At 41.9% G+C, this 72,089-nt stretch overlaps 2 protein-coding genes, 1 long non-coding RNA gene and 1 pseudogene across 3 annotated transcripts; 3 read left to right on the forward strand and 1 right to left on the reverse strand.

Moving 5' to 3' along the window:
- The first annotated feature begins 216 nt into the window (after positions 1 to 216).
- On the forward strand, positions 217 to 5,951 carry LOC120045703. Its single transcript, XR_005476745.1, has 6 exons — positions 217 to 329; positions 441 to 487; positions 876 to 978; positions 4,247 to 4,355; positions 5,424 to 5,519; positions 5,649 to 5,951. It is a non-coding gene; the product is annotated as an uncharacterized LOC120045703 (long non-coding RNA).
- A 4,466-nt stretch (positions 5,952 to 10,417) lies between these two features.
- Positions 10,418 to 30,122, forward strand: LOC120046759 (aquaporin-8-like). The gene is made up of 5 exons (XM_038992246.1): positions 10,418 to 10,801; positions 11,385 to 11,511; positions 28,903 to 29,117; positions 29,380 to 29,514; positions 29,737 to 30,122. The coding sequence occupies exons 1-5, from the start codon at positions 10,524 to 10,526 to the stop codon at positions 29,777 to 29,779; spliced, it is 798 nt and encodes a 265-aa protein (XP_038848174.1). The 5' UTR covers positions 10,418 to 10,523; the 3' UTR covers positions 29,780 to 30,122.
- Positions 30,123 to 32,186: 2,064 nt separating this feature from the next.
- Positions 32,187 to 51,118, forward strand: LOC120045981 (annotated as a pseudogene).
- On the reverse strand, positions 51,067 to 51,841 carry LOC120045704 (hemoglobin subunit beta-2-like). The gene is made up of 3 exons (XM_038990645.1): positions 51,730 to 51,841; positions 51,391 to 51,613; positions 51,067 to 51,249 (listed from the first exon to the last, which is right to left on the reverse strand). Exons 1-3 carry the CDS (start codon positions 51,819 to 51,821, stop codon positions 51,121 to 51,123), a joined length of 444 nt encoding a protein of 147 aa, XP_038846573.1. The 5' UTR covers positions 51,822 to 51,841; the 3' UTR covers positions 51,067 to 51,120.
- Between the last annotated feature and the right edge of the window lie 20,248 nt (positions 51,842 to 72,089).

Consider the following 72,089-nt stretch of genomic DNA (forward strand, 5'->3'; position numbering starts at 1 on the left):
ACAACCACTAAAGGCTACTGGACAGACCCCTATGTCCAGTATTTTGTGAGGCCGGTATGAGAACGAAAGGCTCCAGAAATCAACAGAGGCAAGTCAATGTATATATCTGCCAGACCCAAAAACACATTTGTTAAAAAAAATTAAAAAAAACCTAGCTTTAAGAAGGTCTGCTTCATACTATGTTACTAAATCTCTGTTGTCTTCTGTTAGGTTACTATGCCTGTTTGTGGGGAATGAACCACCTGGATGCCTTCCTCAGGAAGACAGTGTGTAACTGTCAGATAGTGAACCTGGGGGCAGGGCTGGACACCACTTTCTGGAGGTTAAAGGTACTGGTCTAATAATCCCATTAAACAAATGCATTTATTTTACTGTACAATCCATGCTTGTCCTTGGTTTGTACTTTCATTGTCTTTCGTTTGTCATATTTGTGTTTTTAGGATGAAAACCTCAACCAAATTGCTGGCAGGACAATACACAACAAAAAGTAAGCCGTTTTATTTTTCCTCTTTGGAAAACTTCATATACATCACAGTTTTAGGTTTTATTTGTATTGACATAATTGTGGTCTCAGTAATGTCAGAAATTGACCTGTAGAGGGAGGCAGAGCCTGTCCAGCTAAACTTGTAGAGAGATCATCTCTTAATAAGAAACACACCTTATTGTGTAGTTATAATGTTGTGCACCTCTTCAGGACAAAACCACTGCTGTCAATACCTCTTATTGAGACCTATTCCACAGATTCATTATTACTAAGTATTGACATTAAAGACATTGACTGATACAAATCAACATGATAACTGAATGGGATTGTCTCTTATGGTGACAATTGATTTTCACTTAGTCTTCATTTGTATTGTCTGTGTGTGTTTCAGATGGCCACAGCCTAGACTCAGACATGCACTGCATCATCGGTGCTGACCTCAGGGACATCCCAGGCCTAGATGACAAACTGAAGAAGTTCCACCTCAACCCAGAGTCAGTGAAAATAACATATTGAATATGTTTTGTTAGACTGCTTTGCAAGAGTCTAGCCAATTGAAGTAGCAGTATACGGCTGTATCAGTGGATCAGCAGTTGTGCTGTAGCAGTACAGTAGTAGGTTTGGTATGGGATTGATGTCTTGGGCTGGCAGTGTTCTTTCACTGTACCTAACTCGTATTTATGGTTTTGGCCAACGCGGCCGAGTGTTCCGCAGTCAGTTCCTGATCACGACAATCATATACAGTTCAGTCAGAAGTAGAGGTTGACCGATTATGATTTTTCAACGCCAATACCGATTATTGGAGGACCAAAAAAAAGACGATACCGATTAATCGGCCAATTTATTTATTTGTAATAATGATAATTACAACAATACTGAATGAACACTTTTATTTTAACTTAATATATTACATTAATAAAATCAATTTAGCCTCAAATAAATAATGAAACATGTTCAATTTGTTTTAAATAATGCAAAAACAAAGTGTAGGAGAAAAAAGTAAAAGTGCAATATGTGCCATGTAAAAAAGCTAACGTTTAAGTTCCTTGCTCAGAACATGAGAACATATGAAAGCTGGTGGTTACTTTTAACATGAGTCTTCAATATTCCCAGGTAAGAAGTTTCAGGTTGTAGTTATTTTAGGAATATTTCTCTCTATACCATTTGTATTTCAAATACCTTTGAATATTGGATGTTCTTATAGGCACTATAGTATTGTCAGTGTAACAGTATAGCTTCCGTCCCTCTCCTCGCCCCTACCTGGGCTCGAACTAGGGACACATCGACAACAGCCACCCTCGAAGCATCGTTACCCATCGCTCCACAAAAGCCTGCTTGCTGAGCAAGGGGAACAACTACTTCAAGGTCTCAGAGCGAGTGACGCCACCGATTTGAAATGCTATTAGCGCGCACCCCGCTAACTAGCTAGCCATTTCACATCGGTTACACCAGCCTAATCTCGGGATTTGATAGGCTTGAAGTCATAAACAGCTCAATGCTTGAAGCACAGCGAAGAGCTGCTGGCAAATGCAAAAAAGTGCTGTTTGAATGAATGCTTACGAGCCTGCTGCTGCCTACCACCGCTCAGTCAGACTGCTCTATCAAATATCAAATCATAGACTTAATTATAACATAACACACAGAAATACGAGCCTTAGGTCATTAATATGGTCAAATCTGGAAACTATCATTTCAAAAACAAAACGTTTATTCTTTCAGTGAAATACGGAACTGTTCCGTATTTTATCTAACGGGTGGCATCCCTAAGTCTAAATATTGCTGTGACATTGCACAACCTTCAATGTTATGTCAAAATTATGTTAAATTCTGGCAAATTAATTACGGTCTTTGTTAGGAAGAAATGGTCTTCACACAGTTCGCAACGAGCCAGGCGGCCCAAACTGCTGCATATACCCTGACTCTGCTTGCACGGAACGCAAGAGAAGTGACACAATTTCCCTAGTTAAAATAAATTCATTTTAGCAGGCAATGTTAACTAAATATGCAGGTTTAAAAAATATATACTTGTGTATTGATTTTTAACAAAAGCATTGATGTTTATGGTTAGGTACACATTGGTGCAACGACAGTGCTTTTTTTGCGAATGTGCTTGTTAAATCATCATCCATTTGGCAAAGTAGGCTGTGATTCGATGAGAAATTAACAGGCACCGCATCGATTATATGCAACACAGGACAAGCTAGATAAACTAGTAATATCATCAACCATGTGTAGCTAACTAGTGATTATGTTAAGGTTGATTGTTTTTTATAAGATAAGTTTAATGCTAGCTAGCAACTTACCTTGGCTTCTTGCTGCACTCGCGTAACAGGTAGTCAGCCTGCCACGCAGTCTCCTCGTGGAGTGCAATGTAATCGGCCACAATCGGTGTCCAAAAATGCCGATTACCGATTGTTATGAAAACTTGAAATCGGCCCTAATTAATCGGCCATTCCGATTAATCGGTCGACCTCTAGTCAGAAGTTTACATACACCTTAGCCAAATACATTTAAACTCAGTTTTTCACAATTCCTGACATTTAATCCAAGTAAAAATTCCCTGTTTTAGGTCAGTTAGGATCACCACTTTATGTTAAGAATGTGAAATGTCAGAATAATAGTAGAGAGAATTATTTCTTTCAGCTTTTATTTCTTTCAGTACATTTCCAGTGGGTCAGAATTTGACATACACTCAATTAGTATTTGGTAGCATTGCCTTTAAATTGTTCAACTTGGGTCAAACGTTTTGGGTAGCCTTCCACAAGCTTCCCACAATTAGTTGGGTGAATTTTGGCCCATTCATCCTGACAGTGCTGGTGTAACTGAGTCAGGTTTGTAGGCCTCCTTGCTCGCACACACTTTTTAAGTTCTGCCCACAGATTTTCTATAGGATTGAGGTCAGGGTTTGTGATGGCCACTCCAATACCTTGACTTTGTTGTCCTTAAGCCATTTTGCCACAACTTTGGAAGTATGCTTTGGGTCATTGTCCATTTGGAAGACCCATTTGCGACCAAGCTTAAACTTCCTGACTGATGTCTTGAGGTGTTGCTTCAATATGTCCACATAATTTTCCTACCTCATGATGTCATCTGTTTTGTGAAGTGCACCAGTCCCTCCTGCAGCAAAGCACCCCCTTAACATGATGCTGCCACCCCCGTGCTTCACGGTTGGGATGGTGTTCTTTGGCTTGCAAGAATCCCCCTTTTTCCTCCAAACGTAACAATGGTCATTATGGCCAAACAGTTCTATTTTTGTTTCATCAGACCAGAGGACATTTCTCCAAAGTCCCCATGTGCAGTTGGAAACCGTAGTCTGGCTTTTTTATGGCGGTTTTGCAGCAGTGGCTTCTTCCTTGCTGAGCGGCCGTTCAGGTTATGTTGATATAGGACTTGTTTTACTGTGGATATAGATACTTTTGTACCTGTTTACTCCAGCATCTTCACAAGGTCCTTTGCTGTTGTTCTGGGATTGATTTGCACTTTTCGCACCAAAGTGCGTTTATCTCTAGGAGACAGAATGCGCCTCCTTCCTGAGCGGTATGACGGCTGCGTGGTCCCATGGTGTTTATACTTGCGTACTATTGTTTGTACAGATGAGCGTGGTACCTTCAGGCGTTTAGAAATTGCTCCCAAGGACGAACCAGACTTGTGGAAGTCGACAATTTTTTTTTTCTGAGGTCTTGGCTGATTTATTTTGATTTTCCCATGATGTCAAGCAAAGAGGCACTGAGTTTGAAGGTAGGCCTTGAAATACATCCACAGGTACACCTCCAACATGATGGATCGTTTTGGCCAGGTGATGATTGAGAATCTGCAGCGTTGTCAGTGTAACCTGGCAGGAGTGGGGGTGTGTCAGTCACTGGAATCCCAGGTACAGTACCCTCAATCCTCTAGCAACTATACAACAACCTTACAACAACATATCAAAACACCTTTTTGTTAGATCTGAAGGGACGTTACAGATAAATATAAAGGAAGCGCTGATAATGGGGCATGGTTAGATAAGGTACAAATTGTGACGCAAATGCTGTCTATACGTTGCTGAGTGGGTGCCTTCCAGGCCTGTATAGAGGAACACTTTTGTGATTAGGAGATCCCAAATCTGTGTTTACAACAGCTGCGTCAGTCTCCAGATTTCTCACAGTCTGAAACCAAACCACGGTCTCAGGGCCGAAGACTTATGAAGTCACTTAGTCAAGAGTTTTGCTTGCTTTAGAAAGTTTACATTTTAGTCATTTAGCAGACGCTCTTATCCAGAACAACTTACAGGAGCATTTCGGGTTAAGTGCCTTGCTCAAGGGCACATCGACAGATTTTTCACCTAGTCGGCTCGGCGTTTCGAACCAGCGACCTTTCGGTTACTGGCCCAATGCTCTTAACCGCTAGGCTAGCTGCCTCTCTAGTTTTTCACTCATTATGATACGTTGCTTGGAAATATTAAATATTGAAACTTGATCAAATGTCACCCCAAACACTGAACCAGAATCTGGGCCTTACAGGAGACGTTGATATGGCGAATCTCCTTTAAGCCCAGGAAGCAGCCATTGAACCTGCCATTCACCAGCTTTTCAAGCTAAATAATGTCAAAACATGTTCATTACTCACCAAATATGGAGTTTTGATTAGCAACTATCGTCATTTACTGCCGGTATGAGTACTAAATCATGACAATTAAACGACAAATCCCAAGTGTTGATTTTGTGCAAGACATTCCCTGAAGTGGAACATGTTTGCATTAGTTGAAAGAGCACTTCCTAAAGACGGGCTGGGAGAATGTAGATGCTCTGGATATGATGACTGTGTACAGTGTTATACCTCAGGATGACGTGGCAAGGTAAAACACACTGTTACATACAGTAGGCCAATGGTACATCTCATGTTATTCCTCCGTTTTCACATTGTTTAGATCTAATAAGTTTCTCCACCTTTGTTTATACAGAATAGAGCATCTGGAGTTTCTGGATGAAAAGGAACTTCTGCAGCAGCTCCTCCAACACTCAGTATCTGCTGGGCCACCAAGGACAAGTTCAAGCAGGTACATATGGGTTAGATTAGTCACATACACATTATTTGTAAGTCTGTACATTTGGATACAGAACATTGTTTTATTTCTATCGCTATTCATGACAAGATGACCAATGACACTATTGTCTGCTTGTTCCAGGACTCTCACAAGTTGCTTTCTGAACCTGGACTGTCTTGTCTTAAGCCTGTTTATCTGTGCCATGAAAAAACCCATCAACACCTTCATATCAGACTCAAGTCTTGTCTGCTCTGTGGGAAATGCATGGCATCAGCAGAATTCTACTGAATGTGTTTCCGTTGCATCCCATAAGAGCAACCACTGTCTCCAACATGCTTTTGTGAAGAGAAGGGATGTTTCCGCTGGAAGTGTGATACAGTGCATTCGGAAAGTATTCAGACCCCTTGACTTTTTCCACATTTTGTTGCGTTACAGCCTCATTCTAAAATTGATTACACATATTTTTTTCCTCATCAATCTACGCACAATACCCCATAATGACAAAGCAAAAACAGGTTTTTAGAAGTGTTTTCACATTTATACAAAAACAGAAATACCTTATTTACATAAGTATTCAGACTCTTTGTTATGGACTTGAAATTGAGCTCAGGTGCATCCCATTGATCATCCTTGAGATGTTTTACAACTTGGGAGTACACCTGTGGTAAATTCAATTGATTGGACATGATTTGGAAAGGCGCACACCTGTCTATATAAGGTCCCACAGTTGACACTGCATGTCAGAGCAAAAACCAAGTCATGAGGTCGAAGGAATTGTCTGTAGGGCTCTGACACAGGATTGTGTCGAGGCACAGATCTGGGGAAGGGTACCAATAAAATTATACTGCATTGAAAGTTTCCAAGAACAGTGGCCTCTGTCATTCTTAAATGTACGTTTGGAACCGCCAAGACTCTTCCTAGAGCTAAACTGAGCAATCGGGGGAGAAGGTCAGGGAGGTGACCAAGAGCATGATGGTCACTGACAGAGCTCCAGAGTTCCTTTGTGGAGATTGGAGAACCTTCCAGAAGGACAACCATTTCTGCAGCACTCCACCAATCAGGCCTTTATGGTAGAGTGGCCAGACTGAAGCCACTTCTCAGTAAAAAGCACATGACAGCCCGCTTGGAGTTTGTCAAAAGGCACCTAAAGGACTCTGACCATGAGAAACAAGATTCTCTCATCTGATGAAACCAAGATTGAACTCTGGCCAGAATGCCAATCGTCACGTCTGGAGGAAACCGGGCACCATCCCTATGGTGAAGCATGGTGGTGGCAGCATCATGCTGTGGGGATGTTTTTCAGCGGCAGGGACTGGGAGACTAGTCAGGATCGAGGGAAAGATAAACATAGCAAAGTACAGAGAGATCATTGATGAAAACCTGCTCAAGACCTCAGACTGGGGCGAAGGTTCATCTTCCAACAAGACAATGCAATAGTGGCTTCGGGACAAGTCTCTGAATATCCTTGAGTGGCCCAAACTTGAACCCGTTCGAACATCTCTGGAGAGACCTGAAAATAGCTGTGCCTAACCTAACAGGGCTTGAGAGGATCTGCAGAGAAGAATGGGAGAAACTCCCCAAATACAGGTGTGCCAAGCTTGTAGCGTCATACCCAAGAAGACTCAAGGATGTAGTCGCTGCCAAAGGTGCTTTAACAAAGTACTGAGTAAAGGGTCTGGGGGGGGGGGGGGGGGGGGATTAATAGATTTTAGAATAAGGCTGTAATGTAACAAAATGTGAAAAAAGTCCAAGGGGTGTGAATACTTTCCGAATGCACTGTGTGAATGACAAGACACTGGTAGCTTAAGGACATAAGCCCTAGCCTTCATTTCATTTTATCCATCAGTCTGTTCTGCACTGTCTGTTTCTAATGTTCATTCAGACAACATAAAGAAGGTTTGCTGGATGTTGGAGAAAAGTAAAAGGAATATTTATTTTTATTTGTCAAGTTTTTAATGTGCCATTGTGTTGTGAACTGAAATGTTTTGTTTATTTAGAAATGTATTGCTAAGACAGATATTTTCTTATGTATAGAAATTAGGAATTAATACTTTGGATGCACTTTAACGGATCTGTTTGATTCAATTGCTGGATTTGCAGTAGCAATAGATACAATTGCATGTAACTAGGAATCTTGTCTGAAAGAAATAAACAGGGCATTTTCACTCAGCAGAGCAATTTCAAGTCCTCGCAAGTGGTCCAACAGTACCAATGACATGACAATGCATGTCTATGGCGGTTGAATAAAGCTGTTTAATATTTGTGTATGAAAACCTGACCACCATCATGTGGTCAACAAACTGTACATTTGATACCATGAAAGTCCAATGTCATTTCCACATGGATGACACATTGTAGTTACAGGGCACAGAAAGGAAATGTTTGACTTTCGCCTGTCGGCCTCTGTGAACTGTGTCCTGATGGTCAGACCTGTGTTTTTACAGAGAAACATTAACCAAATATGACCTTGTGTACACTGAGGTAGAGATAGCAGCACTAGAGCACTGAAGACATGGTAAGGCTAGAGAGATGTTTATAACACTGAATTACAGTGCCTAGTAAAAATCCACACCACTTGCAGTCTTTGCATTATTTAGCTTATTTTGGCTGTTCTTGCCATAATATGGACTTGGTCTTTTACCAAATAAGGCTATCTTTTGTATACCACCCCTTCCTTGTCACAACTGATTGGCTCAAACGCATTAAGAAGGAAAGAAATTCCACAAATGAACTTTTACCAAGGCACACCTGATAATAGAATTCCAGGTGACTTCATGAAGCTGGTTGAGAGAATGGCAAGAGTGTGCAAAGCTGTTATCAAGGCTACTTTGAATTATGTAAAATAAATTTTGATTTGTTTAACACTTTTTTGGTTTCTACCTGATTCCATATGTGTTATTTCATACTTGTGATGTCTTCACTATTATTCTACAATGTAGAAAATAGTAAAAATAAAGAAAAACCCTTGAATTGCTAGGTGTGTCCAAACTTTTGACTGGTACTGTATATTAATTAAAAAGATATTACTTTTTTTTTTACACGATTTCCCAAAAGTAGTGCACTGGGCCTTTACTAGTCCTGTATTAGCGGACCAATATAGCCATCTGTAGCGCAGACAAACATTTTATAGGCACATCAGGTGCAGGAAATTAGGTGATCATCAGTCAGTGTCCCAGCTTGCAGAGCTGTGAGGCTGCTGGTTTTGTTTGGTGGACATGAGGCCTTTCGTTACGTTTTGAGTCTTTAGTTTGGGCATGCCTGTTTCTAGTTTTATTTTTTGTATATTTATTTTAGTCACCATCTGAACAAATAATAATCCGCTTGGCTGGCCGACCAAGAGGTCAAGAAGGAGCTGGCCCTGGACCCTGGTAAATTGGCTGTTTCCTGGGCACATGTACATTCAACACAGTCCTCATACGCTGATATTTCACATCGATGCACACCTTAAATCAGGTTACAGACCAGTTAACTAAGCATAAGACCCCTAGACATAATGTGCATCAACATTAGGAGGATAGGTTTCGCAACATGTATTAACATCTGTTCCTCAAGGTTCTGTTTTAGGGCCACTATTGTTTTCACTATACACTGTATATTCTACCTCTTGGTGATGTCTTCCGGAAACACAATGTCTACTTTCAATGCTATGTGGACGACACACATCTGTACATTTCGATGAAACATGGTGAAGGCCCAAAATTGCCTACCCTGGAAGCCTGTGTTTCAGACATAAGGAAGTGGATGGTGGCAAATGTTTACGTTTAAACCTGGACAAAACATAGTTGCTAGTTCTAGGTACCAAGAAACAAAGGGATCTGCTTTTTGATCTGGCAATTCACCTTGATGGTTGTACAGTTGTCTTAAAGTGCGTTCTGTGTGGTGCATATGTTGGATTTATCAAACGAATGGATCAAACTGTATGTGTCAAACTGTATGCGTAGATGGCCTGACATAAATGGCAGCAGAAGGTGAATGTTGAACTTTTGTTGCACACATATCCAGATGATGTAGCGTACTCTTTTGCGCAATGACGCTATTGGTGAAATCCTTTATCCTGAAAATAATTTATACCAGCCCACTGGTTTACCTATTTCCGATTAAAATCTTCCCATCACTGAAAGCAAATCTATAATCCGGAATGGCCTTATCAGTAGGCTCGGGCAGTATACCGTATACAGGGGTATTTGGAAACGTTTTTCAATAAATATTAATATTTGTAGATACTTTTTAAGTAAATACCTGCAGTCAACTTGTGCAATACCTTAGGAGATAAAGCAGATTGTGTTCTTCATTTCACCTGTCACATTGTCACAGCTGGATTGCCTGACCTTGCAATTCGTTTATTTTCATTTGCGCTCATTAGCATATTTAGCTAGCAGCCTCTATGGCAATTCGCTATGACTTGTGCTAATTTTGTTAGTATTCTGGTAATAGACGCCCGATGGGCTTTTTGCGTTTTTAGCGCCCCCCTTGTGTACTAAGATGATAATACCATTAATCCCGGGATGAGTAAATACGGTATGACGATTTGAAAATATGGACACCATCCAACCCTACTTACCAGTTGGTACGGGCTATACAATGTGTAAAATAAAGATTTATATCCAACTTTTCCTGAGTTCACACCATATCTCCCTAAAGGTGCCCTGCCATCTGGGATCACAAGGTAATCTGGTGTGGCAACTACTATGGAGTATAGGGACAAGGGAGCTCCAAAAAATGTAATTCACACATTGTATAGCACGTACGACTGGTAAGGCATTCCATCATCAGTCTGTCATGCACTACAATAGCCACTTCCGCTACAGCTAAATACTATGGACATATGGGGATGTGTGCCAAAACATGCTATCATAGCAAAGAGAGGTGGCGTTGTGGCGATACTCCCACGCATATCCTGAGACCACCGTAATGTGACGGTCCTGTCTGCACTCTTATCAGTGCATGTGTCACACTCTGGCTGAACAGTTGACAGAGCAGGTGTAAGTGACACAGAGAGCAACAGTAGTCAGCAATATGTCTGTGATAGAGTCAAAGACGGAGCTCTTCACCGTGGCTGGGACTGACACTGGGGACTCAGGGGCAGGTTCAGGGGTAGTCAACTCCAGGAAAATAGTCACCACCTTTGAGAGATATATCCAGCCGTGCTTGGCTGAGGTGTTAGGATGCACTCTCTTCATCTTCGTGGGATGCGGGTCTGTTATTGAGAATGCCGGCGTTCCGGGGAGCATCCAGCCTGCTCTGGCTCATGGGCTGGCGCTGGCGATTGTTATCGCTGTACTGGGAGAGATCAGGTAAGGACATGCTGGCACCTGGTAACATCTCACTCTGAGGTCAGAAAGTTTTACTATGTTTTTGTTAATTATTTAAATATAATTTTGTTCTCATGACTTGAGATTTACTATGACTAGAGTCTGACCAATATATCGGTATTATCGGCTGATATTGGCCCTTTTACTGCTTTATCAGTATCAGTATCAGCAATAACTCAACCAACAACCGATATTCAATAAATAGGATGAAAAGGGAATCTCATGCTGATCTGAACATGTGTGGCCATTCTTATGATGTGTCATTATTGTTACAATGTATGAAATCAACATTTGAAGCATATTTATTGGACAATTACTCTTTTGGATGCCAATTTATGCTAATTTAGTGTGGAAAATTACACTTTTTAATTTCCTTGCTGTAAAACAGTATGTCGGCATTAGTAAGTTTTGTCCCCCCCACAAAATCGGAATCAGTATCGGACCCCAAAAAACATAGCGGTAGGGCTCTAGTTATAACAAGTACATTAATCTCTTATCAGTGTGACTTTCCTAATGCATGAGTATCAGTAGCAAGTACTAAACATGTTATTCTGTCTGAATCCAGTGGTGGCCACTTCAACCCAGCTGTGTCTGTGAGTGTGTGCGTCAGTGGAGGACTGGACGTCATCCTACTGGGGCCGTATATACTCTCACAGATAGTGGGGGGGGTGACTGGGGCTGGCTTGGCAAAGGTAAGGGGGCTTTCACATCAAGTTTGTTTAGAGCAGGGGATTTTTTTTACTCTGGAGTGATTACCCCCTAAATTCGTTTTTTTTGGACAGGTGTAAATATGAACCGCAGTCAGTGCGCACCAAACAACGTGGTTCACTCAAAAGTACAGTCTGTCTGATTTCATTTGTATGTGGTGTGCTTCACTGCAGGTGAGAATGCAGTATGGACCAAACAGAGGAAAATAACCAGAGGCCCGCAGTGTTGTTTGTTTGACGCAATGTCAAAACTTGATAGCTCTGAAACATTTTGTGAGTAGCAGTGCATTTATGAGCACATCCAGTGGAGCTGCAGGGAAGACTGGGACTGGTTGTCACATTTCTTAATGTGTATATTTCTCAACAACGGTAGATCTATATCATAAGAGACTCTTTTAAAACTTCTTAGTGATCCCTTCGCGCGCCAATTAACGGGATTGATTTGACAACACCCAGTGGAATAGCAGCGAGCCAAATTCAAAAACAGAAATACTCATAATAATATTTCATGAATCATACAAGTGTTATACATCGGTTTAAAGATGAACTTCTTGTTAATCCAGCCACAGTGTCAGATTTCAGAAAGGCTTTACAGCGAAAGCAAACCATGCTTTTATCAGAGGACAGCACCCCATCAAACAAACACATGAAAATCACATTTCAACCCGCCAGTGTCACGCCCTGACCATAGTTTGCTTGGTATGTTTCTATGTTTTGTTTGGTCAGGGTGTGATCTGAGTGGGGATTCTATGTTGTATGTCTAGTTTGTCTATTTCTATGTGTTTGGCCTGATATGGTTCTCAATCAGAGGCAGGTTTTTGTCATTGTCTCTGATTGGGAGCCATATTTAGGTAGCCTGTTTTGTCATTGTGGGTTGTGGGTGATTGTCTATGTGTAGTGTTTTGTGTCAGCACTATTATTCGATAGCTTCACGTTCGTTGTTTGTTATTTTTGTATAGATCGTTCAGTGTTCTCTTTTGAAATAAATTTCAAGATGAACACTTACCACGCTGCATATTGGTCCTCCGATCCTTCCAACTACTCCTCCTCAAAAGAGGAGGAAGACGAAAGTGACAGTCAGGCGCGACACAAAAGTCAGAAATAACTATATAATTCATGCCTTACCTTTGAAGATCTTCTTCTGTTGGCACTCCAATATGTCCATTAAACATCACAAATGGTCCTTTTGTTCGATAAATTCTGTCGTTCTTTCTCCAAAAGGTCAATTTATTTGGCGCGTTTGATCCAGAAAAACACCGGTTCCAACTCGCGCAACATGACTACAAAGTATCTAATATAGTTACCTGTAAACTTGATCCAAACATTTCAAACAACTTTCCTAATCCAACTTTAGGTATTTTTAAATGTAAATAATCAATAAAATTTAAGACGGGATAAACTGTGTTCAATACCAGACGAAAACAAAGTGGAGCGAGCTTTCAGGTCGTGCGCCCCAACCACAACAGTACAGTCGTGGCCAAAGGTTTTGAGAATGACACAAATATTAATTTCCACAAAGTTTGCTGCTTCAGTGTCTTTAGATATTTTTGTCAGATCTTACTATGGAATACTGAAGTATAATTACAAGCATTTCATAAGCGTCAAAGGATTTTATTGACAATTACATGAAGTTGAGGCAGAGTCAATATTTGCAGTGTTGACCCTTCTTTTTCAAGACCTCTGCAATTCGCCCTGGCATGCTGTCAATTAACTTCTGGGCCACATCCTGACTGATGGCAGCCCATTCTTGCATAATCAATGCTTGGAGTTTGTCAGAATTTGTGGGTTTTTGTTTGTCCACCCGCCTCTTGAGGATTGACCACAAGTTCTCAATGGGATTAAGGTCTGGGGAGTTTCCTGGCCATGGACCCAAAATATCGATGTTTTGTTCCCCGAGCCACTTAGTTATCACTTTTGCCTTATGGCAAGGTGCTCAATCATGCTGGAAAAGGCATTGTTCGTCACCAAACTGTTCCTGGATGGTTGGGAGAAGTTGTTCTTGGAGGATGTGTTGGTACCATTCTTTATTCATGGTTGTGTACTTAGGCAAAATTGTGAGTGAGCCCACTCCCTTGGCTGAGAAGCAACCCCACACATGAATGGTCTCAGGATGCTTTACTGTTGGCATGACACAGGACTGATGGTAGCGCTCACCTTGTCTTCTCCGGACAATCTTCTTTCCGGATGCCCCAAACAATCGGAAAGGGGTTTCATCAGAGAAAATGACTTTACCCCAGTCCTCAGCAGTCCAATCCCTGTACCTTTTGCAGAATATCAGTCTGTCCCTGATGTCTTTCCTGGAGAGAAGTGGCTTCTTTGCTGCCCTTCTTGACACCAGGCCATCCTCCAAAAGTCTTCACCTCACTGTGCTTGCAGATGCACTCACACCTGCCTGCTGCCATTCCTGAGCAAGCTCTGTACTGGTGGTGACCCAATCCCGCAGCTGAATCAACTTTAGGAGACGGTCCTGGCGCTTGCTGGACTTTCTTGGGCACCCTGAAGCCTTCTGCAGAAATGCAGTGGAAATGTTTTTTGTGGATTCAGTTCATGTGCATGGCAAAGAGGGACTTTGCAATTATTTGCAATTCATCTGATCACTCTTCATAACATTCTGGAGTATATGCAAATTACCATCATCCAATCTGAGGCAGCAGACTTTGTGAAAATTAATATTTGTGTCATTCTCAAAACGGTTGGCCACGACTGTACACTAGACTCAACCCTTGTTCTGAACAGCCCTACTTCTTCATTTCTCAAAGGAAATACATCAACCAATTTCTAAAGACTGTTGACATCTAGTGGAAGCGATAGGAACTGCAAGCAAGTGCCTTAGAAATCTAGATCCACATAGAAACCTCATTGAAAAGAGAGTGACCTCAAAAAAAAAATATTCCTGGAAGGTTTGTCCTCGGGGTTTTGCCTGCCAAATAAGTTATGTTATACTCACAGATATAATTCTAACAGTTTTAGAAACTTTAGAGTGTTTTCTATCCAAATCCACCAATTATATGCATATCCTAGCTTCTGGGCCTGAGTAGCAGGCAGTTTACTTTGGGCACACTTTTCATCCGGACGTGAAAATAGTGCCACCTAGCCTTATTAAACAAGAAAGCAGGGTCTTGGGTAGCTGACTAAACTCCACTCCATGGTGAAGGAAGTTTATGATGAACTCCACCAATGGAATGGAGCAGAGACCAGGCTTTGTGGAATTCAGCTCCTACTACATCGTTTCGCCCAAGGTCAATACTTTAAAAAACAATACTTATGAAATGTTTACCTTGTACCTCTGTTTGTCCTCTGTAGTTGCGTTTCTTTGTTTGCTGAAATTAATACTTTTTCTAAAAACAATAATCAAATACAACCACCGACTGTTTGCTCATTGCTGTTGCTCTACAATGGCAACTCAGCGTAAATGAGCATGTGCCAATTGAATGTCAACAAGTCGGTGGTATTTCCTTAACATTTTTGGAAAAAGTATGGATTTCAGCTAACTAAGAAAGGTGGAGTCCATCAGAAACTTCCTTCACCATGGAGTGGAGATTGGTCAGCTAGGTCTTGGGGTTAAAATGTGCACCCTTTTGGAGTTATTATCCATTAAACACACTGTCTGTTGGAAATGAAGACATTTAGCCTACAGTCTTAGAAATAGTCATATTGATTTTGATAGAACAATATTCATAACACAATTCAACAGCTTAAACCTTGTAGGTAGAATTTGTTATACACTGCTCAAAAAAATAAAGGGAACACTTAAACAACACAATGTAACTCCAAGTCAATCACACTTCTGTGAAATCAAACTGTCCTCTTAGGAAGCAACACTGATTGACATTAAATTTCACATGCTGTTGTGCAAATGGAATAGACAAAAGGTGGAAATTATAGGCAATTAGCAAGACACCCCCAATAAAGGAGTGATTCTGCAGGTGGTGACCACAGACCACTTCTCAGTTCCTATGCTTCCTGGCTGATGTTTTGGTCACTTTTGAATGCTGGCGGTGCTCTCACTCTAGTGGTAGCATGAGACGGAGTCTACAACCCACACAAGTGGCTCAGGTAGTGCAGCTCATCCAGGATGGCACATCAATGTGAGCTGTGGCAAGAAGGTTTGCTGTGTCTGTCAGCGTAGTGTCCAGAGCATGGAGGCGCTACCAGGAGACAGGCCAGTACATCAGGAGACGTGGAGGAGGCCGTAGGAGGGCAACAACCCAGCAGCAGGACCGCTACCTCCGCCTTTGTGCAAGGTGGAGCACTGCCTGAGCCCTGCAAAATGACCTCCAGCAGGCCACAAATGTGCATGTGTCTGCTCAAACGGTCAGAAACAGACTCCATGAGGGTGGTATGAGGGCCCGACGTCCACAGGTAGGGGTTGTGCTTACAGCCCAACACCGTGCAGGACGTTTGGCTTTTGCCAGAGAACACCAAGATTGGCAAATTTGCCACTGGCGCCCTGTGCTCTTCACAGATGAAAGCAGGTTCACACTGAGCACATGAGCACATGTGACAGACGTGACAGAGTCTGGAGACGCCGTGGAGAACGTTCTGCTGCCTGCAACATCCTCCAGCATGACTGGTTTGGAGGTGGGTCAGTCATGGTGTGGGGTGGCATTTCTTTGTGGGGCCGCACAGCCCTCCATGTGCTCGCCAGAGGTAGCCTGACTGCCATTAGGTACCGAGATGAGATCCTCAGAGCCCTTGTGAGACCATATGCTGACACATGCACATTTGTGGCCTGCTGGAGGTCATTTTGCAGGGCTCAGGCAGTGCTCCACCTTGCACAAAGGCGGAGGTAGCGGTCCTGCTGCTGGGTTGTTGCCCTCCTACGGCCTCCTCCACGTCTCCTGATGTACTGGCCTGTCTCCTGGTAGCGCCTCCATGCTCTGGACACTACGCTGACAGACACAGCAAACCTTCTTGCCACAGCTCGCATTGATGTGCCATCCTGGATGAGCTGCACTACCTGAGCCACTTGTGTGGGTTGTAGACTCCGTCTCATGCTACCACTAGAGTGAGAGCACCGCCAGCATTCAAAAGTGACCAAAACATCAGCCAGGAAGCATAGGAACTGAGAAGTGGTCTGTGGTCACCACCTGCAGAATCACTCCTTTATTGGGGGTGTCTTGCTAATTGCCTACAATTTCCACCTTTTGTCTATTCCATTTGCACAACAGCATGTGAAATGTATTGTCAATCAGTGTTGCTTCCTAAGTGGACAGTTTGATTTCACAGAAGTGTGATTTACTTGGAGTTACATTGTGTTGTTTAAGTGTTCCCTTTATTTTTTTGAGCAGTGTATAATCATTCCCAATTTAGCATAAAGGCTACTTTCACTTTGGATAGGGGGGTCATGTCCCCCCTACATTCTGAAATTGCACTTTTGTGCCCCCCTCCAGTTTTGTCATTGCAATGTGATACCAAATAAGGAAATTCTTTAGGACCTATGCGGACACCTCAGAGCGGTCGGGTAGGCTGTTTGGAGTTCTCAGTCAGTTGGATTTAGGACCATGCAGACACCATAAAGCGGGCAGACAGGATCTGTGAAAGACAAAGCCTCTGGAAGGCCTGCTGGACCAGCACAGGAGAGTTGAACAGAGGCAGCTGCTGTCAGTGTGTTGCGCTTTTTCTCCGAGTTGTGCAAGCAAGCAGAGCAGAAACTGTCTACTCTTTAGTTGACTGATGTAACTGCTGTTTAACCTAATAGAAAAAAAAGTTAACTAGTGGTTATTCCCAGTGCTGAGCTATTAACTAGTGTAACTGACATGTAACGTTAGATAATGTTTCATCCCCTCTCGACTGAGGTGAATTAATTAGCTAGCTAGTAGCTAACTAACCACAACCAGGTCAGCTCTAGACTCTAGTTATCTTGCAGATAGCGATATGAGATGGTTACTATTATTATCTAACAGATGTTGTTTGTATGGAAATGTTTTGTAGCCTTTGTTTTGTCCTGTTTCAACAGAAGTATATTAACTTGGCTAGCTTTCACCAGTTGATGTATCGTTAGAGAGAGAGCTGGCCAAATATTGGCTAACATTAGCTATTATTTTTGCCTCAATCACACTAGACCTGAATCAAATGATGAAACCAGCAGCCAAACGATTGAAAACCGATATTTTGATGTTTTTTCAGTGCAATGTGAGTTTTTATTAGTCAGTATAGCAATGTAACGTTATTGAGCTGTCAGTTTCCCTAGCTAATCCCCTACTTTTCACATAAACACAGTAATAAACCGCTCTACATGCTTCACTGTCATGGTGCACAGTCAGTACACAACACTATTCGCATCATGTCTTAGCAGGATCAGATGGTGACAGATGTCCGAGCAGGTGTCAGACAGCCAAGTAAGACCAGTCTACAGAGCTCAGATGAATTTTGCAGTATATTCAGTGAATGATCAAAGTTCCATCTTGAATTGATGGGTAGACCTACAGTAGCTACAGGACAGCAGTTTAAGCTTAAAGCTACAGTCTGGGATCTGGGAATAATAGTCATTTCAATTATTGAACCATTGATTCTATTCTTGGATAATATAATGTATGCATTTACACTAAGGTAATTCTTTGTCATGACTCATCTTAGGAGTATCAAATGGTGAAGGGGGTCTCGGCAGGGTCAGGCAGCCAGGGAAGACTAGTCTGTGACGGAGCTGAGGTGAATTTTTGCAGAGGTGAATTTTTGCAGATGCAACACTTTATTCTCTTTGTGCAGAAATTGTGGACAAGCCAGATGCTTCAAAGATTGAAACTATTTTAAGGCAGTCTGACAAATGTCCAAAAGTTGATTTCCAAACTGTTTGACACAAAACATGTAAAACAAAAATGTGAGAAAGACCTGATATAAGTAATTGATGATGAATGGATACAGATATGTTTGAATGCCATGTCATGTTCATATAATCTCAGATATTAATTACTGCGGTTTAAGACCATCTATAGAACATACTATATGCCAGTGAAACTGAATATCATGCACTCAGAAATGTAATTTCTCTACTGGAGGGGTAAAACACAAAAGGGGACATATTTGTATATGTTATGGTCTTGTGAAGGCTGGCTGAATTCTGGCAAAGAATATGTTATTTTATGTCAGCATGTCTACAGATTCTCCCTTCTCCCTGTTTATGTTTGCTTGGAAATGTTGATACATGAGACTGTTATCAGAAGAAACTGTGTAATCAAGCATTTATAGCAGCTAAGAAATGCATTGCCATTATTTGGAAGGTTGGTTATCCTCCCACAATGTCACAATGGATGGAAGAAATGTCAAGTTATGTATCACTAGATTTGATGTATTACTAGATTAATGGTATACTGGGCAACTTTCATAAGGTCTGGAGGCCTTATATGGAATACAGTACGACAAAAGGAATCTGTTTTGATAACATGCCCACGTCAGAGGAGATATCTATTAAAGCAATCCCTAGCTGCTGGGCTGCTCAGTCCTGGCACTTGCGGTCTGCCGTCCTGTGGGTTGTCACTCTGGCCTTGGCCTAACACACCCGAAAACCAATAATGAATGTTTCACTAAGATCCTAAAGCTGAGTGGGGTGTGTTGGGTTGGGGCGCTGCAGGGCGGTGGACCCTTAGGGACAGGACGGAGCTATCCAGCTATAATGTGTCCAAGTAAAAAGAGCTCTACAGTACTATGAGGCCTATGACATGAATTATACTGAACAAAAATAGAAACTCAACAATTTCAAAGATTTTGCTGAGTTACAGTTCATGAAGGGAAATAAGTTAATTGAAATAAATACATTAGGCCCTAATCTATGGATTTCACATGACTGGGCAGGGGCGCAGCCATAGGTGGGCCTGGGAGGGCATAGGCCCACTCACTGGGGACGCAAGCACAGCCAATCAGAATGAGGTTTTCCCTACAGTAGGGCTTTATTACAGACATACATACACCTCATCAGAGGATGTCTTAATATGGACAATCAATCACTCAAACATGTTTAATAATGATCTCTCACCTAGCTTGATGACTGTGGGCATTGTTGCTTACTTTTTGTTCTAAATAGACACAACATATTGGATTGCGTAGAAATGCAGGAAATGAGCTTTAGATGGCCAAAAAAAGTCCTACACAGAACCCCCGCGAGGTTATGCCCCCCCTAACCATAGTTGTGCCCCTACCTATGATCCTAATTTCCATGTCTTGTCCAAGCAACAATTTAGAAATCAGTTTGAAATAGACTACAGCTCTCCCTTTCCTCTTTTCAACAATATCAATTCATTGTTCACAGATAGCCTACTCCTAAAATTGAAACAATGAAAATACCAAGACTTGTTTTATCTTCACCTCATATACCTTGTAAAACCATGACACATGACGTGTTTATAACCTAAACATCAGTGTTCAAAACTTAAACATTAGGCATTTAGATTTGCCAAGAAGTGTTCTCATCTTAAAAACTTCTTCTGGCTGCAAGCCCGACGTCGGTACACTTATGACAACAGCCAGCTCAAGTGCAGGGCGCGAAATTCAAAAGATATTTTTTTAAAATATTTAACTTTCACACATTAACAAGTCCAATACAGCATATGAAAGGTACACATCTTGTGAATCCAGCCAACATGTCCGATTTTTAAAATGTTTTACAGCGAAAACAGCACGTATATTTATGTTAGCTCACCACCAAATACAAAAAAGGAGACATTTTTCACAGCACAGGTAGCATGCACAAAGCCAACCTAACTAACCAAGAACCAACCAAACTAACCAACAAACAACTTCATCAGATGACAGTCTTATAACATGTTATACAATAAATCTATGTTTTGTTCGAAAAATTTGCATATTTCAGGTATAAATCATAGTTTACATTGCAGCTACAATCAGAAATTGCACCGAAAGCAGCCATAATAATTACAGACACCAACGTCAAATACCTAATTACTCATCATAAAATATTTCTGAAAAATACATAGTGTACAGCAAATGAAAGACAGGCATCTTGTGATTCCAGCCAATATTTCCGATTTATTAAGTGTTTTACAGCGAAAACACAATATAGCGTTATATTAGCTTACCACAATAGCCAGAAACACTTGGGCGCCGACGACTAGTTCACATCTACGACAGATATATGAAATAGCATCATAAAATGTTTCTTACTTTTGCTGATCTTCCATCAGAATGTTGGACAAGGTGTCCTTTGTCCAGAACAATCGTTGTTTGGATTTAGAACGGCAACTTTCCCTCTTGAATTAGCAAGCACACTAGCCAAGTGGCACGGATCTCTCCATCGTCAATAAAGTCAGAGAACGGAACACGGCAAAACTCCCGAAAAAATTTCAATAATCTGATTAAACTATATTGAAAAAACATACTTTACGATGATATGGTCACATGTATCAAATAAAATCAAAGCCGGAGATAGTAGTCGCCTATAACGGCAGCTAAACAGAAGGCAATCCCACTGTCCACCTCGCGCTCTCCAGAGTACCGGAAATGGGGGACACGTCATACAAAGAGCTTGTATTCCACTTCAGACCAAGATAAACACTAAATTTCTTCTCTCACAGCCTCTTGACATCCAGGGGAAGGTCTATGAAGTGCACGTATACTCTTACGTATCATGCCCATTTATAGGCAGGAAGAAGAACAGAGCCTCGATTTCAGACTTTCCACTTCCTGGTCAGGAAGTTTGTGCCAAATGAGTTCTGTTTGACTCACAGATATAATTCAAACTGTTTTAGAAACTAGAGAGTGTTTTCTATCCAATAGTAATAATAATATGCATATTGTACGAGCAAGAATTGAGTACGAGGCCGTTTGAAATGGGCACCTTTATCCAAGTTACTCAATACTGCCCCTTCAGCCAGAAGAAGTTAAACACAGATGTTTATAATGCAAGAATAAACATGATAGTCAGCATTTCCCAGTCAGTTTCAAACCAGGAGAATGGCTACAGTGCCTTCAGAAAGTATTCATACGCCTTTGACTGATTCCACATTTGGTTGTGTTACAGCCTGAATTCAAAATCAATTAAATATATATGTTTTCTCACCCATCTCACACAATATCTTATTATGACAAAGTGAAAACAAGTTTTAGACATTTTGGCAAATTTATTGAAAATGAAATTCAGAAATAACCATTTACATAAGTATTCACACCCCTTTGCTATGACACACCAAATTAAGCTCAGGTGCTTCCAATTTCCTTTGATCATCCTTGAGACGTCACTACAACTTGATTGGAGTCCAACTGTGGCTAACCTAAATGACAGAGTGAAAAGAAGGAAGCCTATACAGAATAAAAATATTCCCTTAAACGTGCACAAGGCATCATGAAATCAGCAGATTATCAAGGTTTTTTGTAGTCCAATGTTCAACCCAGTGTCCATTGAAGGTTGTGGGTCTTCCAGCAGGACAAGGCCCCAAACACATATCATAAGTATTATTATAATATTTTATTTAACTAGGCAAGTCAGTTAAGAACAAATTCTTATTTACAATGGCGGCCTACACCAGAAATACCCAGACGACGCTGGGCCAATTGTGCGCCGCCCTATGGGACTCCCAATTACAGCCAGTGATACAGCCTGGATTCAAACCAGGGTGTCTGTAGTGACACCTCTAGCACTGAGATGCAGTGCCTTAGACTGCTGCACCACGTGGGAGCCCCAAGGAATGGTTCAAGAAGAAATGCTGGACTCTTCTGGAGTGTCCAGTGAAGATTCCAGATCTGAATCACATCCAAAACTTATGTTGAGATCTGAAAACAGACGTTGGTGGAGGGCACCCATCAAACATTGAAGAATTAGAGCGTTTTGCTGCTGAAGAGTGGGACAAATTGCCAGTAGAATGGTGCAGTAAGTTCATTGATGGCTACACGAAGTGTTTGTCCGCAGTTATCTTGGCCAACGGCTGTGCAACCAGGTACATTTGTCTTTATTTTGTCAATTAAAATTGTAAACTTAAAAAAAATTTTTTTTACTAGTTCTGCATTGTTGAAAATCCAATAACAAGGTGTTTTATTTCACCTTTATTTAACCAGGTAGGCAAGTTGAGAACAGGTTCTCATTTACAATTGCGACCTGGCCAAGATAAAGCGAGGCAGTTTGACACATACAACAACACTGAGTTACACATGGAGTAAAACAAACATACAGTCAATAATACAGTAGAAAAACAAGTCTATATACAATGTGAGCAAATGAGGTGAGATAAGGGAGGTAAAGGCAAAAAAAAGGCCATGGTGGCGAAGTAAATACAATATAGCAAGTAAAACACTAGAATGGTAGATTTGCAGTGGAAGAATGTGCAAAATAGAAATAGAAATAATGGGGTGCAAAGGAGCAAAATATATAAATAAATACAGTAGGGGGGAGGTAGTTGTTTGGGCTAAATTATAGATGGGCTATGTACAGGTGCAGTAACCTGTGAGCTGCTCTGACAGCTGGTGCTTAAAGCTAGTGAGGGAGATAAGTGTTTCCAGTTTCAGAGATTTTTTTAGTTCATTCCAATCATTGGCAGCAGAGAACTGGAAGGAGAGGCGGCCAAAGGAAGAATTGGTTTTGAGGGTGACCAGAGAGATATACCTGCTGGAACGCGTGCTACAGGTGGGTGCTGCCATGGTGACCAGCGAGCTGAGATAAGGGGGGACTTTACCTACAGGAAAGTGTTTAGTTATGTGTTCATATCCTCGTGGTTTTACAATGTCAAAACACACAACCCCTGCTCATCAATGTCTAGAGATGTTGCTAGAAATTGGCAAGATGGATGACCTCTTGCAAAGAAGTTGCACATATTAACCTTAAAATTACTAGGCTACACAGCACACTCCAGATTGGGAGAAATAGGCTAAGTACTGTGACAACCAACCCATGATGAAAGAACCAGCTCCAGTATCCTAACTTCAACCAAACAGTGAAGAGAGAACAAGCCACAGTATCCTAACTTCAACCAACCCATGATGAGAGAACCAGCCCCAGTCTCCCCACTTCAAACAACCCATGATGAGAGAACCAGCCCCAGTCTCCCTACTTCAAACAACCCATGATGAGAGAAGCAGACCCAGTCTCCCTACTTCAATCAACCCATGATGAGAGAACCAGCCCCAGTCTCCCTACTTCAAACAACCCATGATGAGAGAAGCAGACCCAGTCTCCACAATTCAACCAACTCATGATGAGAGAACCAGGCCCAATCTCCCCTATTCAACCAACCCATGATGAGAGAACCAGCCCCAGTCTCCCTACTTCAACCAACCCATGATAAGAGAACCAGCGCCATTCTCCCTACTTCAACCAACCCATGATGAGAGAAGCAGCCCCAGTCTCCCTACTTCAACCAACCCATGATGAGAGAAGCAGACCCAGTCTCCCTACTTCAATCAACCCATGATGAGAGAACCAGCCCCAGTCTCCACAATTCAACCAACTCATGATGAGAGAACCAGGCCCAATCTCCCCTATTCAACCAACCCATGATGAGAGAACCAGCCCCAGTCTCCCTACTTCAACCAACCCATGATAAGAGAACCAGCCCCATTCTCCCTACTTCAACCAACCCATGATGAGAGAAGCAGCCCCAGTCTCCCTACTTCAACCAACCCATGATGAGAGAACCAGCCCCAGTCTCCCTACTTCAAACAACCCATGATAAGAGAACCAGCCCCATTCTCCCTACTTCAACCAACCCATGATGAGAGAAGCAGCCCCAGTCTCCACAATTCAACCAATTCATGATGAGAGAACCAGGCCCAATCTCCCCATTTCAACCAACCCATGATGAGAGAACCAGACCCAGTCTCCCCATTTCAACCAACCCATGATGAGAGAACCAGGCCCGTCTCCCGTATTCAACCAACCCATGATGAGAGAACAAGCCCCAGTCTCCCCACTTCAACCAATCCATGATGAGAGAACAAGCCCCAGTCTCCCCACTTCAACCAATCCATGATGAGAGAACCAGGCCCGTCTCCCGTATTCAAACAACCCATGATAAGAGAACCAGCCCCATTCTCCCTACTTCAACCAACCCATGATGAGAGAAGCAGCCCCAGTCTCCCTACTTCAACCAACCCATGATGAGAGAAGCAGCCCCAGTCTCCCTACTTCAACCAACCCATGATGAGAGAAGCAGCCCCAGTCTCCCTACTTCAACCAACCCATGATGAGAGAAGCAGCCCCAGTCTCCCTACTTCAACCAACCCATGATGAGAGAAGCAGCCCCAGTCTCCCTACTTCAACCAACCCATGATGAGAGAACCAGCCCCAGTCTCCCGTATTCAACCAACCCATGATAAGAGAACCAGCCCCAGTGTCACGTTCCTGACCTTATTTTTCTTGTTTTGTATGTATTTAGTATGGTCAGGGCGTGAGTTGGGGTGGGTTGTCTATGTGTGTTTTCTATGTTGGGTTTTTTGTGTTCGGCCTGGTATGATTCTCAATCAGAGGCAGCTGTCAATCGTTGTCCCTGATTGAGAATCATACTTAGGCAGCCGGGGTTTCACGTGTGGTTTGTGGGTGTTTGTTCCTGTGTTAGTGTTTCGCCACACGGGACTGTTACGGTATGTTCGTTTATTGTTTTGTATCGTGTATTGTTTTCATGTTCATTAAATTACCATGGAAACTTACCACTCTGCAAATTGGTCCTCCGATCCTTCTCGCCTCTCCTCGTCCGATGAGGAGGACGACTTAGACTGCCGTTACAGAAACACCCACCACCAAAGGACCAAACAGAGTGGGAAAGGACAGCAGCAGCAGCGGAAAGAGACACAGGACGCATGGACTTGGGAGGAGATCCTGGACGGAAAGGGACCCTGGGCAGAGCCAGAGGAGTGTCGCCGTCCTAAGGCAGAGTTGGAGGCAGCGAAAGCAGAAAGGCGCTGGTATGAGGAGGCAGCGCGGCGACGCGGTTGGAAGTCTCCCTACTTCAAACAACCCATGATGAGAGAACCAGCCCCATTCTCCCTACTTCAACCAACCCATGATGAGAGAAGCAGCCCCAGTCTCCCTACTTCAACCAACCCATGATGAGAGAACCAGCCCCAGTCTCCACAATTCAACCAACTCATGATGAGAGAACCAGGCCCAATCTCCCCATTTCAACCAACCCATGATGAGAGAACCAGACCCAGTCTCCCCATTTCAACCAACCCATGATGAGAGAACCAGGCCCGTCTCCCGTATTCAACCAACCCATGATGAGAGAACAAGCCCCAGTCTCCCCACTTCAACCAACCCATGATAAGAGAACCAGCCCCAGTCTCCCGTATTCAACCAACCCATGATAAGAGAACCAGCCCCAGTCTCCCGTATTCAACCAACCCATGATAAGAGAACCAGCCCCAGTGTCACGTTCCTGACCTTATTTCCCTTATTTTGTATGTATTTAGTATGGTCAGGGCGTGAGTTGGGGTGGATTGTCTATGTGTGTTTTCTATGTTGGGTTTTTTGTGTTCGGCCTGGTATGGTTCTCAATCAGAGGCAGCTGTCAATCGTTGTCCCTGATTGGGAACCATATTTACGTAGCCTGTTTACGTAGACTTGGGAGGAGATCCTGGACGGAAAGGGACCCTGGGCAGAGCCAGAGGAGTGTCGCCGTCCTAAGGCAGAGTTGGAGGCAGCGAAAGCAGAGAGGCGCTGGTATGAGGAGGCAGCGCGGCGACGCGGTTGGAAGCCCGAGAGTAGGACCCAAACATTTCTTGGGGGGGGGGGCACACGCGGAGTGTGGCTAAGCCGGGTAGGAGACCTGAGCCAACTCCTCGTGCTTACCGTGGAGTGAGAGGGCGTCATACTGGTCAGACACCGTGTTATGCGGTGGAGCGCACGGTGTCCCCAGTACGCGTGCTTAGCCCAGTGCGGGCTATTCCACCTCGCCGCACTGGCCAGGCTAGGTTGGACATCGAGCAGGGTGCCATGAAGCCGGCCCAACGCATCTGGTCTCCAGTGCGTCTCCTCGGGCCGGCGTACATGGCACCAGCCTTACAAATGGTGTCCCCGGTTCGCCAGCATAGTCCAGTGCGGGCTATTCCACCTCGCCGCACTGGCCAGGCTAGGTTGAACATCGAGCAGGGTGCCATGAAGCCGGCCCAACGCATCTGGTCTCCAGTGCGTCTCCTCGGGCCGGCGTACATGGCACCAGCCTTACAAATGGTGTCCCCGGTTCGCCAGCATAGTCCAGTGCGGGCTATTCCACCTCGCCGCACTGGCAGGGCTACGGGGAACATTCAACCGGGTAAGGTTGGGCAGGCTCGGTGCTCAAGAGCTGTGGTACTCCTTCACGGTTCGGTATATCCGGTGCCACCTCCACGTACCAGTCCTCCGGTGGCAGCTCCCCGCACCAGGCTGTCTCTTCGGGTTCTCTCTACAGTTGCTCCCGCCTGTCCAGCGCTGCCAGAGCTTTCCTCTTCTCCAGCGCAGCCAGAGTCTCTCATCTGCCCAGCGCTGTCTGAGCTGCCTGCCTGCCCAGCGCCGTCTGAGCTGCCTGCCTGCTCAGCGTCATCTGAGCCGCCCGTCTGTCCCGAGCCGTCAGAGCCGTCCGTCAGTCAGGAGCCGCTGGAGCCGTCCGTCAGTCAGGAGCCGCCCGTCAGTCAGGAGCTGCCAGAGCCAGCCAGCCAGGACCTGCCAGAGCCAGCCAGCCAGGAGCTGCCAGCCAGCCAGGAGCTGCCAGAGCCAGCCAGCCAGGAGCTGCCAAAGCCAGCCAGCCAGGAGCTGCCAGAGCCAGTCAGCCAGGAGCTGCCAGAGCCAGCCAGCCAGGACCTGTCAGAGCTGTCAGTCAGCCAGGACCTGCCAGAGCCAGCCAGCCAGGACCTGCCGGAGCTGTCAGTCAGCCAGGACCTGCCGGAGCTGTCAGTCAGCCAGGATCTGCCAGAGCTGCCTGTCAAGCCGGCGATGCCGGAATTGCCTTTTACTCCGGCGCCGCCGGAGTCGTCTTTCACTCCGGTGCTGCCGGAGTATCCTGTCCATTCGGGACCCATGGCTAGGGTTCCCAGGCCAAGGTCGGCGGCGAGGATCGCCGCTCATAAGAGGCCACGGGGGCGATTAAGGAGGCGGACAAAAACATTGTTGAAGTGGGGTCCACGTCCCGCGCCAGAGCCGCTACCGCGGACAGACGCCCACCCAGACCCTCCCCTAGAGTTTTAGGTGGTGCGTCCGGAGTTCGCACCTTGAGGGGGGGGTTCTGTCACGTTCCTGACCTTATTTCCCTTATTTTGTATGTATTTAGTATGGTCAGGGCGTGAGTTGGGGTGGGTTGTCTATGTGTGTTTTCTATGTTGGGTTTTTTGTGTTCGGCCTGGTATGATTCTCAATCAGAGGCAGCTGTCAATCGTTGTCCCTGATTGAGAATCATACTTAGGCAGCCGGGGTTTCACGTGTGGTTTGTGGGTGTTTGTTCCTGTGTTAGTGTTTCGCCACACGGGACTGTTACGGTATGTTCGTTTATTGTTTTGTATCGTGTATTGTTTTCGTGTTCATTAAATTACCATGGAAACTTACCACTCTGCAAATTGGTCCTCCGATCCTTCTCGCCTCTCCTTGTCCGATGAGGAGGACGACTTAGACTGCCGTTACACCCAGTCTCCCCTTTTAACAGCACCTTGCAGTTATTACAGAGCGGCTATTGTGCTATTTCCTACCGCATAAGCAAGTGCAATATGACGATAGGTACACACAAGTGATGCTCCATATGATCATAGATGTATTTAACGTGAGAATGTTTGTTCATTAAACAAATTACTTGCATCACACATAGTTTTGCGTAGTCTACGCATTTGAGTTAATTTGACGTTTGGCAATATGAAACCAACCGGACCAAGTTACCATAACGCAATGTAACAAACAATCTAACTGATTCGAATGATAGCAAACAAACTTGTGTGAGAGCTAGTCTCCATATGCCGTTTTCTTAATATCAAAATGTCAATAGCTTGGATATTAAAATAGGTCTAAAAAACATTCACAAGCATTTGGATCCCCCCCAAAAACATTAATAAATGGCAATATAATCCCAATAAACCCCCAATAAAACCCCAATATAATCCCAATAAAACCCCAATAAAACCGCAATATAATCTCAATAAAACTCCAGTTGAATCCCAATAGAATACCAATAGAATCCCAATAGAATCCCAATTTAACACCAATAAAACCCCAATATAATCCCAATAAAACCTTAATTTAATTCCAATAAAACCCCCAAATAATCTCAATTAAACCCCAGTCTAATCCCAATAGAATATCAATCTAATCTCAATCTAATCCCAATAAAACCCACATTTAATTCCAATAAAACCCCAATATAATCTCAATTAAACCCCAGTCTAATCTCAATAAAACCACAATCTAATCCTAATAAAAAAAAACAATAAAAACCCAATCTAATACCAATCTAATCGTACAGATGTTGTGATATTCCACAGGCAGTTTACTCCATCATCAACTATGACAGTGCAGCAGGGGGAGCGTTCAACGTGGTTAAAACCAGCGGCAACATCGGCAGTGCCGCTGTAGCAGAGATGGTCATGACCCTCTTCCTGTCCCTTGTGGTCTGTATGGGGGCCGTCAACGGCAGGACCCGTACCCCACTGGCCCCACTTTGCATTGGGCTCACTGTGACTGCTAACATACTGGCTGGGTAAGGGCTGAGCAAATCTATGGAGACCTGTCATGGTAGATGGTGTATTGAAATGACAAGGGTTCATGGCAGAACAAGTTCAATACTATTCCTGCTTTGCCATTATTGAAAATAACAAGAAATGACACAGCAGGAATAAAGAAAACATTGCCATTGACATCACTGCCTGCGATTAATTCTACTAACTACGTATATTGATCTGATGTAATGCATTGTTCGATCAATATAGAAACCAGATGTGTTTGTCCCATTGGTCTTTTAGCGGGTCAGTATCTGGAGGGTGTATGAACCCAGCGCGGGCGTTTGGCCCTGCAGTGATGGCTAACTACTGGGAGTACCACTGGATCTACTGGGTGGGACCGGTTGCAGGGGCCCTTATCACTGGCAGCTTGGTCAGGTAGGATACAGCACACCCAGCCTTCATTACTCACCTATTTATAGATAGTATTACCCTTCTACCATAGATTGTGACCTTAGAGGCAATAAAATGGCACTGCATTTCCATACTGTTTCAGCCTGTCATACATCATACTCTATACAGTCAGTAGGAGAGTATTTCTTCATCGCATTGTAATTCATATATTGTTTACTATCATTGAATTCTTATTTTTGTACACAGGTTGTTGTTTGGAGACCAGAAGACACGGCTTGTTCTGAAGTAAAAGTGTTATCTTGGAGACATGGGGCATTGTTTTCCAAAATATTGTATTTCCCTTTATAGCTTGCAGAACTTTTGTATTTCACATCTTGTCGTACACGTCATATTGTTTTGAACTGTACTGTATAACAAAAACAATTTGCATAAGTACAGTACATTCAAACCTATGGCCACGTCTGGCCATTCAATCTGTCAATCATTGTTTATGTTTGGTTCAAAGTTCTTTAATGGAAAACATGAATCGTTTTTACTATTTTATTACACTATAGGTGGTGTAATAACTTTTTGAACTCAACAGACGCATTGAACTCGCTGACTGATAAAATAAATTCAAAATCATACTTCAACTGGCATGCATATATGATTTTTTATTTAAAAAAAATAATAATATTTCACCTTTATTTAAGGCTAGTTGAGAACAAGTTCTCATTTACAACTGCGACCTGGCCAAGATAAAGCAAAGCAGTGCGACACAAACAACAACACAGAGTTACACATGAAATAAACAAGCATACAGTCAATAACACAATAGGAAAAAAAAGTCTAGTGTGTGCAAATGGCGTGAGGAGGTAAGGCAATAAATAGGCCACAGTAGCAAAGTTATTACAATTTAGCAGATTAACACTGGAGTGATAGATGTGCAGATGAGGATGTGCAAGTTGTGATACTGGTGTGCAAAAGAGCAGAAATTGACAAGATTTATTGACAATATCTAAAAATGTTTTTAATGTTTTCACATTTGCCATGCATCCCTGCCATTAACATTGTCTCAAACATAAAATACACTATATACACAGGACCAGTCAAAAGTTTGGACACACCTATTCATTCAAGGGTTTTTCTTTATTTTGACTATTTTATACATTGTAGAAGAATAGTGAAGACATACACTATGAAATAACACATATTGAATCATGTACTAACCAAAAAAGTGTTAAACAAATCAAAATATATTTTATATTTTGTAAGATTCTTCAAAGTAGCCACCCTTTGCCTTGATGACAGCTTTGCACACTCTTGGCATTATCTCAACCAGCTTCATGAGTTAGTCACCTGAAATGCTTTCCAACAATCTTGAAGGAGTTCCTACATATGCTGAGCACTTGTTGGTTGCTTTTCCTTCACTCTGCTGTCCAACTAATCCCATACCATCTCAATTGGGTTGAGGTCGGGTGATTGTGGAGGCCAGGTCATCTGATGCAGCACTCCGTCACTCTTCTTTCTGGTCAAATAGCCCTTACACAGCCTGGAGGTGTGTTTTGAGTCATTGTCCTGTTAATAAACAAATTATGGTCCCCACTAAGCGCAAACCAGATGGGATGGCGTATCACTGCAGAATGCTGTGATAGTCATGCTGGTTAAGTGTGTCTTGAATTCTAAATAAATCACTGACAGTGTCACCAGCAAAGCCACCCCCACACCATCACACCTCCTCCTCCATGCTTCACGGTGGGAACCACACATGTAGAGATCATCCGTTCACCTACTCTGCGTCTCACAAAGACACTGTGGTTGGAACCAAAAATCTCAAATTTGGACTAATCAGAGTAAAGAACAGATTTCCACCAGTGTAATGTCCATTGCTCGTGTTTTTTGGCCCAAGCAAGTATCTTCTTCTTATTGGTGTCCTTTAGTAGTGGTTTCTTTGCAGCAATTCAACCATGAAGACCTGATTCAAGCAGTCTCCTCTGAACAGTTGATGTTGAGATGTGTTTGTTACTTGAACTCTGTGAAGCATTTATTTGGGCTGCAATCTGAGGTGCAGTTAATTGCCCATTTCTGATGCTGGTAACTCTAATGAACTTATCCTCTGCAGCAGAGGTAACTCTGGGTCTTCCTTTCCTGTGGCAGTCCTCATGAGAGCCAGTTTCATCATAGTGCTTGATGGATCTTGACATTTTCCGGATGACTGACCTTCATGTCTTAAAGTAATGATGGACTGTTGTTTCTCTTTGCTTATTTGAGCTGTTCTTGACATAATAGGGTTGAGGTTAATGCGTTTGAGCTGTTCTTTTACCAAATAGGGCTATCTTCTGTATACCAACCCTACCTTATCACAACTCAACTGATTGGCTCAAACGCATTAAGAAGGAAAGAAATTCCATAAATTAACTTTTAACAAGGCACACCTGTTAATTGAAATGAAACTGGTTGAGAGAATGCCAAGAGTGTGCAAAGCTGTCATCAAGGCAAAGGGTGGCTACTTTGAAGAATGTCAAATATAACATTTGTTTAACACTTTTTTGGTTACTACATGAATCCATGTGTGTTATTTCATAGTGTTGATGTCTTCACTATTATTATACAATGTAGAAAATAGTTTTTTTTTTTACTTTTAAAAACTTGAATGAGTAGGTGTGTCCAAATTTTGACTGGTACTGTATATGTGGACACCCTTTTAAATTAGTGGATTCAGCTATTTCAGTCACACCCGTTGCTGACAGGTGTATAAAATCGAGCACACCGTCATATTCTCCCTAGGAGAGGTGGGTGTGGAGTCAGGCGCAGGAGAGTAAGAATTGCAAGAAGGGGGTTTATTTACAAGTCCATCAAAAGAACAGGCACAGGACCACAACAGCAGCCACTAAAAAACAGGAGCGCAGTCCAGTCGAACACAGAATAAACCATTCCACTGACTAAACTAACGTGTGGAAAACAGTCCCGTGAAAACACCTGTTCAACAGAACAAACAAAACGCAACCCAAACCAATGACAGATACAAAAAATGACCTTGATCAATACACTTCTAAACTCTGTTCGCCTTAGCTTTGCCAATTTAGCAATTGAAGTTGACTTCAGGCTAAGAGGTCCTTTGTTGAACTAGTATGAACAGCCTCTGTCAGAAAGACATCAAAGTGCTGACTAGAATATGGCTAAAATATCCAAGGTTTATTGTCAGTGGGGCAATAAGACAATATCACCAGTGATTATAAATTTCAAGACACTATCATAAGTTGTTCACTTATATCCCAGACACTCAGTCAGACTCTTGAGGTCCAGTCAGACCAGACAGACGCGATGGGAGTAGAGAAAATGGAGCTGGATGAGGGAGACTCGACTGATGAGTAGCACCAAGTCTCCCAAGGTTCGGCCTCCCAACATGTTTGAGCGCATTATCCAGCCTTGCCTGTCAGAGGTGGTGGGCACCATGTTCTTCGTCTTCTTCGTGTGTGTGTCAGTAATCGAGAACGTTGAGTCTGCAGGCATTGTACAGCCGGCGCTGGTCCATGGCCTGGCAGTTGCCGTCATGGTGGCATGCATGGATCAGATCAGGTAGGACTCATCTGTACTGACCTGGTTGATCTTTCCTGTGTGATCTTAACTCACCTGGCTTTTTCTTGCAACTTGAAGCTTTGGTTGCAGAAGCTAATGGTATGCTGTGCAGATAACCATTTTTGGTTCACTCAAAATATAAATTGGAATATATTTTGGAATTTAAATTTTCAGATAAAATGTATGTATGAAAAATTGTTTGTTATAGACAGAAATAATTCAATATAATTTAATTTGAATAACTAAATCAGTGCTCAGGCTTTTATTTTTGTTGGGTTCTGAGAGTATGAAATATACTTATTCATGTCACTGATGGATGCCACGTTCTGACCTTAGTTCCTTTGTTTTGTCTTTTGTTTTAGTATGGTCAGGGCGTGAGTTGGGTGGGTTGTCTATGTTAGTTTTTCTATGATTTTCTATTTCTGTGTTTGGCCTGATATGGTTCTCAATCAGAGGCAGCTGTCAATCGTTGTCCCTGATTGGGAACCATATTTACGTAGCCTGTTTTCTGTTGGGTTTTGTGGGTGGTTATTTTCAGTCTTTGTGTGTCTGCACCAGACAGAACTGTTTCGGTTGTTTCTTTGTTGTTTTGTTATTCAGTGTTCAGTTTTTTGATTATTATTAAATATCATGAACACTTACCACGCTGCACCTTGGTCCTCACCTTCTTCCACCGACGACAGTCGTTACAATGGAGTGCTGAGGTTTAGAGGGTCTACACCAGTTAAGGGTTATAGTTAAGGGTTAAGTTAAGTTAAGTTAAGGGTTATAGGAGGAAGGTATATAGTGTGTACCTTGGAAGCTTGGAATGTGTTGAGTTTTTGTCTGAATGCAGCTGTATTGATCCTTTGGGCAGAATAAACTTGGTTAAGCTTTTATAAGGTCCGTTTAGTTTTTTACTCTGAGAATTAGAACCTAACATTTCCATGAAATGGATCCCATTTCAACCCTCCCTTCACCATCTAACTGTGTGGCGGCATGCAACTGTTCATGGTCATCCCATACCTTATCAGCCAGTTAATAGGAGGGGTGCGGGGAGCTGCCATGTCAAAGGTCAGTTGAGTTATTAATGTTCACCTGCGGTAACCTCTAATGAGCAGTTACAGTGGTACAAATGGAGAACAAATTATAATTCTATAGCGGAAAGGACATTCTCTTCCACCAACCGGCTCTCTTTGAGCCTGGATACAAGGTTAAGGAAAGGCATGCTTATAAAGTTAAGAAAATCAATCAATTCATTATATGTGTAGGCCTAGCACTTTTTATGAATAGATTTGTCACTAATGTGAAGTGGTGTCCTGCTGTGCTTAGCACCTGCAACATGTAGGTCAGCAGTTGACATTGTATACTGTCCTTCAGATGATATCAAAGGAGAACTACACCAACGCCACTGGAGCAGCGTTTACCATCCTCCAATCAGAGGACCAGCTGGCGGGGGCAAATCTTTGGCGAGATTACCATTACGTGCCTGGTTTCCATGGTAGTGTTGCTAGGGGCAGTTAACTCAAAGAGCAAAAGTCCCATGGTGCCTTTCCTGGTAGGCTGTACTGTCATCATCAACATTCTATCAGGGTGAGCTGAGAGAATATTTTAATTTTACAATATTTAAGAATATAACATTACATTTTTACATCTGCCCTATTAAATCTAGGGCTGGTATCACAGACAAGGCTTAAGCCTAGTCCCAGACTAAAATGCCTGTTTGAGCTGTCTTAACTCAAAAAGACTTGCACAGTCTTATCGTAAAATAGTTGTAGATTTAGCCTGTTCTGGCTTAAACAAAGCCGATTGCAAGAGGGAGGATTAGAGCTACTCCAGGACTAAATTGAAGAGGAAATGAATCCTTCAAAGAGGCAGGTTTAACTTCTGCTTAGTTTTGTTTGTGAGGGAGCATGGACGATTTGAAATATCTAAATGAAGACCAACATGCACTACAGAGGCCAGCCAGACGAGTTCTTGTGGATAGGAGTAATCCATTAAATGACTGATGGAATAGCTTTTCGAGACCGCTTTCGTATGTACAAAAAAAATGCATTGGAGATAATACAGTTGAAGTCCTAAGTTTACATACACTTAGGTGGGAGTCATTAAAACTCATTTTTCAACCACCCCACAAATTTCTTGTTAACAAACTATAGTTTTGGCAAGTCGGTTAGGACATCTACTTTGTGCATGACACAAGTAATTTTTCCAGCAATTGTTTACAGACAGATTATTTCACTTATAATTCACTGTATCACAATTCAAGTGGGTCAGAAGTTTATACTAAGTTGACTGTGCCTTTAAACAGCTTGGAAAATTCCAGAAAATGATGTGATGGCTTTATAAGCTTCTGATAGGCTAATTGACATCATTTGAGTCAATTGGAGGTGTACCTGTGGATGTATTTCAAGGCCTACCTTCTAACTCAGTGCCTCTTTGCTTGACATCATGGGGAAATCAAAATAAATCAGCCAAGACCTCAGAAAAAAAAACTGTAGACCTCCACAAGTCCGGTTCATCCTTGGGAGCAATTTCCAAATGCCTGAAGGTACCACGTTCATCTGCACAAACAATAGTACGCAAGTATAAACACCATGGGACCACGCAGCCGTCATACCGCTCAGGAAGGAGACGGGTTCTGTCTCCTAGAGATGAACATACTTTGGTGCGAAAAGTGCAAATCAATCCCAGAACAGCAGCAAAGGACCTTGTGAAGATGCTGGAGGAAACGGGTACAAAAGTATCAATAACCACAGTAAAACGAGTCCTATATCGACATAACCTGAAAGGCCGCTCAGCAAGGAAGAAACCACTGCTCCAAAACCGCCATAAAAAAGCCAGACTACAGTATGCAACTGCACATGGGAACAAAGATCATACTTTTTTGAGAAATGTCCTCTTGTCTGATGAAACAAAATAGAACTGTTTGGCCATAATGACCATCGTTATGTTTGGAGGAAAAAGGGGGAGGCTTGCAAGCCGAAGAACACCATCGCAACCTTGAAGCACGGGGGTGGCAGCATCATGTTGTGGGGTGCTTTGCTGCAGGAGGGACTTGGTGCACTTCACAAAATAGATAGCATCATGAGGTAGCAAATTGATGTGGATATATTGAAGCAACGTCTCAAGACATCAGTCAGAAAGTTAAAGCTTGGTCGTAAATGGGTCTTCCAAAAGGACAATGACCCAAAGCATACTTCCAAAGTTGTGGCAAAATTGCTTAAGGATAACAAAGTCAAGGTATTGGAGTGGCCATCACAAAGCCCTGACCTTAATCCTATAGAGAATGTGTGGGCAGAACTGAAAAAGCAAGTGTGAGCAAGGAGGCCTACAAACCTGACTCAGTTACACCAGCTCTGTCAGGAGGAATGGGCCAAAATTCACCCAACTTATTGTGGGAAGCTTGTGGAACGCTACCCGAAACGTTTGACCCAAGTTTAACAGTTTAAAGGCAATGCTACCAAATACTAATTGAGTGTATGAAAAGTTCTGGCCCACTGAGAATGTGATGAAAGAAATAAAAGCTGAAAGAAATATTTTTCTCACTATTATTCTGACATTTCACATTCTTAAAATTAAGTGGTGATCCTAACGGACCTAAGAAAGGGAATTTGTACATGGATTAAATGTCAGGAATTGAGAAAAACTGAGTTTAAATGTATTTGGCTAAGGTGTATGTAAGCTTCCGACTTCAACGGTATCTTTGCTTGACCCTAGACCTTCCTCTCTGTCTCAAAGAGGAAGGTCTTCACCCAAGTTCTGATCGCTTTGAGGTTTATGGCATCTGGAATCTGGAATCATGAAACTGGTGATTTGTGTGGTGCCAGTGAAGCAACTGTTTGTAGAATGGTAAAGACTCCTGAACTGAGGAGTCTTTACATCAAGTTTCCTGATGCTGCTGGCCAAGCCAACTATAAAGTGCAATTCTATGAATGTGTTCACTTCCCAGGAGTGATTGGCTGTATAGATGGATGTCATGTTCCCATCAAGTGTCCATCAACTCCTGATGCTGAAGAGTACAGGAACCGTAAGAACTGGTTTTCCATCAATGTTCAGGGTGAATGCACTCCTAATTTAGAGTTTCAAACATTGTTGCCCAGTTTCAGAGAGGACAACGTAGTGGACCACTACTTGGTGACAGTGGATATGGTCAGAGTAACTTTTTATTCACTCCACAAATAAATCCCACAAAAGCTGAGCAGCAAAGATACAACAGAGCTCATATCTGCACGAGAGCGATGGTCAAGCATATGTTTGGAGTATGGAAAAATCGATTCCAGTGTTTACGCAATACACTTTGTTTCAAGCCAAGAAGATTCTGCAAGGTGATCATTGCTACAGCTGTGCGGCTGTGCGGCACAACTACCTGAAGTCCTCCAATGGAAGATCAGGATCAAGCAGATGTGCCCATAGCTGAGGCAGGCAATGACCAACGAGGACTTGCACACAGAGTTGCTTTCACATTGCAGCACTTCAACTAGATGAGATGCATTTAAATATGGAATGTATTCATTATGGCTTATTTTTGCTTTGATAATGTTTGTTCTGTACCAAATTAAAATAGTGTGCAGGCTGGTTTAAAATGTAGTTTGTGGTGATTAAAATACTCTCGCTCATGAATATTCAAATGACAAACCCTTTTTTTTTTTCTTTTTTTTTTTACATATCATATTGTTCACCATGGCTGGTACCACAATTGTCTCATTACTGTATCTTTTTTGGATCGTACCTCTCTCTTCCAACTTCATATCCAATTCAACCTGTAGATTCCTCATTTTCCTTTCATGTTCTTCCTTCAGATATGTCATTTTATGCTCATGAAATTCTCTGGCTAACTTTTCATGTATGGTCATCTTTTTTGTTCTCTGCTGAAAGGTGGGTGCAGCATCTTCTCTCAGGGATGCTATAGCAGATGGAGGGTACACACTCACTGTACACTGGCTCTTCCAACCTGTTCACATTGCTTTCCTCTGGAGAAAGAACACTGTTAGAAGCATAAATAAACTCATATGGTCCTTAGAATGAACGAAGAATAAAGATTGACACAAACAGTGAAATATATTTACCAAAGGAAGTAACCAATTTACTTTCTTTGGTATATGTACCATTTGTGCTCAGTTCTTCATCTGAACTGTCCAGATGGTCATCGTCTGGTATACCATCCAGAGGTTGCTGGTGCTCTATTATTCCAGACAGCAAGTCACTCAATTAATCAGTCTTGTCTTTTTTTGGTGGTCCACCACCAGTAGTAAATCACTCTCTTCTGATTTCTGCATTCTCTCTTTTTAAAGCCAGTTTAATGTCATTCCACAGAGTATTTAAAGGCAGATATCATTCAATATAAGTGATGTCACAAAAATATGAATATGAGAAATGTGAAATACTGATAATAATGAAGATATCTCACCTGAAGTTGTTGTACTCTTCTGATGGTTACATTTTCATTTGCATTGAATTCACTGCAAATTGCAGCCCAACCACTCATTTTCCTCTGCTCAGTAGCAGCAGTATGGTTTTTACCTTCAGTAACTGGATGGATTGACAAAATTAGTTTTAGTATCGTTTTTTCATACTCACTAAAGTTTTTTTAACTAATTATTTTTGCCTCTGCCATTGTGTTGTCTCAAGATTCACACCAGTAATGGTGTTTTCTATTCCATTCCGGGTTTTTATGAGCACCATTAGACCAACAGTATGTGCTCATACTTAACCTAATCATGCTTAACCTAGGTGTTCTCATTTAGGCTTACTTACCTTATTACTCCATGACTCCATAGTCTCCAACTAACTAAGCCAAATTTAAGCCACGTTCATGAAAGATACTTAAATGTCCTAGTTTAACTAGTACACATTAAGGCCTACTCTTGGCTTAATCTAAGCCCTGTCTCTGAAACTGGCCCTAGCTAGACTATTACAATAACCACATGCTCAGAAATCACCAATAGTCCGTTTCATTACCATTGTCAAGTTTGTATCATGTGCCTGATAATGTCCCCTTTACCAAACAGCATCTCTGTGTAGACTGTTATCCTAGATATTAGTGTGTGCAGCAGTTAACCAGTCTGTGTGCTGGTGCAGAAGGGATGTGTCTGGGACCTGTCTGAAGCCAGCCAGGGCTCTGGGGCCAGCAGTGATGGCCAACTACTGGACCTACCATTGGGTTTGCTGGGCTGGTCTTATTGCAGGAGGTCTACTGAAGTGTTTTTTTTCTTTATTCAAATTCCATTTTGAAGGTAACAAGTTCAAATGTATTACATACATCTATAGATCCCTCTACAGTGTAGTTGATATACTGTATACTGAAGACCGAATTTAGCAAGTTGACTGTGTAAAGGTAAATGAGGAGACGTAAAAGGTTTAATACAGAGCTTTCTGGATACAGGTGGTCATGTAAAAATGCAGCGGCCAATAGCACCAAAGGCTAAAAGGCCAAGGCCAAGGCCAATAGCCTGGTGGCTAAAGAGCATTGCTAAAAGGCAAATGTCCAAAAAGGGCAATTATGCTGTGCCCTAGACACCATATGCGAATTGATTGCCCATCTATCTTCAGAACTCGTGCTGTTAGGTGACCTAAACTGGGACACGCTTAACACCCCGGCCATCCTACAATCTAAGCTTGATGCCCTCAATCTCACACAAATGATCAATGAACCCACCAGGTACAACCCCAAATCCGTTAACACGGGCACCCTCATAGATATCATCCTAACCAACCTGCCCTCCAAATACACCTCTGCTGTCTTCAACCAGGATCTCAGCAATCACTGCCTCATTGCCTGCGTCCGTAATGGGTCTGTGGTCATCGACCACCCCTCATCACTGTAAAACGCTCCCTAAAACACTTCAGCGAGCAGGCCTTTCTAATCGACCTGGCCCGGGTATCCTGGAATGATAATGACCTCATTTTGTCAGTAGAGGATGCCTGGTTATTCTTTAAAAATGCTTTCCTCACCATCTTAAATAAGCATGCCCCATTCAAAAAATATTGAACCAGAAACAGATATAGCCCTTGGTTCACTCCAGACCTGACTGCCCTTGACCAGCACAAAAACATCCTGTGGCGTTCTGCATTAGCATTGAATAGCCCCCGCAATATGAAACTTTTCAGGGAAGTTAGGAACCAATATACACAGGCAGTTAGGAAAGCAAAGGCTAGCTTATACAAACAGAAATTTGCATCCTGCAGCACTAACTCCAAAAAGTTCTGGGACACTGTAAAGTCCATGGAGAATAAGAGCACCTCCTCCCAGCTGCCCGCTGCACTGAGGCTAGGAAACATTGTCACCACCGATAAATCCGCGATAATTGAGAATTTCAATACGCATTTTTCTACGGCTGGCCATGCTTTCCACCTGGCTACCCCTACCCAGGTCAACAGCCCTGCACCCCTCACTGCAACTTGCCCAAGCCTCCCCGATTTCTCCTTCGCCCAAATTCAGATAGCTGATGTTCTGAAAGAGCTGCAAAATCTGGACCCCTACAAATCAGCAGGGCTAGACAATCTGGACTCTCTCTTCCTAGAATTATCTGCCAAAATTATTACTAGCTTGTTCAACCTCTCTTTCGTATCGTCTGAGATCCCTAAAGATTGGAAAGCTGCCGTGGTCATCCCCCTCTTCAAAGGGGAAGACGCTCTAGCCCCAAACTGCTACAGAACTATATCTATCCTACCCTGCCTTTGTAAGGTCTTCGAAAGCCAAGTTAACAAACAGATCACCGACCATTTCGAATCCTGACCTTAGTTCCTTTTTTATGTCTTTATTTTATTTTGGTCAGGGCGTGAGTTGGGGTGGGCATTCTATCTTGTTTTTCTATGTTTTGTTCTGTTGTTAGATTTCTATGTGTTTGGCCTAGTATGGTTCTCAATCAGACGCAGGTGTCAGTCGTTGTCTCTTATTGGGAGCCATATTTAGGTAGCCTGTTTTTCATTGTGTTTTGTGGGTGATTATTTTCTGTTCTGTGTTTTGCTTCACCGTACAGGACTGTTCGTTTTGTCGTTTTATTGTTTTTGTTCAGTGTTCAGTATTCTTATTAAAACAATATGGACACTTACCACGCTGCGCATTGGTCCTCCTCTTCTTCCACCCACGACGAGCGTGACACCCACCGTACCTTATCCGCTATGCAATCTGGTTTCCGAGCTGGTCATGGGTGCACCTCAGCCACGCTCAAGATCCTAAACGACATCATAACCGCCATTGATAAAAGACAATACTGTGCAACTGTATTCATCGACCTGGCCAAGGCTTTCGACTCTGTCAATCACCACATTTTTATCGGGCAGACTCAACAGCCTTGGTTTCTCAAATGACTGCCTCGCCTGGTTCACCAACTACTTCTCTGATGGAGTTCAGTGTGTCAAATCGGAGGGCCTGTTGTCCGGACCTCTGACAGTCTCTATGGGGGTGCCACAGGGTTCAATCCTCGGGCCGACTCTTTTCTCTGTATACATCAATGATGTCGTTCTTGCTGATGGTGATTCTCTGATCCACCTCTACGCAGAAGACACCATTCTGTATACTTCTGGCCCTTCTTTGGACACTGTGTTAACTTCTTTGGGCTGCAAGCCTGAATCCGGGCACAATATGACAACAGCCACTTCAAGTGCAGGGCGCGAAATTCAAAATATATTTTTTAGAAAATATTTAACTTTCACACATTAACAAGTCCAATACAGCAAATGAAAGATAAACATCTTGTGAATCCAGCCAACATGTCCGATTTTTTAAATGTTTTACAGCGAAAACACCACGTATATTTATGTTAGCTCACCACCAAATACAAAAAAGGACAGACATTTTTCACAGCACAGGTAGCATGCACAAAACCAACCTAACTAACCAAGAACCAACCAAACTAACCAAGAAACAACTTCATCAGATGACAGTCTTATAACATGTTATACAATAAATCTATGTTTTGTTCGAAAAATGTGCATATTTGAGGTATAAATCAGTTTTACATTGCAGCTACCATCACAGCTACCGTCAGAAATAGCACCGAAGCAGCCAGAGTAATTACAGACACCAACGTGAAATACCTAAATACTCATCATAAAACATTTCTGAAAAATACATGGTGTACAGCAAATGAAAGACAAGCATCTTGTGATTCTAGCCAATATTTCCGATTTCTTAAGTGTTTTACAGCGAAAACACAATATAGCATTATATTAGCTTACCACAATAGCCAGAAACACAAGCCATTTACCAGCAGCAAAAGTTAGCGATCGTAACAAACCAGCAAAAGATATATAATTTTTGACTAACCTTGATAAGCTTCATCAGATGACAGTCCTATAACATCAGGTTATACATACACTTATGTTTTGTTCGAAAATGTGCATATTTAGAGCTGAAATCAGTGGTTATACATTGTGCTAACGTAGCATCTTTTTCCCAGAATGTGCGGATATTTTTATGACACTCAACTATTCTGACCAAATAACTATTCATAAACGTTACTAAAAAATACATGTTGTATAGGAAATGATAGATACACTAGTTCTTAATGCAATCGCCGTGTTAGAATTCTAAAAATAACTTCATTACGACATCCAGCTTAGTTATAGCGAGAGAGTGCCCAAAATCTGGGCGCAAACTACTAGTACACATGTTCGACAGATATATGAAATAGCATCATAAAATGGGTCCTACTTTTGATGATCTTCCATCAGAATGTTGTACAAGGGGTCCTTTGTCGGGAACAATCGTTGTTTGGTTTTAGAATGTCCTCTTCTCCAGTCAATTAGCACGGAAAGCTAGCAAAGTGGCGCAAAGCTCTCCTTCGTGAACAAACGCAGACAAAGCAACACGCCTAACGTCCCGAAAAATTTTCAATAATCTAATAAAACTATATTGAAAAAACATACTTTACGATGATATTGTCACATTTATCAAATAAAATCAAAGCCGGAGATATTAGTCGTCTATAACGACAGCTTTACAGAAGGCAATACCAGGTCCCTTCTCGCGCCTTCCAGAAAACAGGAAATTGGGGTCACGTCATGCCAAGAGCTTTTATTCGACCTCAGATCATGTTATACACTCCATTTCTTCTCTCACTGCCTGTTGACATCTAGTGGAAGGCGTATGAAGTGCATGTATACTAATACATATCAAGCACATTTATAGGCAGGCCCTAGAACAGAGCATCGATTTCAGATTTTCCACTTCCTGTCAGGAAGTTTGCTGCAAAATGAGTTCTGTTTTACTCACAGATATAATTCAAACGGTTTTAGAAACTAGAGAGTGTTTTCTATCCAATAGTAATAATAATATGCATATTGTACGAGCAAGAATTGAGTACGAGGCCGTTTGAAATGGGCACCTTTTATCCAGGCTACTCAATACTGCCCCTGCAGCCCAAAGAGGTTAACTAACCTCCAGACGAGCTTCAATGCCATACAACTCTCCTTCCGTGGCCTCCAACTGCTCTTAAATGCAAGCAAAACTAAATTATGCTCTTCAACCGATCGCTGCCCACACCTACCCACCTGTCCAGCATCACTACTCTGGACGGTTCTGACTTAGAATATGTGGACAACTACAAATACCTATGTGTCTGGTTAGACAGTAAACTCTCCTTCCAGACTCACATTAAGCATCTCCAATACAAAATTAAATCTAGAATCGGCTTCATTTTTCACAACAAAGCATACTTCACTCATGTTGTCAAACATACCCTTGTAAAACTGACTATCCTACCGATCCTTGACTTTGGCGACGTAATTTACAAAATAGCCTCCAACACTCTACTCAGCAAATTGGATGCAGTCTATCACAGTGCCATCCGTTTTGTCACCAAAGCCCCATATACTACCCACCACTGCGACCTGTATGCTCTCGTTGGCTGGCCCTCGCTTCATATCCATTGCCAAACCCACTGGCTACAGGTCATCTATAACTCATTGATACGTAAAGGCCCGCCTTATCTCAGCTCACTGGTCACCATAGCAGCACCCACCCGCAGCACGCGCTCCAGCAGGTATATTTCACTGGTCACCCCCAAAGTCAACTCCCCCTTTGGCCGCCTTTCCTTCCAGTTCTTTGCTGCCAATGACTGGAACGAACTGCAAAAGCCACTGAAGCTGGAGACTCATATCTCCCTCACTAGCTTTAAGCACCAGCTGTCAGAGCAGCTCACAGATCACTGCACCTGTACATAGCTCAACTGTAAATAGCCCAGCAATCTACCTCATCACCATATTGTTATTTATTTTGCTCCTTTGCACGCCAGTACCGCTGCTTGCACACTCATCTTCTGCACATCTATCACCCCAGCGTTTAATTTGCCATACTGTAATAATTACACCACTGTGGCCTATTTATTACCTCACCCCTCTTATCCTACCTCATTTGCACACACTGTATATAGACTTTCTCTATTGTATTATTGACTGTATGTTTGTTTGTTCCATGTGTAACTCTGTGTTGTTGTTTGTGTCGCACTGCTTTGCTTTATCTTGGCCAGGTCGCAGTTGTCAATGAGAACTTGTTCTCAACTAGCCTACCTGGTTAAATAAAGGTTAAATAAATAAATAAATATATTTTTAAATGCTTCTGGGCCTCAAGACTATATAGTCATTCTGATTTATGTAAACATCGTTACAGGCGTTGGTAGATATGAAACTGATAGAACTTGCAGATCAACAACAGTTTAACTTCTGCTACTTTGTCATGTTATGTGAAAAAGATAGGCGTTAAGGATTTTAGCAAGTTCAAGGTTGTATTGTTAGTTCCTGAGGCCTAGAATTATGTCCTGGTCGTCACTAGTTACCACAGCCACAAAGTCATAATTATGGCTAAACCCCGCCTATTTCTACAGTTTCTTAAAATCAGATTTTAACCCTAACTTTAACCCTAACCACAGAGCACATTTTTGTTTTCTTGAATTTTTACTATATAGCCAATTTTGGCTTTGTGGTAACTAATGACCACATCTGAGTGAAAGAGATTTATAGAAAACCACTTTTATACATTAGACCGTTTGAAGTTAAGTTTAATCAATTAGACAGTCAGGCAGGCAGGCTAATTATATTAGGCAGGCGAGTTATATTAGGCAGGCTAACCATATTAGGCAGGCAGGCTAATTACACTGAACAAAAATGAAAACGCAACATGTAGAGTGTTGGTTCCTTGTTTCATGAGCTGATAAAAAAGATCCCAGAAATGTTCCATGCCGCATGAAGCTTATTTCTCTCACATTCTGTTCACAAATTTGTTTATATCTCTGTTTGTGAGCTTTTCTCCTTTGCCAAGATATCCATCAACCTGACAGGTGTGGCATATCAAGAAGCTGATTGAACAGCACGATCAGTACACAGGTGCACCTTCTGCTGGGGACTGAAGCATGCATGAGAGCAACAGCTGTTCACGCTCTCCGTAGTTGATGTGAGCAAGACCTTAAAACAGGTCAACATTCACAAGGCTGCGGGGCCAGACGGATTGACGTGTACCAAGAACATGCGCGGACCCACTGGCAAGTGTCTTCATTGACATTTACAAACTTTCCCTGACCGGGTCTGTAATACCTACATGTTTCAAGCAGACCACCATAATCCCTGTGCCCAAGAAAGCGAAGGTAACCTGCCTAAATGTCCACTGCCCCGTAGTACTCACATCGGTAGCCATGAAGTGCTTTAAAAGGCTGGTCATGGCTCACATCAACACCATCATCCCGGAAACCCTAGGCCCACTCCAATTCGCATTACCGCCCTAACAGATCCACAGATGACACAATCTCAATCGCACTCCTCTGCCCTTTCCCACATTGACAAAAGGAACACCTACAGTATGTGAGAATGCTGTTCATTGACTACAACGGGTGCGGCTGAAATAAACAAATCCACATATTTGAAGGGGAGTCCACATACTTTTGTATATATAGTGTAGTTCCTACATGATAGAACGCTTGCTTTGTTATCTAACTGATCTTGTGTCCTTTCTGTCATCCTATGAACCCATTCTCGCCACTATATTATTTTGTACTTTTAAAGTGTTTTACATGGTGCCAAAGTCCAGGGACAGCATTACCACCACAATTCAAGAATTACCCACGTGAGCCAATGTCACGATCGTCATCAGGGTGGAAATGACCGCACCAAGGTGCAGCGTCGTAAGCGTACATTTCTTTTTATTTTCAATGTTGCCAACAAAAACAAGAAACAACAAAAACGAACGTGAAGCTGACTAGGGCTATACAGGCCACTAACACAGACAACTACCCACAACTAAGGTGGAAAAACAGGCTGCCTAAGTATGATTCCCAATCAGAGACAACGATAGACAGCTGTCCCCAATTTGTAAGTCGCTCTGGATAAGAGCGTCTGCTAAATGACTTAAATGTAAAATGTAAATGTAAATGTAAATGTCCCTGAGTGAGAGCCATACCCGGCCAAAACATAGAAACAGAAAACATAGAAATAAAGAAACTAGACTGCCCACCCTAGTCACACCCTGGCTTAACCAAAATAGAGAATAAAAGCCTCTCTATGGCCAGGGGGTGACAGTAACCCCCCACCCCCCCAAGGTGCGGACTCCGGCCGCAAAACCAGACTCTATAGGGGAGGGTCCGGGTGGGCAACTACTTCGGTGGCGGCTCCGGTGCGGGACGCAGACCCCGCTCCACCTCTGGCTCCCCCCACTTTGGTGGCGCCTCTGGACTGGGGACCCTCACTGCAGGCCCGGACTGGGGACCCTCGCTGCAAGCCCCGGACTGGGGATCCTCGCTGCAGGCCCCGGACTGGGGACCCTCGCTGCAGGCCCCGGACTGGAGGCCGTCGTTGGAGGCTCCACACTGGAGGCCGTCGCTGGGGGCTCCGGACTGGAGACCGTCGTTGGAGGCTCCAGACTGGAGGGACTGGGGATCGTCGCTGGAGGCTCCGGACCTGGGCCTGTCGCTGGAGGCTCCGGACTGGGGACCGTCGCTGGAGGCTCCGGACTGGGGACCATCGCTGGAGGCTCCGGACTGGGGACCATCGCTGGAGGCTCCGGACTGGGGACCGTCGCTGGAGGCTCCGGTCTGGAGGCCGTCGCTGGAGGCTCCGGACTGGAGACCGTCGTGGGAGGCTTCGTGCCTTGACTCCTCACTGGAGGCTTCGTGACATGGATCATCACTGGAGGCTTCGGGCCATGGATCATCACTGGAGGCTTCGTGCCATGGATCATCACTGGAGTGAGGAGATGTATAGGCAGCCTGGTGCGTGGAGCTGCCATAGGGCTTACCAGGCTGGGGAGACATACAGGAGGCCTGGTTCTGGGAGCAGGCACAGGACTCACCAGGCTGTGGAGATATACAGGAGGCCTGGTTCTGGGAGCAGGCACAGGACTCACCAGGCTGGGGAGACATACTGGAGGCTTGGTTCTTGGAGTAGGCACCGGATCAACTGGGCCGTGGAGGCGCACTGGAGGTCTCGAGCGTAGAGCCTGCACAACCCGTCCTGGCTGGATGGTTACCTTCGCCCGGCAAAGGCGGGGTGCTGGCACAGAACGCACTCGGCTGTGCAGACGCACCGGAGACACAGTGCGCAGAGCCGGCGCAGGATATCCTGGGTCGTAGAGACGCACTGGCGGCCAGATGCGCTGAGCCGGCACCATCCATCCTGGCTGGATGCCCACTTTAGCCCGGCCGATGCGGGGGGCTGGAATGTAGTGCACCGGGCTGTAAACGCGCACTGGAGACACGTGCGCTCCACCGCATAACACGGTGCCTGACCAGTACCACGCTCCTTACGGTAAGCACGAGGAGTTGGCTCAGGTCTGAATCCTGACTCTGCCAAAAAAAACATTTTGGGGGTGGCCTCCCGGTCTTTCGTGCCAGCCGTGACCCTGTGTAATTCTGGGCCCTTTTTCTCGCTGCCTCCGCTTTTCTCGCTGCTTCCACCTGCTCCCAGGGCAGGAGATCCTTTCCCGCCAGGATCTCCTCCCACATCCAGGATCCTTTCCCATTCAGGATGTTCTCCCATGTCCATTCCTCCTTACCACGCTGCTTGGTCCGTTTGTGGTGGGTAGTTCTGTCACGATCGTCGTCAGGGTGGAAATGACTGGACCAAGGGGCAGCGTGGTGAGCGTACATTTATTTTTATTTTCAATGTCGCCAACAAAAACAAGAAACAACAAAAACGAACGTGAAGCTGACTAGGGCTATAGAGGCCACTAACACAGACAACTACCCACAACTAAGGTGGAAAAACAGGCTGCCTAAGTATGATTCCCAATCAGAGACAACGATAGACAGCTGTCCCTGAGTGAGAACCATACCCGGCCAAAACATAGAAACAGAAAACATAGAAATAAAGAAACTAGAATGCCCACCCTAGTCACACCCTGGCCTAACCAAAATAGAGAATAAAAGCCTCTCTATGGCCAGGCCGTGACAGCCAAATTACACAGTAAACAAGAATCACCTGCCTTCAACCAAATTCTGAATAATTTGAATAATTTTTTTACCTCGAAGTGAAAAATCTAAATTATTATTATTACTGTTTTGGACAGGCATGTAATACAGGCTACAAAAGTATAAATAACTGTAACGGCAGATTTCTTCCTCTTCGTCTGAAGAGGAGGTGTAGCAGGGATCGGACCAAAGCGCAGCGTGATTAGTGTTCATTATGTTTAATAATGACAAAAAACGTAAACACTACAAAATACAAAAACAACAAAATGTGAAAAACCGAAACAGTCCTATCTGGTGGATAGACACAAAGACAGAAGACAACCACTCACAAAACCCAACACAAAACAGGCTACCTAAATATGGTTCTCAATCAGAGACAAATACTAACACCTGCCTCTGATTGAGAACCATATCAGGCCAAACATAGAAATAGGAAAACTAGACACACAACATAGAATGCCCACTCAGCTCACGTCCTGACCAACACTAAAACAAAGAAAACACAAAAGAACTATGGTCAGAACGTGACAATAACCCTAAATCCTTTCGTGTCACCTTGTTTTATTTCATTTTTTTATTCACCACTGATTTAAATGTTGATTCTTGGCACATTCAATGAATTAATGTCCTATCAATTAAAAAAATTAACACGCAGGCATGTTTATCACCACACGAATGACGAATGACGAAGTTTCCAGATATAAAGGAGCTTCATGTGGAGTCAGTAATGGGTGGAGGGTCTTGTAGGAGATTACAAAGATGCGTGTTTGTTGCAGATAACACGTCAGAGGGTGGGAAAACATGGTCCCGATTTTTATGATTGTAACTAAAAGTTTATTTCTCACGCTTTGAATTAGGCCTAAGGAAATCTCAAACGATGGCATCAAATTGATCTGAAATGACAGCCCATCAACTACGGCACAGGGTTGGAATGAAACTAATGCCATGCCAATGCCATACATTTTAGAGTAGTCAAAGGTTTAGTGTTTGGTCCCATATTCCTATATTCCCACATTCCAATGTGACAAACAAACGTGTTGGATACATTTGCAGTTTGTTTTGGTTGTGTTTTGGATTATGTGTTGCCAACACAATCTCACATTCAATTCGTGCATTATGTACATAATGCATTTCAGCAAATTTCGTGCGTTTTGGTGCGGCTTCATTCGTGAGAAAAGACACGAATTTATGTGCTACTTAATTCGTGCGAAAATACACAAATTTAACCAGTAGGCTACACACAAGCCTTTGCAACAACCATAGACACGATAGCCTATATTTCATTTTTGTTCTTCTTTATGGCTAATTCAACGTTATGAATATACAGAAATTGTGTCTTTATTTAACCCTGTTTTAAAATGTGTAGTTGTATGCTAATATATCGTGTTTTAAACTTGCTGAACAGAATTTGTGAGAAAAAAAACACATTTACGTGCGACTTAATTCGTGGGAAAAATTGTTTTATTAATGTCAATGCTGTTTTCTATGCTTGATTTCACTTAATACTTTGGGATACTGGTGCACTTGTAATCAGAAAGGCTCTTTTTTTCGTGTAGGCAACAGTGCACGATTTTCTTCATAACGGATGTATTACGTTAAACAGGTTATTGTAAAAGAATGAATTATGTTGGCTTACACTTATGGCACTTCCAAGGCCTTTCCGTTATGATTATTACGGTCATGTCAATCATGTTATATACTTAGGCTACTTTAACGCGTTCAATCAGTTAGCAAGTCAGAAATGTAATTTTCCTAGTACCGACTAGGACTTGAATGATGTATTATGCTGAAGGCAGCTGCTGCAGGGGCCTGCATGGACTAGGTTGCTGTGTGTCATGTAGGCTACCGCAATCATATAGCTCATGTAGGGATCTGGTACAGGAAACTTGAATCTCATCCCTTTATAATAAAACAATGGGACCAATATGTCCAACTTTTTTTTATGAATATGGGGCAGTTTGCTGCACCAAACAAACTAGCTTTTTCTCTATGTACAAGTGTAGGTCAATTGTATCAAACAAAACGGGAAACAATCTTAAAAGGGGATTAAGCATTTATGGAATTATGTTTTACATGACGGATATCAATATGACAACAGCTACAGTACACTCATGTCAATATAAGGTAAATAGTTTTGACAAATGCATATTAACTTTTAAAGACTCAAAGGTCAATAATGAAGAAAAAAAAGTATTGTGAAAAAAAAAATGAAATTGCGCATTCCATCCATGATGCGTTGGTGTTCGTTTTATGGTCCACGTTTCCTTATTAGTTAAAAAAAAATACAGTGGTTACTTCATAGTTTTGTTTTTGTACCTTTTATATGTTAATAAACATATTCATGTTTGTCACGTGTTTTACAGCCAGCAACAGTATACAATTCAGCCGGGCCAAATCTGTAAACTTGTAGGCAATGTGCATCCATCCATTCGCCAACTTGTTCATCTTGGCTAATGTATTATTTATAATGTGCAGATCTAACATCTATATATGAAATAACCATTGAAAACATTGACACTTTTAAAGTTGTCTATTATCCATGCTTAAAGTGCAATTTGTCTAGGCCCATATGGATACAATCACGCACGAGTAAAATACACATACAAAATCAACAAACAGATGCTTCTATGCTTCTTTTATTTTTTAATTGAGGAGTGAAACACATGTCTCCTCTGTCAGGTATGGAGGACTGACTCTAGTGGTACTGCCTGCCCAGAGCGGACACCACCACGGACAAGAACTTCTGGAAGGAGGCCTGATACTCGGGGGTGAAGGCGGTACCCATCTTCGCAGCGATGACGATGGTCAGACAGTCAGACAACAGCTGTAAAAGAGAACAAACCAAAGCAGAAGTGACACGTTTTGAATGTCTTTGGGGGTAGCTTGATCGAGTGGTGTAATGACATAATATGCTTTACCTTGCACGCACATAAAAAGTGCACTTCAATGTTCTTTTGTATATTACCTTGAAGTTGTCGGGATCCACGCGCAGTTTCTCGGAGTGCAGAATGCTCAGCTCGGCGTAGGTGTTCTTTATGTCGTCCATGTTCTTCAGAGCTCTTTCCAGACCGCGCAGCACGGTGGTGCCGTGCTTAGCGATCAGAGGGTTGTTCATGATGGCCTCTGCGTTGTACAGGTTGCCGAAGGCCCCGAAGTACCTCTGGGTCCAGGGGTAAACGATCAGACACCTGAGGGGAGCGGAGAGAACAGTGTGAGGCTTAACAACAACATAACATGACGAAGAAGATGAAGATTTAGGGGACTAACACTCCAAATTAAAGTCAAGTTAAGTTTATTGTCTTACCTTGACAGGCACTTTGGGCCAACGTCGTCATAGTCTAGCTTGGAGAATATGTCGGAGATGGCTGCGCGCTCTTCATCTGTCCACACAACCATGTTTGCACGTGATGATTTAGCTTAGGTTCTAGTGAGAATCAGAATTGTGAACAAATTTGGAAAAATCATTATTTTTATGGTATTTTTGCGCTCCGCCCCCAAGACGAAGAAGTGAATATGATTGGTTGGAGATAACCCATGTTTTAGATTAGACATTGTTGAACACTGGGCTCTCCTTTAGGACTATAGGCCTACTATCAAGTGGTTTTCCGTGAAACTGCAAAAAAACGAAACATTTCGGAAACCAAAAATAGATCATGAGGGTAACATGCAAAATTTTGAAGGTTTACATATGCAGTAGCCTATTTAGTAATACAGGCCTACTTTCCATTAGTCTATTTCGCCATAATTTGGGGATTTTGAATAATTGTCATTGGATTTGATTGAGTTCGCATTGATAATCATTAATAAGTCACGATGTCTCTCATGATTGCAAAATAAATTATGTATGACATTGGCATGGCATTGGTTTCATTGCAACCCTGCCTCCTGATAGTGCACTTGTTCCATAGTTGAAATAGCAAGGACATGGGCTATAATTAAGTCGCTCTGGATAAAAACGTAAGTCGCTCTGGATAAAGCGTCTGCTAAATTACTACAATGTAAACATTTTAATGAAATGAAAAGAGTTACAAATAAAATGTTTGTTACAATCCAAAAATCGGAACCAAGTTTTCCCGTCTTCTGACATGTTATCTGCAACAAACACGCGTCTGTGTAATCTCCTACAGCAAGACCCTCCACCCATTAGTGACTCCACATTAAGCTCCTTTAGGGTGGAGTGGGGTAAATTGAGACATTTTTCACAATCAGCGTCACTCCATCAAGGGAAATATAGTTTTATTACTAACAAAGACATCTACGTATTTTTTAGCATGTTGTGTATCCCTAGAAATAATCAGCATTCATGTAAACATTACAGTTTTTAAAACATAGTTTGTCCAAAAAAGTGGTTTATTGGCATAATTTACCCCGGGTATGGGACAGGATTAATAAAGCCACCTTCAAATTTCTGTACTGAATGAAATGTTACCAATACCTTTTAAAAAATCTTTATTTCCCAAAGACAATCAAAATAGCTTTTTTGTTGTCTTTGAATCATTTAAAGCATATTTTAACACAGGCTTAACACCTAACAAACACTTTGTAACCGCTTTTAACATGTATTGCATTATGCCTTGGAAGAAAACACTTACATTTGCTTAGCTTGTATATATAGCCTCGTTATTGTTCTTTTATTGTCTTACTTTTATTTACATTTTTTACTTCAGTATATTTAGCAAACGTTTTATTAACTATATTTATTGAACTGCTTGTCGAGGACATAAGGGCTTGTAAGTAAGCATTTCACGGTAAAGTCTACAGATGTTGCATTCGGCGCATGTGACAAATGAAATTGAATTGGATTTGAAGGAAGAAACCACATCGAAAAAGTGGTAAGCAAGTTAGGTCCCAAAAAATTATTTTCGCACAAGTCCAATTCATTTATTGTGTTAGAGGTTTCATGATGCTTGTATCGAAACCAAATGAGATAATTTAAATATTTTTCTATATATCAATTGGGGTCTCTATAAACTTCAACATGAGGTCTTAAACCTAGCATGATAGTGCATCCTTGTAGCTGTGTGGGCTACGAAACATTTTAATAGACACTGTTATCCAGAGAGAGTTACAGAAGTCAGTGTATCTATTTCCATACTTTCTATCTGTACTGGTCCCCCATTGGAATAAAACTCACAACCCTGGTGTTGCAAGCACCATGCTCTACCAATTGAGCCACAGGGGACCCTATATAGTTGAAATGTTTGCCTTGGGGTAAATTGAGTCAATGGCCATGGGGTAAGTTGAGCCAAAGATTGAGCCAATGGCAAGCTAACGGGTCCGAGTCAATGTGTGGGGTACATGTAGGTAGGGGTAAAGTGACTGTGCTTAGACAATAAACAGCGAGTAGCAGCAGGTTGTCAATGTAAATAGTCCGGGTGACCATTTGATTCATTGTTCAGCAATCTTATGGCTTGGGGGTAGAAGCTGTTAAAGAGTCTTGTGGACCTAGACTTGGCACTTCGGTACCGCTTGCCAGTCTATGATTTGGGTGACTGGAGTCTTTGACCATTTTTTGGGCCTTCCTCTGACACGCCTAGTATATAGGTCCTGGATGGCATGAAGCTTGGCCCCAGTGATGTACTGGGCCGGACGCATTACTCTCTGTAGCGCCTTACTGTCGGATGCCAAGCAGTTGCCATACCAGGCGTTGATGCAACCGGTCAGGATGCTCTCGATGGTGCAGCTGTAGAACCTTCTGAGGATCTGGGGACCCATGCCAAATATTTTCAGTCTCCTGAGGGGGAAAAAGTATTGTCGTGCCCTCCACGACTGTCTTGGTGTGTTTGGACAATGATAGTTTGTTGGTGATGTGTACACCAAGGAACTTGAAACTCGATGTGAATGGGGGCTTGTTCGGCCGTCCTTTACATGTAGTCCACGATCAGCTCCTTTGTCTTGCTCACCTTGAGGGAGAGGTTGTTCTCCTGGAACCACAACACACTCAGACTCCATGAAATGATGACCTCTTCATAAATACACTGTATGTGGTTAAATAATTAACAATCGTCATTCGTGCCATGATAAACATGCGTGCGTGTTAATTTACCCCCTAAATTGATGACATTAAATCAATTAATGTCTTATCCAAATTTAAATGAAATTTACATCAATATTAAATCATTGGTTAATGAAAATATTTGCTGGAGACACAAAATTATAACAAGTTTATTTATACTTTAGTAGCCCATAAAAATAGACTTACTATTGCAGGAAAATCAAAACGTCACTCCACCAATGATAGTTAACTTGAAAACGCCTACTTTAGGCACAGTGCCAATTGCTCTCTGCCAGGCGTTAACCCTGAGGTTAAAGCCTACATTTTCACCTCTTTCCGAAATATCCATACGCAATAGCCTATTTATTCATATACTTTTCATTCCTTTCGCCATCATTTTGGGGTTGTGAATAATGTAATATGTTTAATTGCATTTGAATGATTTTGCGTTGCTAATCTGGTATACTGATCTAGTCAAGGGCATGGGCTGTACTTTCAGATCAATTTGATGCCATCGTTTGAGATTTATTGAAAGATTTACAAACAAACCTTTAGTTACAATCCTCAAATTGGGACCAAGTTTCCCATCCTCTGAATGGTCAGTAGTGACAGACTTGTTTAGTAAAAACCTAATTGAAAAACATTTTTAATACACTTTATACTTAATTGTGGCTTCAACAAATTATATCCATCAGTTGCCAATTAGAAATGTATGGTCCACGGCAGACGGTTTAGCTTATATCAGTTCTTTCACTACTGTCCGACAGAACAACAGTTAATACAGCTGAACAAGTAACGATTTCCTCCACATTATAGTGTTAATGACACAAGATAACTCATTAAGGGTTTTGTCATGTTTTATTACAAAATAAAAGCACATTAATAAAATACTGTATGTATAATAAATTAATGGAACAGTGTTACTACAACCGCCACTCCGTTGATCTATGTGCGTGCGTGCGTGCACATGGGCGGAGTGGGATTTTTGGAGTAGCAGACATCTTTTGGTAACACAATATCCTGGCAGCCCCACTCCCATTCACAGGGAGCTTAAACAAAAGTTTTTTTTATTTTTGTATTTTCATTTTGTGTTAACAAGGAAGAGTCGCCTTCCCTTGGTAGTAGTAGCTAGCTGGTAGCCTGACTAAAAACATAGCAAGCTATAGCTAGCCTTTTTAGCTTCCCAAACCTCCATGTGAAATAATCAGCCGGCAAATATTCTTCTCCTTGCCGGCGTAACCTAAAACATTATCCCAGTTTGATATGCTGCTTGTGTATTCATTTCCATATCAGCTAAAAATAGAACGTCATGGAGAACAAAGCACATGTCTAGCTAGTTGGCTACAGCTACCATTTCACTATAGCCTACAATCACTAGTTATTACCTCTAAAAAAAAATTGCTTTTTGGGTGGATTCTTGGGTTTTGTTGTTGCCTTCTCATTTGTTGTGAAAGCAAAAGAAGAGTCGCGTCTTGTCTTCGCTTGCTAGCAAGTTGGCTAAACACTGCTAGCTAGCCTTTTAGCTTCTGACATTTTCACATTAAATAATCAGATTTATTTTTTAAATAATATGCCCTGGCAAATATTCTTATATTTGCCAGTGTAACCTACAACATTATCCTAATATAACCTACAACATTATCCTAGTGTAACCTACAACATTATCCTAGTGTAACCTACAACATTATCATAATTTGAAATGCTGCTTCAATGTATTGCTCCCATATCAGCTAAAAATAGTCATAATTTTAGTCAGGGAGAAAAAAAAGCACATGGCTATCTGTTTTAGCCTATAACAACATTATCACTTCTAAACAAAATCATTTTGGGGGGGATTCTATAAGGCTACAATGTTGCTTGGTTTATTGTTAGAACAGTCCCTGAGATTAGATTTGTTTATTAATGCAAAATAGGCTGCTTATTTAATGCCATGCTAAACCAAGACAGCAATTTGGAAGTTGAATTGATTTTGTGAAGTTGATTAGCTTCCCACATACCATGTGAAATAATCAGATGTATAATTAAATAATATGCCCTGGCAAATATTCTTATACTTACCGGTGTAACCTACAACAACCTATCCCAGTTTGTTATGTTGCGTCAATGTATTGCTCCCATATTCGCTAAAAATAGAATGTCATCTTTGTTTTGGTCATGGAGAGAAAGCACATACAGTAACTTGCAAAAGTATTCAGACCACTTACATTTCTTCACATTTTATTGTGTTACAAAGTGGGAATAACATTTATTTAATTGTATATATTTTTTAAATTATTTATAACTAAAATATAGTCGTTGCGTAAGTATTCAGCTCCTTTGTTTAGGCAAGCCTAAATTATTTCAGGAGTACAATTTGGCTTAACAAATCACATAATAAATTACATGGACTCACTCAGTGTGAAATATAGGGATTGACATGATTTTTGAATGACTAACCCTTCCTCTGTCACCCATACATAACATTTGTAAGGTCCCCCAGTCAAGTATTGAATTTCAAGCACAGATTCAACTACAAAGACCAGGGATTTTTTCGAAAGCTTCAGGTAGCCTAGTGGGGCGGCAGGTGGCCTAGAGGTTGATGGATCGAATCCCCGAGCTGACAACCCACTGTTCCCCGGTAGGCCGTCACTGTAAATAAGAATTTGTTCTTAATTGACTTGCTTAGTTACATTTTTAATTTATAAAAAAGAATGGCAGAGATGGGTAACAATAACAAATCAGACATTGAATATCTCACTAAGCATGGTCAAGTTAATAATTATGCTGTTGATTATATATTAAACCACCCAGACACATCAAAGATACAGTTGTCCTTCTGAACTGAACTGCAGGACAGGAAGGAAACTGCTCAGGGATGTCACCATGAGGCCATTGGTGATTTTAAAACAGCTACAGAGTTCAATGTCTGTGATGTCAGAACACTAAGGATGGATCAACAACATTGTAGTGACTACACAATAATGACCTAAACGACAGAGTGAAAAGAAGAATACACATTTACAGAATACAAATACTCCAAAACTTGCATCTTGTATGCAACAAGACAGTAAAGTAATACTGCAACAAAAAAAAGCAAAGGAATACACTTTTTGGCCTTAATGCAAAGCCTTATGTTTGGGGCAAATCCAACAAAACACCACTGAGTAACTGCCTCCTTATTTTCAAACATGGTGGTGGCTGCATCATGGTATGTATGCTATGCTTGACATCGGCAAATACTGGGGAGTTTATCAGTATAAAAATATATGGGATTTGCACAGGCAAAAGCCCAGAGGAAAATCTGCTTCTGTCTGTTTTCCACCAGAGACTGGGAAAGGTATTCACATTTCAGAAGGACAATAACCTAAAACACAAGGCCAAATCTACACTGGAGTTGTTTACTAAGACAGTTAATTTTCCCGAGTGGCCAAGTTACAGTTTTGATTTGAATCTGCTTGAAAATCTATGGCTTTGATTTAAATCTGCTTGAAAATCTATGACAAGACTTGAAAATCGCTGTCTAGTCATGATCCCCAACATCTTGACAGAGTTTGAATAATTTTGAAACGAATAATGGGTAAATATTGCACAATCCAGGTATGGAAAGCTCTTATAGACTTACCCAAGATAACTCACTGCTGTAATCGATGCCAAAAGTGTTTCTAACATGTATTGACTCAGGGAGCTGAAAACTTATGCAATGACTATATTTTCGTTATGTCATTTGAATAATTTTTTCATATCGTTTTTTTATTACACTTTGACATTATTTTGTGTAGATTGTTGACAAAAATGTATAAATTAAATCAAGTTTAACCCCACTTTGTAACACAATAAAATGTGAAAAAATCCAAGGGGTCTGAATACCTCTGCAAGGCACTGTATTTCGCAGCTGTTTTTACCAGTAGCCTGGAATCACTAATTATTACTTATAAACAAAATACATTGCGGAAGGGATTCTAATAAGGCTACAATGCTGTTTGGTTTATTGTTTGAACATTCGCTGAGATTATATTTGCTTATCAATGCAAAATAGGCGACTTTGATGCATAGCGTATAGATCAGATCAAGGAACAAAGCAAGCTTCATTGCCTGCACAACACTGCCCCCACCGCTACGGAAGGTAAGATACAGTGCGTTACAATTTTCATGTGACACGGGAAAAGTCTAATTTCGAAGCGCACTACAAGGAGCAGAACATTTTGTGACAAAAAACGACATTGTGACACTGCGCTATATGCTCTCTCGCTCCGTTTGCGTATTCTTTGTAGATCCCTTTATCTGCAAAAAAACACGCATATGTGTTATCTCCAACAGTAAGACCTCCACCCATTATTGACTCCAAATGAAGCTCAAAAAGGAGAACTCTCGAACTTCATTCTTGCCATGATAAACATGCCTACGTGTTCATTTTTTAAACTGAAAGGACATTAATTTAATAAATGTGGCAATAATCTAAATTTAAATCAGTGATGAATAAAACATTTGCCAAAAGGAGACACAAATGATAACATAGTTATTTACAGCTTCAGATGGTATATGTTTACATACGTAATGGGCCATGTGCCTCACGTAGGCCTAGTTGCGCTATAATATATTGGCACCCTTGCACGATTCACTATTTATTTTCAAATAAGTTGACGTTGAAAAAACTTTTGGTGTTCACGTATGTATTTGTTTGATTTACAACAGCACAGGACAACAACAAAAAATAGTTGCCATTGAGATTTTCACTTCAAGTAAAAAAATGGCCTGGACTAGGTGATTCTCCTTTACTGTATAAATTCTCAACTGTGGTAAATTGCAGGGGCATATAGGGTAAAAATAGCCATTCACCCAGAACATTATGGTCCATTGCACTACATTGTAAAGTGCAAGGGTGCCAATATATTAAAGAGCAACTGTATGCAGCTGCAGGATAATCAAAACATTACGCAATGATAGTCCACTTTGAAACGAAGCCTTTACGCACTGTGCCATTTGACTTTCTACCTGGGGCATTGAGTGCCCATGTGCCACAATGATGTCAATAATGACTTGTTTAGTAAAAACCAAATTAAAATACATTTTAATACACTTTATACTTAATTTTGCCAACAAAAAATGATATCCATCTGTTGTCAATTAGAAATGTATGGTCCACCGCAGACGGTTTAGTTTATATCAAATCAGTATTGTTGGCAACTCTGTCACTGCTGAACGACAGAACATAATACAGCTGAACAAGTAACGATTTCCTCCACATTATAGTGTTAATCACACAAGAGAAATCATGAGGGTTTTTGTCATGTTTTATTACAAGATAAAAACACACGAATAAAATATGTATACTGAATTAATGAAACAGCAACATTTGGTTTCTATTAATCTCCTTATCTGTATTTCTCTGCCAGGACGGCTGCAAAGGCCGAGAGGTACTTGTCCATGGCTGCGTGCGCGACAGGACTGAACTCATCACCCATGTGAGCCGCCAAAGTCACGAAAATACAGTGACAAAGAAGCTGTGCGAAAAATAACAAAACACAAAGGAACAAATAACCAACGGCATGATGTAGGCCTGTGATTGAGCTATAAGAAGGAGGAGGAGCTATGGGCTGCATATTAACATTTTGGCTCAACATGTGAAAACAGTTATTTTTTTGTAAGGGAAGTACTGAAATTGTATGTATGTTGGTTTTAAGGTAAGTGGTATGCTGTTCAGCTAAAATAGTGTACAAATGTTGAATCAATAACAATATGATTACATTTGACATGATCAATTAGTCCTGAAGTTTTCAATATGACCCGTACTGGAATTTGAACTCACAAACTCTGGATTTGGGGTACGCTGATCTTTCTACTGCATCATTAAGTCTGAAGCATTCTCAGAAGTCCCCTAACCATTCATGACCTATAATAGACCTCTCCACTTAGTAAAGGAGTACCATCTGACTGCTATTTTACTTATCAGTTCATCTGACTATTCTCTCATCAATGCTTAAATTGACTTATCTCATCAATTTGAGTGTTTTCTGTATAGTTGTCTAACGTTGGAGGGGCATATTATTCTGGTTTAATGATACTCCTGAATCACTATTATACGAAGCTGAGATGTACTTTGAAGTCGAAAGTGTAGGAATACAGGTGAATTTATGGTGGCGTTGCAGGAAAATCAGAATGCTGTGAACCAAGAGTTTGAGAGTTCAAATCCTAGATGAGGACATGTTGAATAATAATTACTGTAGAAATGAACATAAACAAAGTAATCATGGGTGTCAAATATGTAAATTTAATATCTAATATCTGCTGGAACAGTACATCAAAAGAAATAGGGGAGGCACCTTAGGCATGCAGTGTTTGGAGCGGTGCCAGGGTGACCATCATGGAACTGATGTCTTTGGAACACTCTGCTATTGCCAGAATGATCCCGCAACCGCGGGACTGGGGTCTGATGTCCAGGTGGGTGAAGTATTTTATTTATTTATTTCACCGTTATTTAACCAGGTAGGCAAGTTTAAAACAAGTTCTCATTTACAACTGCGTGTCACGATCGTCGTAACTTTGAATAGAGGACCAAGGCGCAGCGTGATAGAAAGACATCTTCATTTATTATGAAGACGAAACAAACGAACAAAAACAACAAACAGACGACCGTGAAGCTATATCAAACCAAAATAGTGCTGACACTACACATAGACAATTACCCACAATAACCTACTGCCTATGGCTGCCTTAAATATGGCTCCCAATCAGAGACAATGAATGACAGCTGTCTCTGATTGAGAACCATTCGGGCAACCATAGACTTACCTAGACACCTACACTCAACACAAACCCATACACTCTACCAAAAAAAACCTATACCATACAACCACCCAAGACGAGACAAATACACACAAACATCCCCCCTGTCACACCCTGACCTAACCAAAATATTACAGAAAATAAAGATAACTAAGGCCAGGGCGTGACACTGCGACCTGGCCAAGATAAAGCAAAGCAGTTCGACACATACAACAACACAGAGTTACACATAGATTAAACAAACATACTGTCAATAATACAATAGAAAAACAAGTCTATATACAATGTGTGCAAATGAGGTAAGATAAGGGAGGTAAGGCAATAAATAGGCCACGGTGGCAAAGTAAATACAATATAGCAATTAAACACTGGAATGGTAGATGTGCAGTAGATGAATGTGCAAAGTAGAAATACTGGGGTGCAAAGGAGCAAGATAAATAAATAAATACAGTAGGGGATGCGGTAGTTGTTTGGGCTATTTACAGATGGGCTATGCACAGGTGCAGTGATCTGTGAGCTGCTCTGACAGCTGATGCTTAAAGCTAGTGAGGGAGATAAGTGTCTCCAGGTTCAGTGATTTTTGTAGTTCGTTCCAGTCATTTGCAGCAGAGAACTGGAAGGAGAGGCGGCCAAAGGAGGAATTGGCTTTGGGGGTGACCAGTGAGATACACCTGCTGTAAGTATGTCTTTGTCCCGGGAAAAGTTGTCATCATCCTGTGATACAGTGATAAAGTAAAGGTCTCGATTTGGGCGTCATATCATACTAGGGTTGCAAGATATGGAAAAATAACCGAATTGTGATTTAAAAAAAAATAATTGCTATTGCGATTTTACTATTTAGATCAAAACGCTTGGGTGAGCTGTTGGAATAATAGAAATAACATCAGTATTCTAATTCTATGGTTGGTGTTGTTTGGCATAAGAACTAATAAAAGCTACAGTAGAAGTTGTTGTTACAGTGTTGATCAGAGTTTCACAGGGGACCCTTATTACATTTGAACATTACATATGGCGTTTAAAAAAATTGCAGCATATTGAGATATAGCCTATGGATATATTTCACATGTCATAATTGCAATTTCGATAAAAAATCTATGAATTGTGCAGCCCTACTGACAACAGGTCCAAGAGAGACCTCTGATGTCAGCTTCATTCCCACCAAGTTTGGGTAAATAGATCATGAAACCATTTGAATTGCAAAATTATTGGAACAGGTTAACCAAACAGTTGAAGTCGGAAGGTTACATACACTTAGGTTGGAGTCATTAAAACTTGTTTTTCAACCACTCCACAAATTTCTTGTTAACAAACTATAATTTTGGCAAGTCAGTTAGGACATCTACTTTGTGCATGACCCAAGTAATTTTTCCAACAATTGTTTACAGACAGATTATTTCACTTATAAATCACTATATATAATTCCAGTGGGTCAGAAGTTTACATACACTAAGTTGACTGTGCCTTTAAACAGATTGGAAAATTCCAGAAAATTATGTGATGGCTTTATAAGGTTCTGATAGGCTAATTGACATCATTTGAGTCAATTGGAGGTGTACCTGTGGATGTATTTCAAGGCCTACCTTCAAACCCAGTGCCTCTTTGCTTGACATCATGGGAAAATCAAAATAAATCAGCCAAGACCTCAGAAAAAAAATTGTAGACCTCCACAAGTCTGGTTCATCCGTGGGAGCAATTTCCAAATGCCTGAAGGTACCACGTTTATCTGTACAAATAATAGTACGCAAGTATATCGCCATGGGACCACGCAGCCACCATACCGCTCAGAAAGGAGACGCGTTCTGTCTCCTGGAGATGAACATACTTTGGTGCGAAAAGTGCAAATCAATCCCAGAACAACAGCAAAGGACCTTGTGAAGATGCTGGAGGAAACGGGTACAAGAGTACAGTGGGGCAAAAAAGTATTTAGTCAGCCAACAATTGTGCAAGTTCTCCCACTTAAAAAGATGAGAGAGGCCTGTAATTTTCATCATAGGTACACTTCAACTATGACAGACAAAATGAGAAAAAAAATCCAGAAAATCACATTGTAGGATTTTTAATGAATTTATTTGCAAATTATGGTGGAAAATAAGTATTTGGTCAATAACAAACAAGCAAGATTTCTGGCTCTCACAGCATGTTTAGGAAAACAGAAGGGGAAAAAGTCAACTATCCGGGCTTATTAGCTATCGGCATCTCTTAACACCTGTGTGTAAAAGGAAGACAGATGCCACAAACATGTTGTCAGTGAAAAATACTGTCAGCTGCAACTCTCTTAAAACCTGTTAAAACAGTGTACAATAAGTATTTATTTTGCATTTATGAAATTATTTGAATGTGATTTGAAAGTAGAGGGATTTATGTTTCTAGAACCGTAGAACCTGTCTGCGGCTGTTTTTCATGATTCGGGAAAGGCCCTTTAGTTCCAGTGAAGGGAAATCTTAACGCTACAGCATACAATTATATTGTAGACGATTCTGTGCTCCCAACGTTGTGGCAACAGTTTGGGGAAGGCCCTTTCCTGTTTCAGCATGACAATGCCCCTGTGCACAAGGCAAGGTCCATACAGAAATGGTTTGTCGAGATCGGTGTGGAAGAACTTGACTGGCCTGCACAGAGCCCTGATGTCAACCCCATCAAACAACTTTGGGATGAATTGGAACAGCGATTACGAGCCATGCCTTATCTCCCAACATCAGTGCCCGACCTCGCTAACACACAATTTAAAAGACTGTAGAATGATTTTGCCTTAAGCCAAACCCCTACATATATCACCCCTTTCCAGCATGGCTGCATGTCTGTCTGCAAACATTTTGCAGAAGATGAGTGAGCAAGTTGGTAAATCATGTATGTTTAAGAAGTGTCATTACCGAACATCTAATATTTCAAGAAATATGTAAAGTATGGTTTTGGGACTAAAATATATGTTTGCTGGGATGTTCATCTGTCCAAATGAAAGCTAGTGAGCCATATGAGAATGAGAATGCTATGAGAATACATGAAAGTCTAAAACAGCCACAACAGAAAAAATTTACACCATAGACATATAGAGGTATCATCTTTGAATCTGTGCCATTATAGTGCCTGTGATGGCATGGAGCTATCTCCATTTGAAAGTTGCAAGCACCATGCTCTACCAACTGAGCTACAGAGTACCACCATGTAGGTAGTTGACAAGTGCACACTTCAATTAAAAAGTGTATTGAGATGCATAGCCAGCAGGGGGCTTCAACCCTCCAAGAGCCCAAACATAGAGGTCTATCAATTATTGTACTGTACTGTACTGTACTGTACTGCACCCTACTCTACTGTACTGAACTATAACCTACTCTACTTGACTGTACTGAACTATACCCCTTTAAAATGGAATCCATCAATTGCAATGTCCAAAGTAAAACGGGTTATATCTCTATGATTGGCACAATTGTTAATCCACTGCATTCCCCCCCCCCAAAAAAGTTTTTTTAAACACCTGAAATGATAATCTACATTAAACACATAGATCATTATTGATATTTTGGATTATTTGTAGAGTTATTGAAGGACAGAGACATCCAGAAGGTGCCCACATGCCGAAAAGTAGAGCAGACAGTCAGTGAGTACAGAGAGAGGATAAAGTCTGCCTCTGTGAGTACAGAGAGAGGATAAAGTCTGCCTCTGTGAGTACAGAGAGAGGATAAAGTCTGCCTCTGTGAGTACAGAGAGCTGATGAAGTATGAGCCTGGGTGTACAGAGAGAGGATGAAGTCTGACCCTGTGAGTACAGAGAGAGGATGAAGTCTTACCCTGTGAGTACAGAGAGCTGATGAAGTATGAGCCTGGGTGTACAGAGAGAGGATGAAGTCTGACCCTGTGAGTACAGAGAGAGGATGAAGTCTGACCCTGTGCGACATCAAGAATATCTGAAAAGGAAAGGGAAATACGTAAATACTAAGAGAAAGAAAGAGGGTAAGGTCAAATTAGTCTAAATATTTATCTGAGGGAGAAGAGGTACACAAGAGCAAGATGGAGTTCAAGTCAAAGACAGCACAGGGAAAAGGCATAAAGACACAGATAGAAAGACTTGTGTCTTCTATTGATTGTGATGTGTGAATCACATGCCCCATTTAGATATGGTATCAATTAAGTTCAGAATGTACAGTGGGTATAGAAAGTCACCATGAATGGATATAAAAAGATTTCAAAGGCTTTGTCTATCCCTACTAGCACAGTTAAGACCATTATTAAGAAGTGGAAGACCTTTGGCACCACCCAGACCCTGCATAGATCAGGCTCTCCCTCCAAACTGGATGATCGGGCAAGGAGGAGACTGATCAGAGAGGCTTTCAAGAAGCCAATGGCGACTTTGAAGGAACTTCAGGCCTTTATGGCAAAGACTGGTCAATGTATGCATGTGACCACATTATCACAAGCGCTCCACAAATCTTGCCTCTATGAGAGGGTGGCAAGAAAAAAAACACTCCTCAAAAAAAGCCACATCAAGTCTCGTGTGAGCTTTGCCAAAAAGCACATTGTAGGTTCCGAGGCCCAGTGGCAAAAGGTGCAGTGTTCAGATGAGACCAAAATATAACTTTTTGGCCTGAACGCAAAAAGATATGTCTGGCGAAAACCCAATACATCTTTCCACCCAAAAGAACACCATGGCTACAGTAAAGAACACCATGGCTACAGTAAAGAACACCATGGCTACAGTAAAGAACACCATGGCTACAGTAAAGAACACCATGGCTACAGTAAAGAACACCATGGCTACAGTAAAGAACACCATGGCTACAGTAAAGAACACCATGCCTACAGTAAAGAACACCATGGCTACAGTAAAGAACACCATGGCTACAGTAAAGAACACCATGGCTACAGTAAAGAACACCATGGCTACAGTTAAGAACACCATGGCTACAGTAAAGAACACCATGGCTACAGTTAAGAACACCATGCCTACAGTAAAGAACACCATGCCTACAGTAAAGAACACCATGGCTACAGTAAAGAACACCATGGCTACAGTAAAGAACACCATGGCTACAGTAAAGAACACCATGGCTACAGTAAAGAACACCATGGCTACAGTAAAGAACACCATGGCTACAGTAAAGAACACCATGGCTACAGTAAAGAACACCATGCCTACAGTAAAGAACACCATGCCTACAGTAAAGAACACCATGGCTACAGTAAAGAACACCATGCCTACAGTAAAGAACACCATGCCTACAGTAAAGAACACCATGGCTACAGTAAAGAACACCATGGCTACAGTAAAGAACACCATGCCTACAGTAAAGAACACCATGGCTACAGTAAAGAACACCATGGCTACAGTAAAGAACACCACGGCTACAGTAAAGAACACCATGCCTACAGTAAAGAACACCATGCCTACAGTAAAGAACACCATGCCAACAGTAAAGCACGGCGGTGGCAGTATCCTTTTGAGAGGGTGTTTCTCTTAAGCAGGGACTGGAGCACCTGTCAGGATAGAAGGGAAAATGGACAGTGTAAAATACAGACAGATTCTTGAGGAGAACCTGCAGCCCTCTGCCAGGAAGTTGAAAATGCGAAGATGGTTCACGTTTCAACATGACAATGACCCAAAGCACACCGCCAAAGCAATCATACAGTGGATGAAGGACAAGGTGAATGTCCTTGAGTGGCCTAGTCAGAGCCACAACCTAAATCCCATCGAGAATCTGTAAAATGACTTGAAGAGTGCAGTCACCATGCAATTTGACTGAGCTCGAACAATTCTGCAAGGAACAATGGGCAAATATTGCACAGCCTAGGTGTGCAAAGTTAGTAGAGAAGTATTCAAAGAGACTCATGGCTGTAATTCAAGCAAAAGGTGGTTCCACCAAAGTATTCACTCAGGGGGGTGATTACTTATCCAAATAGGATATTTTACTGCTTAATGTTAATACATTTTCAGAGTTTTTTAGAGAAAAAATGTACTTGGATATTGTGGGTTACTGTGTATCAAGGCACAAGGCGAGACCCAGATGCAGACACGGGAGGCAGATGGTTGGAGTCTTAGAATGTTTATTAATCCAAAAGGAGTAGGCAAGAGAATGTTCATGGACAGGCAAAAGGTCAAAACCAGATCAGAGTCCAGGAGGTACAGAGTGAAAGACAGGCTCGTGGTCAAGGCAGGCAGAATGGTCCGGCAGGAGGGTACAGAGTCCAGAAACAGACAAGGGTCAAAACCGGGAGGACTAGAAAAAGGAGAATAGCAAAAAAACAGGAGAACAGGAAAACAATCCTGGTTAACTTGGAACATACAAGACAAACTGGCACAGAGACAGGAAACACAGAGATAAATACACTGGGGAAAGCAAGCGACACCTGGAGGGGGTGGAGACAATAACGAGGACAGGTGAAACAGATTAGGGTGTGACAACTGTGTATAAATAAAGCCGGAAAAAGTCTGATTTTATGTGTTTTCATTTCAGGCTGTAAAGCAACAAAAGGTGAACATTTTGAAAGGGGGTGGTGACTTTCTATACCCACTGTATACGCCAGGTCACATCCAAAACAATGACGTCACTACTGAAACAACTGATATTTTGCCACAAAAAAATAGGGAAAGTGACTATTTAAACATATAACAACATAATTAATTAGATGCATAAGTACTTCAATCAATCAATAAGTGTCAGATTCATAAAACCAAATAGAAAATTTTACAAAGAAAAATAGAGATTATATTTGTAAATGTTTCATATTGTTTTGTAAAATGTATCTGTAATAGAAGGTTAATCAAAATTAGCATTACTGTGCCTGGTTCTCCCTTTACTGCAACTTTTCCACTATATTTCAGTAGTGACAATTTTAGTGGAGTGGTAAGGAATTCAGGACAATATTTCAAATATGCAATATAAACAAAGTGTGTGAGTAGTAGTTATGTCTATCTGACATATGTTGGAAGACGTGTGAGTAGTAGTTATGTCTATCTGACATATGCTGGAAGACGTGTGAGTAGTAGTTATGTCTATCTGACATATGTTGGAAGACGTGTGAGTAGTAGTTATGTCTATCTGACATATGTTGGAAGACGTGTGAGTAGTAGTTATGTCTATCTGACATATGTTGGAAGACGTGTGAGTAGTAGTTATGTCTATCTGACATATGCTGGAAGACGTGTGAGTAGTAGTTATGTCTATCTGACATATGTTGGAAGACGTGTGAGTAGTAGTTATGTCTATCTGACATATGTTGGAAGACGTGTGAGTAGTAGTTATGTCTATCTGACATATGTTGGAAGACGTGTGAGTAGTAGTTATGTCTATCTGACATATGTTGGAAGACGTGTGAGCAGTAGGTATGTCTATCTGATATATGTTGGAAGACGTGTGAGTAGTAGTTATGTCTATCTGGCATATGTTGGAAGACGTGTGAGTAGTAGTTATGTCTATCTGACATATGTTGGAAGACGTGTGAGTAGTAGTTATGTCTATCTGACATATGTTGGAAGACGTGTGAGTAGTAGTTATGTCTATCTGACATATGTTTGGAAGACGTGTGAGTAGTAGTTATGTCTATCTGACATATGTTGGAAGACGTGTGAGTAGTAGTTATGTCTATCTGACATATGTTGGAAGACGTGTGAGTAGTAGTTATGTCTATCTGACATATGCTGGAAGACGTGTGAGTAGTAGTTATGTCTATCTGACAATAGTTGGAAGACGTGTGAGTAGTAGTTATGTCTATCTGACATATGTTGGAAGACGTGTGAGTAGTAGTTATGTCTATCTGACATATGCTGGAAGACGTGTGAGTAGTAGTTATGTCTATCTGACATATGTTGGAAGACGTGTGAGTAGTAGTTATGTCTATCTGACATATGTTGGAAGACGTGTGAGTAGTAGTTATGTCTATCTGACATATGCTGGAAGACGTGTGAGTAGTAGTTATGTCTTTCTAACATATGTTGGAAGACATGTGAGTAGTAGTTATGTCTATCTGACATATGTTGGAAGACGTGTGAGTAGTAGTTATGTCTATCTGACCTATGCTGGAAGACGTGTGAGTAGTAGTTATGTCTATCTGACATATGTTGGAAGACGTGTGAGTAGTAGTTATGTCTATCTGACATATGTTGGAAGACGTGTGAGTAGTAGTTATGTCTATCTGATATATGCTGGAAGACGTGTGAGCAGTAGGTATGTCTATCTGATATATGCTGGAAGACGTGTGAGTAGTAGGTATGTCTATCTGACATATGTTGGAAGACGTGTGAGTAGTAGTTATGTCTATCTGACATATGTTGGAAGACGTGTGAGTAGTAGTTATGTCTATCTGACATATGTTTGGAAGACGTGTGAGTAGTAGTTATGTCTATCTGACATATGTTGGAAGACGTGTGAGTAGTAGTTATGTCTATCTGACATATGTTGGAAGACGTGTGAGTAGTAGTTATGTCTATCTGACATATGCTGGAAGACGTGTGAGTAGTAGTTATGTCTATCTGACATATGTTGGAAGACGTGTGAGTAGTAGTTATGTCTATCTGACATATGTTGGAAGACGTGTGAGTAGTAGTTATGTCTATCTGACATATGTTGGAAGACATGTGTGATAAAAGTTTGGGAGAAATAGGATACTAATTTGAATTGTTTTCCAACCCCATATTTGCACCACTTCTCTACAATGACCCATTTATGAGCCACACTAGATGCCTCTATGTAGGTCTTCAACCCAAGCCAGGTTGCAGTGAAGGTTTTCTTATCACCTGGAACAGTGCACTAGTGGTTGCCCTGCCCATGTTTCTAGTTTCCACAAAATCTTTGAAATATAGTATCTGCATACAAGTCCAATTCAATGGTCCCAACAAACATATTACAATAAAACCAAAATCCAAGAGAGCTTTCAACATCTTGTAGGATCATAGTCTTTATCCTACAGTAGTGTACAGTAGGCAAAACATAGGTAATACATATTCATACATATGCGTACAACAGTAGGGTTAGGTCTTACACTGACATAAATGGAAAAAACAACAACATGCTCTGAGATACATCTGTGGGTATTTATTGCTTTTTATTTACTGTAGAACCACACAATTTTTGTTAAAACCAGATGTGCCCAATTTCCATTTGTCTGTATATCTATGGTTGGAACTCCAGTGGTCATGGCCCAGGTCTGGAAGAGGAGAGGTCAGACCAGGTTTCTCAGAAAGGGAGGGAGGGGGCTGATAAAGGCATCCAGCTGCCCCTATCAGCGGCACCAGAATGGGACTCGGGTCAGGGCGGGGGCAGGGCCGCGGGGGCAGGGCCGCGGGGGCAGGGCCGCGGGGGCAGGGCCGCGGGGGCAGGGCCGCGGGGGCAGGGCCGCGGGGGCAAGGCAGGACGGGGGCCAGGGCACTATGACACACTGTGTAGAAGTAGAAGGTATAAGTCCCTAACCACAGATCCAGGATAAGATTACCCCTAACTCCAAGTTTAACCCTACCCATTAGGGAGTTTAAAACATAGCTGACTCTGGACCTATGGTTAGGGCAGCTTCTACATACTGTGTTTAGAGGCAGAAGCATGATTCACCAGAAAGATGGATCTCTCTGCTAACCTAATTACAGAGCATAGGATGAGCCTGATGAATCAATGATATAATGTTATGTTTCATTTACTCAATATATACTCAAAATTAAAAGGTAATTACAAAATAATGACATAATCATGACTAGATAACAAAATAATAACAAAATATCCAATGCTGTCAGACAGACTATGTAGATGTCTCTGGTTTGTCATCTGTTTAAATGTTTCCTCAGACTGGAACCACAGTATCTATATCCCTGAACGTAGTGACCAAATCGCTTGACAAAAATCATGTTTTTGCTGTAACATTGAGCAAAGAAATCCCTTACAAGTCACATGAGCAGCTGTTCCTGGTCAAAAGGAGAATTCCATTCTAAGCTAGTTTTCTCTTTAGTGTTGTATTCAAGTCCCCAATGAGTCTTCCATTAAACTACTGCACACTACTGCTCTAACTCCTCTGCACTAGCTGGCTGTCATCATGCCAATCAATGCCCAGCTGAGCATGGCCCTGTCTGCATTTAATCAGACCCAAAAGCCCACCCACTAACACTCCACTCTCCAGAGTACTTTCCATGCACTGAAAGTCAACCCCAGACTTCATGTCAAACCTAAATTCACAGTGTCTTTTTTATTTCTTTATTTTGGGCCTGATCATTTATTGTGTTCTGTGAAGTGGATTATGGTGGAATTTATGATATTATGGCACAGCGCCATCTACTGTAAAGAGAGAGGGAGAGAATAAAGAGAGAGAGAGAGAGAGTACTAGAGAAAGTGTGAAGAGTGTGTGAGAAAGAATGTGAGAGTGTGTGTGTGAGAGAAAGAGAGAGAGAGAGAGAGAGAGAGAGAGAGAGAGAGAGAGAGAGAGAGAGAGAGAGAGAGAGAGAGAGAGAGAGAAAGTGAGACAGAGAGAGACAGAGACAGAGAGAGACAGAGACAGGGAGAGAGTGAGAGAGAGTGAGTGAGAAAGAGAGAGAGTGAGACAGAGAGAGAGCGAGTGAGAGAGAGACAAAGACAGGGAGAGAGTGAGAGAGAGTGAGAGAGAGAGAGAGAGAGAGTGAGAGAGAGAGAGCGAGAGAGAGAGAGGGAGAAAGAAAGAGAGAGAGAGCATGTGAGGGAGAGAGCGAGAGAGCGAGAGGGTGAGAGAGAGAGAGTGAGAGAGAGACTATTATCTACTTCACTTGCTTTGGCAATGCTAACATATGTTTCCCATGCCAATAAAGCCCTTAATTTGAGAAATTGAGAATTGAGAGAGTGAGAGAGAGTGAGAGAGTGAGAGATAGCGACAGAGAGAGATAAGGTGGAAACTGTGCTGCACTTCCTAACCTCCTGCCAAATGTATGTGTTACACCCTGATCTGTTTCACCTGTCTTTGTGATTG

This window comes from Salvelinus namaycush, chromosome 4 (genome assembly GCF_016432855.1).
Source record: "Salvelinus namaycush isolate Seneca chromosome 4, SaNama_1.0, whole genome shotgun sequence".
Classification (NCBI taxonomy): domain Eukaryota; kingdom Metazoa; phylum Chordata; class Actinopteri; order Salmoniformes; family Salmonidae; genus Salvelinus; species Salvelinus namaycush.

Excerpts from the sequence above, each read along its gene's own strand:
- LOC120046759 (XM_038992246.1), top strand. The coding sequence starts at position 10,524 with ATGTCTGTGATAGAGTCAAAGACGGAGCTCTTCACCGTGGCTGGGACT. Across the intron at positions 29,118-29,379 it reads ACTGCTAACATACTGGCTGG|CGGGTCAGTATCTGGAGGGT; the intron begins GTAAGGGCTGAG and ends TTGGTCTTTTAG. Across the intron at positions 29,515-29,736 it reads ATCACTGGCAGCTTGGTCAG|GTTGTTGTTTGGAGACCAGA; the intron begins GTAGGATACAGC and ends TTTTGTACACAG.
- LOC120045704 (XM_038990645.1), bottom strand. The coding sequence starts at position 51,821 with ATGGTTGTGTGGACAGATGAAGAGCGCGCAGCCATCTCCGACATATTC. Across the intron at positions 51,614-51,729 it reads GGCCCAAAGTGCCTGTCAAG|GTGTCTGATCGTTTACCCCT; the intron begins GTAAGACAATAA and ends CGCTCCCCTCAG. Across the intron at positions 51,250-51,390 it reads TGGATCCCGACAACTTCAAG|CTGTTGTCTGACTGTCTGAC; the intron begins GTAATATACAAA and ends TCTCTTTTACAG.